Consider the following 72,089-nt stretch of genomic DNA (forward strand, 5'->3'; position numbering starts at 1 on the left):
ACTGATTAGACCTCCCGCATGCGCACTATATATATATATCATAACGAATCTGTGACCTAGAATGTGGACTTTTCAATCGTGGCTGTACAGCCCATGATATAAATAAACTCTACCAGGTCAGGTCAGTCGAAAATATCCTCCGCTGTACGGGTTATATATAGATCTAGACCTATGTAGTTTTTTATAATTTACAGATATTGTATTTTTTCCAGTCACGTGATCATAAAAGCAAGGGCAGTTACATTGTGATACACTTCCGTTATGAGATAGTGTGTGTTTGCCTTGAAAATAGCGACGATCGTTTGCCGGAAGAGACCGTTTGTTTGGACCCGGAAACGATAAAGGGCAGATAACTCTAATTTCACCCTGAGGTAATGTCAAATTTTATGTAACTCTTGATTTCGGTCTTTGGCAGACGGGGCAGGTGAATATATTTTGTTATAACCCTAGTTGTTGTGTACTTCATGGTATCTTAACAATTAAAGTCGTAACCAAGGTAAACAGCAGTCACGATTACCTGAATAATGTTTAGACACAAGATGACACGGCGTTTTTACCGGTAGACACGGCCATGCTGACAGTGCATTGTGAATGGTATCGCCAGTGGTGAGAGTTTTTTATGTGTGAGATAATGTCGCGATAAACCAATGACTTTGGAATCCTGTTGAAAAACGTAGAGCTTGATCTAGACTGAGTATACCCGACACTCATGATAACTGATGACACACAAGTCGCTAGAAGAGTCCATCGCGGGTTCAAAAAGTGAGAACACACGCCTCTTTCAGATCCACTGACCCTAGTCAATAATGATGAAACGCTAACTATTCTTAGAAAATGACTATTTAAGTTCTACGTCAGCATAAAGGTTTCATTTGGAAAACAACTGCTGTGCTTGAAGGTAGGTATTGTACATGTAGCTTTCTTCGTTCATTCAAACTGAGTGAAATATCGATCCATATTAATCAATGTAAGAAAACAAGGTATTTTATGCAGGAGTCGAAAGTGTTTGTGAATGCTTAGACGTCTCTGTAGACTATACGGATGAAATACTGCAGATGCTGAGTTATATATGAAAGTTCAATACACATTGCTTAATTCAATCATTTAAAGCATCTTATATTGAATCATTTCAGTCATGTGAGAAATGTGGTTGTTCTGCATCAGTTGCCTGTCATTGTACCTGGTGCTATGGTCACTGCCTTGCTAAATATGTAGAATCTTGATGTTTGGAGTCTGTCTCTTAGTGCGTCGTAAGCTGGTGCTTCTTCTTCCAGTTTTGGTCCAATTAGTGTTTTGTTATTGTTTAGAAGGGTTGTTTGGTCTGACTAGTGTTTTGTTATTGTTTAGAAGGGTTGTTTGGTCTGACTAGTGTTTTGTTATTGTTTAGAAGGGTTGTTTGGTCTGACTAGTGTTTTGTTATTGTTTAGAAGGGTTGTTTGGTCTGACTAGTGTTTTGTAAATGTTTACAAGGGTTGTTTGGTCTGACTAGTGTTTTGTAAATGTTTACAAGGGTTGTTTGGTCTGACTAGTGTTTTGTTATTGTTTAGAAGGGTTGTTTGGTCTGACTAGTGTTTTGTAAATGTTTAGAAGGGTTGTTTGGTCTGACTAGTGTTTTGTAAATGTTTACAAGGGTTGTTTGGTCTGACTAGTGTTTCGTAAATGTTTAGAAGGGTTGTTTGGTCTGACTAGTGTTTTGTAAATGTTTACAAGGGTTGTTTGGTCTGACTAGTGTTTCGTAAATGTTTAGAAGGGTTGTTTGGTCTGACTAGTGTTTTGTAAATGTTTACAAGGGTTGTTTGGTCTGACTAGTGTTTTGTAAATGTTTAGAAGGGTTGTTTGGTCTGACTAGTGTTTTGTTATTGTTTACAAGGGTTGTTTGGTCTGACTAGTGTTTTGTAAATGTTTAGAAGGGTTGTTTGGTCTGACTAGTGTTTTGTAAATGTTTAGAAGGGTTGTTTGGTCTGACTAGTGTTTCGTAAATGTTTAGAAGGGTTGTTTGGTCTGACTAGTGTTTTGTAAATGTTTACAAGGGTTGTTTGGTCTGACTAGTGTTTTGTTATTGTTTACAAGGGTTGTATGTTCCCACTAGTGTTTTGTAAATGTTTACAAGGGTTGTTTGGTCTGACTAGTGTTTTGTTATTGTTTACAAGGGTTGTATGTTCCCACTAGTGTTTTGTAAATGTTTGCAAGGGTTGTTTGGTCTGACTAGTGTTTTGTAAATGTTTAGAAGGGTTGTATGGTCTGACTAGTGTTTTGTAAATGTTTACAAGGGTTGTATGGTCAGACTAGTGTTTTGTAAATGTTTAGAAGGGTTGTATGGTCCCACTAATGTTTTGTAAATGTTTAGAAGGGTTGTATGTTCCCACTAGTGTTTTGTAAATGTTTAGAAGGGTTGTTTGGTCTGACTAGTGTTTTGTAAATGTTTAGAAGGGTTGTATGTTCCCACTAGTGTTTTGTAAATGTTTAGAAGGGTTGTTTGGTCTGACTAGTGTTTTGTAAATGTTTAGAAGGGTTGTATGTTCCCACTAGTATTTTGTAAATGTTTACAAGGGTTGTTTGGTCTGACTAATGTTTTGTAAATGTTTAGAAGGGTTGTTTGGTCTGACTAGTGTTTTGTAAATGTTTACAAGGGTTGTTTGGTCTGACTAGTGTTTTGTAAATGTTTAGAAGGGTTGTAAGGTCCCACTAGTGTTTTGTAAATGTTTAGAAGGGTTGTTTGGTCCCACTAATGTTTTGTAAATGTTTAGAAGGGTCGTATGGTCCCACTAGTGTTTTGTAAATGTTTAGAAGGGTTGTTTGGTCCCACTAATGTTTTGTAAATGTTTGGAAGGGTCGTATGGTCCCACTAGTGTTTTGTAAATGTGTAGAAGGGTTGTATGGTCCAACTAGTGTTTTGTAAATGTGTAGAAGGGTTGTATGGTCCGACTAGTGTTTTGTAAATGTTTAGAAGGGTTGTTTGGTCTGACTAGTGTTTTGTAAATGTTTACAAGGGTTGTTTGGTCTGACTAGTGTTTTGTAAATGTTTACAAGGGTTGTTTGGTCTGACTAGTGTTTCGTAAATGTTTACAAGGGTTGTTTGGTCTGACTAGTGTTTCGTAAATGTTTAGAAGGGTTGTTTGGTCTGACTAGTGTTTTGTAAATGTTTACAAGGGTTGTTTGGTCTGACTAGTGTTTTGTAAATGTTTACAAGGGTTGTTTGGTCTGACTAGTGTTTTGTAAATGTTTAGAAGGGTTGTAAGGTCCCACTAGTGTTTTGTAAATGTTTAGAAGGGTTGTTTGGTCCCACTAATGTTTTGTAAATGTTTGGAAGGGTCGTATGGTCCCACTAGTGTTTTGTAAATGTTTAGAAGGGTTGTTTGGTCCCACTAATGTTTTGTAAATGTTTGGAAGGGTCGTATGGTCCCACTAGTGTTTTGTAAATGTGTAGAAGGGTTGTATGGTCCAACTAGTGTTTTGTAAATGTGTAGAAGGGTTGTATGGTCCGACTAGTGTTTTGTAAATGTTTAGAAGGGTTGTTTGGTCTGACTAGTGTTTTGTAAATGTTTACAAGGGTTGTTTGGTCTGACTAGTGTTTTGTAAATGTTTACAAGGGTTGTTTGGTCTGACTAGTGTTTCGTAAATGTTTACAAGGGTTGTTTGGTCTGACTAGTGTTTCGTAAATGTTTAGAAGGGTTGTATGTTCCCACTAGTGTTTTGTAAATGTTTAGAAGGGTTGTATGTTCCCACTAGTGTTTTGTTATTGTTTACAAGGGTTGTTTGGTCTGACTAGTGTTTTGTAAATGTTTACAAGGGTTGTTTGGTCCCACTAGTGTTTTGTAAATGTTTACAAGGGTTGTTTGGTCTGACTAGTGTTTTGTAAATGTTTAGAAGGGTTGTATGGTCCCACTAATGTTTTGTAAATGTTTGGAAGGTTCGTATGGTCCCACTAGTGTTTTGTAAATGTTTAGAAGGGTTGTTTGGTCTGACTAGTGTTTTGTAAATGTGTAGAAGGGTTGTATGGTCCAACTAGTGTTTTGTAAATGTTTAGAAGGGTAGTATGTTCCCACTAGTGTTTTGTAAATGTGTAGAAGGGTTGTATGGTCCCACTAATGTTTTGTAAATGTTTAGAAGGGTTGTATGTTCCCACTAGTGTTTTGTAAATGTTTAGAAGGGTTGTTTGGTCTGACTAGTGTTTTGTAAATGTTTAGAAGGGTTGTATGGTCCCACTAGTGTTTTGTAAATGTTTAGAAGGGTAGTATGTTCCCACTAGTGTTTTGTAAATGTGTAGAAGGGTTGTATCGTCCCACTAATGTTTTGTAAATGTGTAGAAGGGTTGTATGGTCCCACTAGTGTTTTGTAAATGTTTAGAAGGGTTGTTTGGTCCCACTAATGTTTTGTAAATGTGTAGAAGGGTTGTATGGTCCCACTAGTGTTTTGTAAATGTTTAGAAGGGTTGTTTGGTCTGACTAGTGTTTTGTAAATGTGTAGAAGGGTTGTATGGTCCCACTAGTGTTTTGTAAATGTGTAGAAGGGTTGTATGGTCCCACTAATGTTTTGTAAATGTGTAGAAGGGTTGTTTTGTCTGACTAGTGTTTTGTAAATGTTTAGAAGGGTTGTATGGTCCCACTAATGTTTTGTAAATGTTTAGAAGGGTTGTATCTTCCCACTAGTGTTTTGTGAATGTTTAGAAGGGTAGTATGTTCCCACTAGTGTTTTGTAAATGTTTAGAAGGGTTGTATGGTCCCACTAGTGTTTTGTAAATGTTTAGAAGGGATGTAGGGTCCCACCAGTGTTTGGTAAATGTTTAGAAGGGTCGTATGGTCCCACTAGTGTTTTGTAAATGTTTAGAAGGGTAGTATGGTTCGCTGGTCGGTGCTATGAATGCTGCACATTAGGTTTATTTTGTTGTTGCATTTACCAATATTGTGTTTAATGTGTTGAGAGAAAGTCGCTTTGTTCATGTACTGCTGACACTGAATTCTGGAGTGGATGATTAGGTTGTTGACTAATAATCGGATGGACACCTACACTGTGTATATATGAGATTAACACCATATAAATTAAGGGGCCATTTTCACCAATCTTTTGGGGCTGTTTTTGCTTTTGGACATTTTGGCATGGGTCTGTTTTACTCAATTTATTTGACAGATTTACTGATATTCTTCACTAAGTAGGATTACATATTGTTTATTTTTTGTATCAGCTGACAAATACATTTTAAATGAAGTAACAATATACGTGATGAAAATGGTGACACAAAACTGTAAAAATTCAAATCCAATTCTATGTTTTCCTAAGTTTTTATGCCAGCAGAATGAGTCAATATGTTCAACAAATCCTTTAAATCTCCAGCTGAGTTGTGACAGTGAAATGTTTTACGGTCATTTGACGTTAACATAGACTGTAACATGTAATACGTACATACACGCGATCCGCAAGTGTCAAAACAGTGGTGTCACCCTGGACGTGTGACTTTGTTCAAATATGCCTCTTGGTCGTGCAGCAGGGAATGGGTACCCGATATGTGAGGTGGATGTGAAAACCATCAATTACCCCTAGTACTTGTAGGCAGCTTGGGTTGTATACTCCACGTGGAGTCGAGAATGCTGACAGAAATGCATACAGTCAGGGAACAAATAAACAGCATTTGAGCAGATACTAGTATCTGGATAAGTGTAGTAAATGATGATGATGATGATGATGATGATGATGATGATGATGATGATGATGATCCTGCAGTCTGAAGAGTCCTTCACTTGGATGAAGTCAGCTGGCCCGAAAAGTGAACATATCAAATAAATTAGGCCTAGTTGCCACAAACTGAATATTTGTATTGATAGGCTTGTAGGTCGGCGTTAGTATGTTTGACCAAATAGTATTATCATGTATGAGATAACAGAGTGCTATCATGTTTGTGATCGTGTAGGTAATTACAGGGACATGACAAGCAATGTGGGTTTGATTGTGGCATTTGTATACTGGGTACTTTATAAACATTTCTTTGATAAGACAATTTGGCTGTATATTTATAGGAGGGTTAAGATGATTGACTTTGTGTATGTATAACGTGTAGAATGGTTTGTGTGTATAATAACCAATTGGTTGTACTACTTACATGTATAATGGGTTGTGTGTATAATAACCAATTTGTTGTACTACTTACATGTATAATGGTTTGTGTGTATAATAACCAATTGGTTGTACTACTTACATGTATAATGGTTTGTGTGTATAATAACCAATTGGTTGTACTACTTACATGTATAATGGTTTGTGTGTATAATAACCAATTGGTTGTACTACTTACATGTATAATGGTTCATGTGTATAATAACCAATTGGTTGTACTACTTACATGTATAATTGTTCGTGTGTATAATAACCAATTGGTTGTACTACTTACATGTATAATGGTTTGTGTGTATAATAACCAATTGGTTGTACTACTTACATGTATAATGGTTTGTGTGTATAATAACCAATTGGTTGTACTACTTACATGTATAATGGTTTGTGTGTATAATAACCAATTGGTTGTACTACTTACATGTATAATGGTTTGTGTGTATAATAACCAATTGGTTGTACTACTTACATGTAAAATGGTTCATGTGTATAATAACCAATTGGTTGTACTACTTACATGTATAATGGTTTGTGTGTATAAAAACCAATTGGTTGTACTACTTACATGTATAATGGTTCATGTGTATAATAACCAATTGGTTGTACTACTTACATGTATAATGGTTTGTGTGTATAATAACCAATTGGTTGTACTACTTACATGTATAATGGTTTGTGTGTATAATAACCAATTGGTTGTACTACTTACATGTATAATGGTTTGTGTGTATAATAACCAATTGGTTGTACTACTTACATGTAAAATGGTTTGTGTGTATAATAACCAATTGGTTGTACTACTTACATGTATAATGGTTCATGTGTATAATAACCAATTGGTTGTACTACTTACATGTATAATGGTTTGTGTGTATAATAACCAATTGGTTGTACTACTTACATGTATAATGGTTTGTGTGTATAATAACCAATTGGTTGTACTACTTACATGTATAATGGTTTGTGTGTATAATAACCAATTGGTTGTACTACTTACATGTATAATGGTTCGTGTGTATAATAATCAATTGGTTGTACAAATTACAAACATGCTGACCTGCTTTGGACAACATTTGGTTTTGGGGGAATACAAATAACATTTTAAAAGTTAGTTATTCTGATTTTTATTGGTCTAAATATCGAAATTTGATACAAATCACTGATAAATTAATGAATGAATTATTGTGATTGGTTTGTCGCTAACCTTGCAATAAAATGTTTGTATTTCTTTCATTTTTTAATTTTCATCATATTTTTGCAATATAATCATGATAATTTGTCAAATGCGATGTGTAGCTCTACAGTCTTGCTGAAGAACTTTTTTTATGAATATTAATAAAATGCACATAAAAAGAACATAGTGCTCAAACAGTGTACACAGAGAAAACAAGATGCAGAAGATTATTATATCCCGGCAATTCAGTAAAACAAACCAATATTTACCATGCTTGCCATATATGGTGTTTATCTGACAAAAACTATAATATTTCCCTTAAATTTACAGAATTAGAGTCAATGTGTATTTCATTACAGCCACTTTGTACTCATCTTCCTGAGGCAAGGGAGTTAACTGCCTAAAAAAGTCCAGTGTCCACCCTTGCCGAACCAGGCTGGTATTCCAGAGTTACATTTTGGCTGGACTAACGAGGCTATGCATAGTCCAATCAAATTTGCGTTACGAACTAGACATCCGGTTCATAACAACATAGATTTCAAAGTCCAGATTTCGGTCGACTGAAGGATTTGCAAAGCATGTGTACCGCAAACTGGGCATTGACAGATATGTTCCAAGTCTTTTCATGATTTTAATCAACTTGCTCAAGTGATTTGATGCCCTTCACTATTTAAGGCCGGTTTTATCACAATATAGATCTTGATCATCGATGATCGAGATCGTCTTCACTGGGTGCCGCCATTTTGTTTGAAGCAATTATAAGTGATATGAGAAGTGGAATCTGATTGGCCAGTAGGAGGGACACAGAAGGGACATGACCTGTTATAGCACTGGTGGCCCCACGATCGAGCCTGGAAGTTGGAGCCTGGTTCGGCAAGGGTGGAAACCGGACTTTTATAGTCAGCTAACTCCCATCCTTCATGAAGATGCTCTGTAATGGGTGTTGGGGAAGCCGAGTGGTAATTGTGTTCAATATAATCATGCCAAAGATCTGGGTTCAATTCTCCATATTGCTTACTGTTTGAAGCCAGTTCTTAGTGTCCTCCACTGTCGTGATATTATGACATGGGGCATTTGCTAAAACCTGACTTCCTGCCTCATTTATTTTTTATTTTATTATTATTATTATTATTATTATTATTATCATCATCATCATCATCATCATCATCATCATCATCATCATTATTATTACATTTTTTTTAAATATTTTTAATTTTTATTTTTATTACATTTATTATTATTATAATTACATTATTTATTATTATTATAATTACTACTACTACTATTACATTTTTTACAGGTACCTGTAAGGAAGAGTAAGTCATCAAGACACAGTTCTAATCCAGAATTGCAGCGTCATTCATCCACCTTGCACCATGACAGACGGGCGGGGCTCATCGTTAAACAACCCAGATTACAGTCCCAAGAAAACCCTGATTCCAAACGGCGATGTTGAAGTCGTTGTCATATCTGAGCCCGACGCCAAGGCTCATTACCGAACATGGTACTCTCTGCCAACACTGCGATTTGTCAACGTGGTCCAGGCTGTTGTCTTGGTGGACGCGGTGCTGTCCATTATTCTGTGGTTGACAGGTAAACATGGGACGAAATGGTTACATGCACATCAGCTTGCAGGGGTGGGGAACAGGTTGTCTAAGGCGCCACATGTGCAGAGTTGCCTCCCTTGGGCAATCTATGATCCTGTGATTGTAGGTTTGAATTAGATTTGATCATTACTTTCTCAGCACAATATTCTTGCACGGAAATTTCACCAAAGTGGTAAACATCTAAGACCTGTATCACTTAGAGGCCATTTTATGCCTTCTTACCACACTACTAAAGATCAAACGGCTCATATTTTTGTCACCACTCGCCCCTTTCTGTAACCTGCAAGCAGACTCATCCCTCTATCAATGAAGGTTATGTGCGAAAATACGACTACCGGTAAATACGACTACCGGCATATGACTTCAAGTACTTCAGTCAAAGAATCCCTCAGGAATAACTTTGATGTTACATATATCTTGCATTTAAGAATATTCCCAAGATACAGTCAAATGTGTTCAATCATACTGTATGATACTGTAAGTACCAATGTTTTTCAATAACATCTGAAATGTATAGGATATATGGGGGAAATATATGTGAATCAGTAGGTAACGAGTTGGCAATTCTTTTAGCTATGCCCGTTTGCTCTTTGACGGAACCCAGTCACAAAAATGGCCATGAGAGGGGCACAAGTCGCTATTCTACTTGTCCCAGAATAACACGAGTTGGTCACACATTAACACTTTAATGGGATGCATCAAGTGATACTGGATTGACCTTTGACTGCCCAATCTTAAGAAGATTGAGTGGGTTCTCGAGCCAATCAGATGTCAGCTTTCTAAGACAATTCAGTTTCATTTCTCTTCCATACCAATTCAAATTTAACACCAAAAAAACCTGCCGGAGACAAGTATTCCTTTGATGGCTCCCCTTTCTGGTGTAGATGCCAGTGGTCTCAGAAACAACAGGGTGTTGAAAGTGTCCTCCTCTATAGAATCGCAGGGCTTCAGCATTTGGGAGATGTCGTTTTAGCTCTTTTTCGAGATACAGAAATCAGATATGCCTTCAATCTGAATGCTTCGCTCTCTTGTACCAAAAATTTAGAACGTGTAGAAGCCTTGACCCTGATTGGCTGATTAGAAAGGTCACCTGAACTGACCTCCCGTGGAAATGTGCTCAGATCTTTATGCATTGAGGTGTCTGTCATATTGGAGTAAAATCTGATTTGAATGAGATTGTAAAACATAATTGAATATTTTGTCAATATTGATTTGATTACATAAAAAGAATATTTTTCATCAAACACAGCTTTATTGGAGTTTTTTTTATCATGTTATGGGTTTTGACGGAAATTTTCATTTAATTTTTCAGGAGGAACATCTAGTTACTTTGTTGACAACATTCTGAGGTTTCATCTGAGACAATCTGTGTTTGACCTCGCCATTATTGCCGCTTGTAAAGCCTTGTTCCTGGTCCCATTCTACAGACTCCTAGAAGAATCATTTTATAATCAGATTCAGCACCCATTCCAGCAGAAATTCCGCAGAAATGCGAGAGTGTTTCACATATTGGTCGTGTTCCTCTCCTTTGCGTTCCTGGCGTTCTCGGCCACCAAAGGGGGACTGGTGCTGTACTCCATCCTGCAAGACCCCTCCTACCCCGGGATGCACCCCACGTACTATGCCCTCGTGGTCAGCGCCACCTGTTTCAGCCTCCTGGAGTTCTTCATGTGTCTGTGGAGTTTTGTGGCGCTGCGGAAGCTGGAGTCTATCCGTGTCATCCACAGAGTCAACGCAAAGGGGGAGGAACTGGATGAAGAAGGGAAACCGATCGAGAAAGCTGTGGATCTTAAACGACTTGTGACGTTAGCGAAACCGGTAGGTATCTACGTGGCTGTCATATGCCATGAATTGACCAGATCGTTGCATTGTTATATATATTCTGGAAGGTAATTTAAGGTACTGACGTTTACTATAATATCTGAAAAACTATTGGACCTACTTCAGTCAAAGTTGGTATGAGATTATTAAACAGTCATACATAACTGGATATTACATTTTAAGACAATCGGTGCATGAATAAAAAATCTGTCTATTTAGCTATCACTATATTTCATCAACAACCAGACCTGTTTGTCACGGGTGGAACAAGCATCATTGAAACAGCCATCTGCATAATGCTACCCCTGCGTCACAGGGCCATATGACACAGTTGAACCAAACAAATCAACTCAAAAGGGTGCACGTGAATCACGCACGTTGAGACGCCCAACGCTAACACCATATTCGTGCGTGCTTGATTCCTGTGCACCCTTTCGAGTTGAGTTGATTGGTTCAACTGTGTCATATGTCATATATGTCATGGTACATTGAGCATCCACTTGGTGAATGGAATCTGAAGCGTTATAATATTAAGTTGTAGCATGTTCACTGTTCTAATGCATCCCTCTTTAGTTTTTATACCACTCGCCTTCAGCTCAAGTTTATCTTACCGACATGTTTTAAAATGGCATTGTAAAAAAATTAATACAAATTCAAAATTGATAGAAAACAGCTGTTCCATTGAGTGGGGGTTAGCTTGTGATATATCGCGAGGCTTTCATTGAAAAGGGTGCAGGTTTTTGCTTGGAAGCAGGGTGTAAGGGATTTATTCTGCCTCTCAGAAATCCACCTGCAGCCTGACTTGCTCGTGGCGGGATATAAGAGATTTATTGCCCTGCTGAGAAATTTAATTCCCTCCATGGCGGGATATATAGTATTTATCACGATCACGTTAACCAATCACATCTCATCATTCTGACATGGAATTATGATAAATGGACTTATTATAATGATAATATCACTTTATGATATTACTAGTTATGCTGATCCGTAGAGAAGAACGAGAATTATTTATGAAAATTTTAAGTCATGTGGTCAGTCATCACTTGCTGGTCTATGTTGCAGGAAGCGGGACTTCTTATTGTTGGGATTGTAGCTCTGCTGGGGTCCAGTGCGGCCAGCATGGTAGGACCCCTGTTCTTTGGGAAGGTGGTCGATGCTGCCCAGAAGAGTATGGGTAAGTAGAGCTGTGATGATTTACTGAAGCTTGGATGCATCATGACATTCCCGTGCCACATCACCAGGAATATATCAGTCAGGATTTTATCCGAAGCAAAGTGATGTTTGTTTGTTTGTTTGTTGTAGAATAGGTCTTCAGCAACCCATGCTTGCCGTAAAAGGCGACTATGCTTGTTGTAAAAGGTGATGACTGGGATCTGGTGGTCAGACTCACTGACTTGGTTGATGCATGTCATCGTATCCCAATTGGGTGGATCAATGCTCATGATGTCAATCACTGGATTGTCTAGTCCAGACTTGATTATTTACAGTCCTCCGTCTTATAGCTGGAATATTGCAGAGTTCAGTGGTAAACAACAAACAAATGATAATAGAATTGGGATGCTAGATTCTGTAGGAGTGTGTTGTTGTTTGCAGATGACCTCAACAGGACTGTGTTGATTCTGCTGGGGGTCTTCATAGGAGGTGCTATAGCAGGCATGATCAGGGCGTGGTTCTTTGTCCTGGCAGGGCAGAAACTGGTGGCCAGACTTAGGAAAGAGCTGTTTGGATCAGTTATTAGACAAGAAGTTGCGTTCTTCGATCAAAACAGGTGAATGAGTCTTCAGGTATTATGTTTGTATAAATCAAAGTGGTTCTTCTATCAACTGGAATGTATTTTGCCTTGCCTTTATTTTGTTATTTGGGATATTTTAGTTTTTTTCTTCAGGGAAGGGGCGGGTAGCCTAGTGGTTAAAGCGTTCGCTCATCATGCCGAAGACCCGGGTTCGATTCCTGACATGGGTACAATGTGTGAAGCCCATTTCTGGTGTCCCCCACCGTGATATTGCTTGAATATTGCTAAAAGAAGTGTAAAACCATACTCACTCGCTCACTCACTCACTCACTCACTCACTCACTCACTCTTTAGAGAAGAAAGTGAAATGTGCGAATTGTTTTGTTTGGTGTAGAATATTTGTACAGTTGTTTAAAGGCTGTTTTGATATTTATATTGTCTAGTAGACATTTTTGTCATTGTGTGTTCTAATGTTACATAATCTCATATTATTTTTGTATGTTAGCCAAAATACCCACATAACTGGAAAAATGGTTCAGACAAATGGCAGTTCCAACAAGATGTCATCTGCAAACAACCATTATGTTTTACTGTTATTTATCTTAACACTGAACACCATAGAGATAATTAAAAACAGGGCAATAAATAGAGGATATTATATTCGTGTTCATGTCATACTATGTTTACGACACAAGTGTCTAAATACCGGAATTTAGGCATGAGTGTCATAAACATAGTATGACATGAACACGAATATAATGTTCTATTTATTACCAGAAGATGTCTACATACAGAGACGAATTTTAGTGTTTACCTATAAGGACAGCAAGTCGCAACAGCAGTTGAACCACAACTTGTCAAATGACATCAACAATCTTCAACTATGACATCGTTTCTAGTGTGACGTCATTCCGACCTCAAGTCACAATAAGATTCGAATGACGTCAACCATGCCGTTAGGATGACGGAAAATATATACTGTTGTCTCGTGACATGATATGACCCTAGGGCACATATGATTTTTATAAACCCCGATATGTTTGCCCTTGTGTGGACTGGATTTGGTCATTGAGTCCAAGACAGGAGCAGTGTCTGTGTTATCATGTTTGTCATTACCTTATAATACCAAACATACAACCTGCAAAAATAGTGTTGTTTTTATATGTATTTTGAACATACAAGTGACAACAACAAAAATATACCCTTGATTTCTTAGAATTATCTTCTAATTCAGAAAATATAATCTGCTTCTATGGCACTGTAACCATGGTAACATGCTGCTGATGTTCTGGAGGAGCAAGAAAATGTCAGAGAACCTGTATTTGGTATATTTTTAATTATGTATCATCATTGCACATCATTGAATCCTTGACTGATTTCAGAACTGGAGAGTTGTGTAACCGACTTTCCTCCGACACTCAGGTGCTCCAGAACTGTCTGACCGTGAGTATGTCTAAATGTGTTTATTTTGGCCAAATGTTTTCTTTTGGGGGTTTACAGATTTTGATAGTGAAATCTTGATGTTTGATTTGGTAAGGTGATAATACAAAAATGGTGATATATTGTCAAATATCATTTCCCTTTTAAGTTCGGCCAAAACAATGTAAGGCCTTATTCAGACATATGTCAGGTAGCCGACTGGTCTCAGGTGTTGCAACTCAGATATGCACTACACTTGCCTCCTGCCCGGACAGGAACCAATCAACCCCCATATGTCCTGACAGGGGCAAGAATGGCTCAGTTATCTGAGGCGCCACAATGCTCTGTACAGAAACCCCCATATGTCCTGACAGGGGCAAGAATGGCCCAGTCATCTGAGGCACCACAATGCTCTGTACAGAAACCCCCATATGTCCTGACAGGGGCAAGAATGGCCCAGTCATCTGAGGCGCCACTATGCTCTGTACAGAAACCCCCATATGTCCTGACAGGGGCAAGAATGGCCCAGTCATCTGAGGCGCCACTATGCTCTGTACAGAAACCCCCATATGTCCTGACAGGAGCAAGAATGGCCCAGTCATCTGAGGCGCCATAATTTTCTGTACAGAAATCCCCATATTTTGTGACAGGGGCAAGAATGGCCCAGTCATCTGAGGCGCCACTATGCTCTGTACAGAAACCCCCATATGTCCTGACAGCGGCAAGAAATGCCCAGTCATCTGAGGCGCCACTATGCTCTGTACAGAAACCCCCATATGTCGTGACAGGAGCAAGAATGTCCCAGTCATCTGAGGCGCCATAATTTTCTGTACAGAAACCCCCATATGTCCTGACAGGGGCAAGAATGGCTCAGTTATCTGAGGCACCACAATCCTCTGTACAGAAACCCCCATATGTCGTGACAGGGGCAAGAATGGCTCAGTTATCTGAGGCACCACAATGCTCTGTACAGAAACCCCCATATGTTGTGACAGGGGCAAGAATGGCCCAGTCATCTGAGGTGCCACAATGCTCTGTACAGAAACCCCCATATGTCCTGACAGGGGCAAGAATGGCTCAGTCATCGGAGGCGCCACAATCCTCTGTACAGAAACCCCATATGTCCTGACAGGGGCAAAAATGGCTGTCATCTGTGGTGCCATAATTTTCTGTTCGTACCTATGTCCCTCAGGCATGCCAGATACCTGTTATGAGGGGTTCAAATCCAAGATCTGCCATGATTGTCATCCTGAATTTGTCAGCACCATACTCGGCTGGTGGCTTTCACTAAATTAGTGAACATCTAGATGTTTTCTCCCGCACTGGTTTGACACATGGGGATATAAATGAATATTGTTCAACATGTTCAAGTGTCACATGACATCATTTGTTGACGTTACCTGCCTTGCACGTTGAAATTTCTATTCAAACCTTGAACAATGGGAAAAAATTATCTTTGAATTAATTTTGAATTATATTCCCGATTTTGTATGATGATTATGTATGTTAAGCTGGTTTATCTGTCCGTCTGTTTCAGGTGAATGTGTCCATGTTGTCGAGGTATTTGCTGCAGATCATTGGCTCACTGGCACTCATGTTTGTGTTGAACCCATCTCTCACAGGTGTCCTCCTGGCAGTGGTGCCGGTCGTGGCCATCGGCGCCGTCCAGTATGGTAAGTGCAGCAGAGTGGGAGTTGGGTGTCACTTTGTTTGTTTGTTTGTTTGTTTGTTTGTTTGTTTGTTTGTTTGTTTGTTAGTCAAAGGCTTGCATATTATATTTACGATATGGAAACATTCGACAAATAATCTCTGTATTCCTAGATAATGATTTATCATCCAAAAGTGGCTTCTACGGAGACATTGCATGGGTGAGATCAAGCCTTATTTCCTAGGAGATACCACGACATCACAGTGCTTGCAGACCTTTGTGACATCATTATTACCATGACATCACAATCAAATTACATCACGAATCTATCTGCCACTGAAGCTGTTTAGCTGTACCTATTTCACACTCAAGACACTCTTATTGCTATGTACAAATTGTAAAAAGAGTGATGTTGGATAACAAAAAGAGTCTCGCCCATGTGCCTTTTGATATCAGATGTATCAACACTCATCGATAAAAGTTTGAAATTCCTTGACGAGCCACAGAGTTTCAAACATTTATCGACTCATGTTTAACTGTTGATATATTTGACATCAAAAGACACATGGGTGCGATTCTCTTTGTCTGTGTCAGGGATGATCAACTGACAATATTGGCATTGTTTTGTCATGCAGGAAAGTACATGAAGAAGTTACGCAAAGACTTCCAGGATCGGTTAGCTGATGCAGGAACGCAAGCTGAGGAGGCGCTGTCCAGTCTGCGAACTGTCCGAATGTTCGTTGGAGAACGGAAGGCTCTGGATGAGTATTCGGCCGAGATCAACAAGAGTTACAGAGTTGGCAAGAAGCTTGCACTTGGTCAAGGTAGATAAACACAACCCAGTGTCGGAAGCCAAATAGTTCAATATTAAGATATCCATTTCATCAGTCTGCTCCTGTTTGAATGTACAGTGATAATGTTTGAAGTGACATTTGTACATATCACTGTGTCACAGTGAAGATCGACCCGTGAAGATCCGGGGTAGAATAGGTCTTCAGCAACCCATGCTTGCCATAAAAGGCGACAATGCTTGTCGTAAGAGGCGACTAACAGGATCGGGTGGTCAGGCTCACTAACTTGGTTGATGAATGTCATCGATCTCATTGCGTGGATTGATGCTCATGATGTCAATCATTGGAATGTCTGGTCCAGACATGATTATTTACAGACCGCTGTCATATAGCTGTAATATTGCTGAGTGAGGCATTAAACAAAAAACAAACAAACAGTGAAGATCGGGGTTAGAATTGGCCTTCAGCAACTCATGCTTGCCGTAAGAGGTGTCTAAAGGGATCGGGTGGTCAGAGTCGCTGACTTGGTTGATGCATGTCATCATATCCCTTTGCGTAGATCGATGTTCATGATGTCAATCACCCTATAGTCTGGTCAAGACTTGATTATTACCATGCTGGTGTCATATAGCTGGAATATTGCTTGGTGCTGCGTTAAACATCAAACAAACAAACAAACAAACAAAAGTCACTGTGACATTAGTTTTATGTGTTTGAGTACTTCACCTGTTTCTGTAGATAACTATAAGTCTCTTTGTGTTAGATGTCTCCAATCTTGAGTTTTGGCTTAGTGGACTTTCTTTTAATGAGTGACATCTTTTCTAAATATACACACTGTGTTCCAGGCACGTTTGAAGGTGTTATTGGGATCGTGGCCCAGGCCGCAGTAGTCACAGTGCTGTGGTACGGGGGCAAACTGGTGTACGAAAACTCCCAAGACACTACACAAGGGATCACTCCAGGAATTCTCACTTGTAAGTACAACCTAGCAATAGTCAGGGTTGGGTATCTGGTTACAGACCTCTCTTGGAATGTTCCCTGTGAGCAGACGTCAATTGTCAATGAGCAGAAGTTGAATACAAGGTGAGGTGAAATGGTGTTTAACCTCGCGTCCAAGATTATAGCACTTATATGGTGATTCCTAATATGCCGATTTTATAGTGCTAGCCCAAGTAAGGATAAGAATTTATGGATGAACAACTTCTTTATTACAATTAAGAGCGATGTTTCGGTGTAGGTTCTAACACCGTTATCAAGCGTCGCTCTTAACTGTAATAAAGAAGTTGTTCATCCATAAATTCTTATCCTTACTTAGTACTCCAACTTCTAAATGCCTATCAAAGAAGTGCTAGCCTACTTTGATACCATGCCATAGTTTAACATGAATACCCCATTCAGACACAGTATACTGACTCCAAACCTAGGCAGGCAGGCAGGGTAACAACAAGTACTGTCTTTTCACGACTTTTGGTATGACGTGGAGACGTTCAAACCCCAGACCTTCCGCACTTTGGGCATGTTGGGCGGACTCTCTACCACTAGACCACGGAGTCGGTAGTTGAATACAGTGTTGACCGGGCTGATGTGACATTGTTCCCAATGGCAGGATGTTTTGCTCATGCCATCAACCTCTAGTTTGCCAGTCTCAGACTTGATTATTTACAGTCATGTAATATAGCTGTGATATTGTAGACCAAAGCATAACATAAGTTCCATTGGTTTTGGTCTCATTTTGTCGTGACCTTTCCAGCAACGTCAGGATACCATTTTTCACCATTATTCTTCAAATTAATCCCAGCCCCATATGAAGGTTACTGAGTTTCTCTTGCAGCCTTCTTGTTGTACACGTTACAAGTTGCCATGGCGTTTGCTCTCCTATCCTCACTGTACGGAGACTTCATGCAGGTGAGAAGTTCATCAAAATAATTTGAATTTGAATTTGAGTTTTTAAGTTGAACTCCATTTACAAACAATATTTACTAAAACGCCACCTTCTCCTTATGTTAACTCGATTGGCAACATTGGTCACGGAGAGTAGTTGGATGGGTGACTGCGTTCAACAACGTGATTCCCAGGAGTTTCTAGGACTTAAGTCCTGCACCTTACATGTGTGCTGTCCTTATACTAGGCAAGTGACTTTGATTGAAATATGCTTCTGTTCACCCAGCAGTGAATGGATACCCGGTAGGATGAGATGTTAATGTGACTGTTAACCATCTAGTGTCTCACAGGCAGATTCTCTAGGGAGTATACAATCCAAGCTGCCTGTGAGGTGCCAGGCGGTTAAGTGCCACTTTACCATCTCAACCCACCTGGTACCCATTCACTGCTGGGCGAACAGATTTGTGTACCATAAATGATGCCTGTTGAATTGAGTGTATAACAATATATATATAACGCTTGATAAAGTGCAGGGGGCACGGGGGGGCCAGTCGTCTAAGGCGCTGCGATTTGCTGTGCAGAGTTGCGTCCCTTGGGCACGCCAGAAAGCTATGATTGTGGGTTCGAATCCCGGTTCACCCCGGTTATGTTTCTAGGTTTGTCAGCACCATACCCATGCTCGTGGGTTTCACCGAAGTGGTAAACGTCTGAGACCTGCATAACTTCGGGCTTTCCTCCCACATTAAGCTGACACGCCACGATATAACTGGAATGCTGTTAAAAGCAGTGTTAAACCCAACTCACTCACACTCACTGATAAAGTGCACTTCTCAACTCTGAATGACGAATAACTTACACAAATACTATATAAATTCAGTTATGGTGTTATGACGTAGTGACATTATTGTCCAGGCGGTTGGTGCTTCTGCAAGAATCTTCAAGTTGATGGATCGTCTCCCTGAAGTTCCACACGAGGGGGGAGCAGTGCCCTTGACCTTTGATGGAGGTGAGGCCTAGGCGATAAACCATCTTTGATTGGAATTTTGATTTGATATATTGGATATGATTTGAAACTTTTGATCTGCCAATCAAATTCAAGTATTCTCACTGGTAGATATGAGATTAATTGTCTCTTGGGTCTTGTTTCATATCACAAATAATTCTTTTATTTATATTTGTTTGGTTGATTCTTGATAGTAAAAATGTGGTATATGACATGTGTTTTTTTGTTTCAGAGGTTGAGTTTGATTGTGTGCACTTCACCTACCCGTCTCGAGCTGACACTCCGGTCCTCAAGGTAAGACTTGGTTATGTTCATTAGCATAGTGTCATAGCGCACAGTTGGATAAGATAAGTTGGTTTAACTGTTAACCTTATAGTGCCTCATGGGTAGCGTGTGTTGTATACTCCCCAGGGAGCAGAGAATTATAATGGAGTACACACCCTATCATCTCCCACGCTGCTGTACATCTGGGTCTGCTCTCGCCGGAGACAGTGTGGTACCCGGTCTTGGTCCTCTCAATCAGTATACTGATGTATTGATAAGTCAGCATTGAACTAAGCTCAATATTAGTTTCCTTAATGATGAACTGGGAGGTGGTTACTGCAGAATAAAGCAACATGCTTTCAAGGAAGAGAATTTATGAATGTCAACTTCTATATTATGAGAAACACAACGTTTGGGAGTATATGCTTACTCCTTCCTCCATTCACCTGATGAAGGAGGTACACTACTGCCTAAAAGTTCATTCCCCTAACACGCGTTGAGAACGCGTGTAACACGCATGTGACACGGGTGCTCAACGGGTTGCACACGGGGTGAGCACCCGTTGGACACGGGTGTGCAACGGGTGTGCGTCGCGTGTGCAACCCGTTGCACACGCGTGTGCCACGCGTGTGCCACGCGTGTAACACGGGACCGGGTTCCAGTTGAAGTTGACAAATTTATCAAATGAATAGTGAGATAAAACAAAACAGTGAGATGTGAAATTTGAGTTAATGAGCGGCCATTGAGCTGTGCTCACCAGACCGTAAATACAAGGTCGGCCCATCTTAATTAGTGTTCGGTTGCTAGACTTTTATGGCATGAACCATTCCACTAGGGTCCAGTCTAGCCATTGTGGCTAGCCGACAGTAGAACAGTAGTGAATTTAGATGCGAGTTTATTGCTAGGGGAACCCCCGTGTTGACACGATTGTCGCGGGTTGGTAAATGTTCGCCATAATAAAATGATTGTTTGTGGATTGCGAACATATTCATTTGCCCACACGAGTCATTCCATTTGATTGCAAATATAACGTTTTTCGTTCGCCAAATTTATGCTTTAGACAGTACAATTATGATATAGCCGTCACCACTACTAATGTCTCATTATTTCACGTAGGAATATGTCCCATTTCCCCACACCCCACTTTCTGTGTTGTATTTTGAAAGAATAAATAAAAGAAGGTTTTGTGTGGGACACTTTTATACTAATTATAAGAGGATGTTGTAAATGAATATGAACAGCCATGCTGTCTGACAGTTGATAGAATTTGAGATCTTCACAATCACCGGGTGTGACCATGTTGACAGAATCTCGTTAGGGTTTGTGATTTTTACATTTGCCCAATGACCATGGTGAGTATTGCTGGGGATACCAAACGTAACAGTTTATTATTAGAGGTTGTGAGTACCTATACCACGTAGATAGGATATCTTTAGGATTTTAATCCTTCTTTGAGAGGCATTTAGAAGTTGGAGTACTACGTTAGGAGAAGATTTATGGGTGACTTTAATCCTTTCTTTCTCTGTGGGTAATCCTTTCATGTTGATTGGAGGAAGTCACTCAACCAGGTCGTGACAGGTCGTGAGTTTACTCACTAACTACTGTGAGCGTTTTTGGCATGACATCTTTTCTTGTATAAACATAGAAACGATGCTCACTCACTCACTGTTAATCTTCTGCAGTTTGCTGGCAAAGTGGGGATAAACCTCAGTGTCAAAGACGATCAAATTTAGTTCGAATCCTTGTTTATATGTGACATCTCCCAAATGGGGACATTTTCATAAACTTGGCAAGTGATGATGAATTTTAATATTAATATTATTATAGTTTATGAAATTGTTAATAAAACTTTAATAAAATTGTGCTTCACTCTCACGAAAAATATATTGTCTGTGAGTAAATTTATATGTCACGTTACATCAGCATTTTTCAGTGATATTGGGACTACATGAAACATGGCTGGTTTTACATTTCTGATACAGGTGCTTGACTGACTGAGTAGTTCATGATCAATAAGATATGTTTAAATCAGTCAAGTTTGCAACAATAGATGAATAAGTTGATACATTTGGACCGCAGTTACCGATTACCAACTTAAGACATAGAGACAGGGAGGAGATATATAACCAAACCTATGATCCTGTTGAGACAGTTGACAGTTAGAACGTTGGATTAAATGACAGTAACTAATTTGAACATTCCCCAGTTATATCATAAAATACATCATAACTCATAACAGTCCGAGAGACAGCTTCCAGACTTATACTAGTATTGAAGGGACAATAGCTTTTGACAGTTTAAAAGTAAACTCACCTTAAGGTGCTTGGCAAGTCAAAACTTACCTCCCTGTATATGTTTTTTAGGTTTGACAGCAACTATGCTTGTAGATTTCATAGATAGACAAGATTGGTTAGCTAGATGTTATTACAATAAGCGAAAATGTCTTAAAAGTCCACAGTTTGTTTAAAAGTACAAAAAGTGTGTTATAGATCTATCAACGTTTTCTTTTATTGAACATAATATTTGCACTATATTGCTGTAAGCTGTAAATAATCTAGCCTCCCCATGTACGTAACTTACATATATTTATGTATGACCAGAACAGCAAATAAAGTTCTGGTAGATAGGTACCTCGGAGATTTAACGTGCGCTTTCCGACTTTAGCCTATCTCGCACACGGGGAAGCACTTATACTATTAGGGTAAAAAAGCGTAATGATTAAATAAAGAAGTGCAAACACCCCCACCCCCCCCAAAAAAAAAAAAAAAAAATTAAGTTTAGTCCTTGTAGTAGTCTCTTGGTCAGCTTCTCATCCTGGGGGTCGGGATTCTGGTAGAGACTCTTGGCAAGGAGGGCGGCGGTATTGGCGACGAAGTGGTTTGAGGTCGGTACGCCACTACTCTGGAAGAAGTGGTACAAGTCTGTGTAGTTTGTGATGTCTTACTCGATGTCCTGTCCCCCCTTCTTGTGCACCATGACGAAAGGGACTCCTTGTTTGGCGTAGATATATTCCTTTGGGGTGTTGATCTGGTCAACCTTGAGATCTGGCCGGGGCTTGTAGTGGTTGATCGGAATGTCTGATTTTTCCACTAGTAAATAAAGTTCTTTGGTATGACCTCTTTTATCCCTGCTGACGTTATCCTAATGTTCAATTTCAGTCTGCCTCATCAAGCGTAAGAAAGCATTGTACATGATAAACCACACTGATGCAATTTTCTATATATATATTTGTAGATATGAAGCATTCTAGTTAATTGTGGATACACTGGGCAGACAGAATTGTGTTTATTTCCAGGCCATCCTGATCGTCGTTTACTACTATAAGGTGTATGGTTGGAGGCAAGATCAAAGGCGCCGCACAGCATTTATTAGATAACAGACGGGGTCGTCCGTTTCGCTTTGAACAACCACCCCACCTGTCTGTAGGAGTTATATAATCAGTGCGCAAATAACTGTGTCAAGTCCACTGCCGGGCTGATGCGGTGTCAGTGTCAGCGATGAACATGAATGCCCAAATCATAGACCTGTAGCACTCACAAGTTGCTTAGCCAAAATATTTGAAAAGTGTATATTCAATTCTCTGATAACAGCAAATATAACCTTAGAAAAAGATTCAACATACAAACAATCAAATGTAGAACACAGACCTATGCTTATTATCATTTCTTCTGGATATAATCAACCTGCGGAACCCTCTATCCGATGAAGTAACTAATGCTCGCTCATTAAAAGAAATCAAATCCTTAATTAATCGTTCTGATGCAATTATTAATAATTTTGACTTCAAATATTTTCATAGATCATGCCAAATTGTCCACTGTCGCCTTAGGCTCGGCTGCAGTGACTTAAACGCTGATAAGTTTAGACGACATGTATCAGACATACCAGACTGCACTTGTGGATATCACCTTGAAGATGCAATTCACTTTTTCTATAACTGTTAAAAAATACGATAATATCAGAAACACTGTGTATTTCTACACACATGGGTATGGTCTAAACATGATATTACATGGCAGTAGTTAAGCAGTTCTACAAACATGACTCTTCTTAAATCAGTTCATGACATCATTGTCAAAAGCAAAAGGTTTGAGTAGCTTAATTTTATGCATGTAGTAAAGGAAAACTGCATTACCTTATTTCACAGACACCACTTGCTTCAGTGTACTGGCTTCGTGTATTTCATTTGTGCATTTTGTATGTTTATGTTCATCACTCTCTTATATGTATATATCCAGCTGTTGTTAAGTTGTTACCTGGAGAGGTATTACATAAGCAAGTTTTGCTTGTTTACCGATCCAGATTTCTTTTGAAATAAAAATACGTTTAAGCCAACACAGCTAACCCTAAAACACATGATTGGAAACTATTCAAAAAGGAGCACTAATCTCTGGCTTCTTCTCGGGTGTCGAACTCAAACTCAAACTCATTTATTCTTAGAATAACATGACATACAATTATCTACAATTTTTATTATGTACAATTTAACAAAAATAATAAAAATAAGATACGTGGATACTAATACAATTTACAAATTGTATTGTACACATTGTTAAGGAATTTAGATAGGCCTTTTAGATTTCTTACACTGTTAGTGATCATAATTTTCTTAAATGTTTGGAAACTTAAGATATTGCTTATTTAAGAGTTCATATCGCCGTTGGTGTAAAGCTTCACATCGGAATGAATAATGCAATTCATCTCCCACAGCGATAGAATCACAGAGTGGACACTGGCTGTCTTCCCTGGGAATGTTCAGCCATCGACCAGTTTCAACTGGTAATCCTTGGTTAGAAAGTTCTGAATTTTAGTATTGGGAGAAATATTGATTTTAAGAGCAGTAGATATTTCGCAAATGAAGGTTGATTCTTCAGGTAATACGACCTTTGGATTTCCGCTTGGGCTTACTAGCTGCCGTGAGTCAATTTGCTCGTTAACGCAACCGAGCGTGACAAGAGACTGGGCTACCAGTCTGCAAGGACAGCTAAATAAACTTACACATTTTTTAAAACTGATTGGTTACCCGTGATCTATGAAGATTTCAACAAAGGGCGCATGGTAATTAATTTCTTCAGCCTAAACAAACAGACAAATAACGGCGAAAGCTCATCGGATGTCGTTATTTGGAAATACCCCTGATTGTTACAGTTTGATAATAAAAAAAGTATCCCTGAGTGAAAGCATTTGCGGATTTCGGATTGCGTGGATGATACAATTACTACTCCCTTGTTGTCATCCACATTTTCTGGTATAACCCTACACTTCTGTATTTGTCGTAATTCACATGCTGCTCAGTTAATGAATTTATATTATGTATACTCAGTTGTAGCACCACTCAGATTACCGGATAAAGGTTCAAATTTGGTCTTTCTTGTACCTGGGGTAATTATTTAATCTAAATCCAGGTTTGAAGTGAGGTGGAATGTGAATTATGCACGTGGCAGCCCAGCAAGAGATGTATGATCAGTTGATTTACTTTTTTTGTAAATCAACTGATCATTCCCAGACATCAAAGGATCAACAGGAAATACGTTGATTGATTAATTACTGTTATCTTGCACAGTGGATATGTCAAAAGTAAGTGTTTACATGTGAAGGTAGGGTTACTAAACCTAGGGAATACACTAATATCATGGCGTGAAGTACAGATGTAAAAACAACATACTTTGTTCAAAGGGTAACCGATAATACACTGACTGGTTGTTCATTGTTATCTAACTCAATGTATGTTTTTAAGAACCGTGGACATTATAAAAATAGTTGTCACGTGGGCTTTCTCAGCTAACTTGGCACCTATGTGAAACAATTGAAACAAACTAAGTGATCAGTTAAGAAACAGACACGGGTTATAATATTCGATACATTTAAATAACGTTAAAAAACGATATATTTAAATATTTTAATATATTTCATATATATTCCAAATGTTGTTTCCAAATAATTATTATTAAAGTATTTGATTCTCACATAGACATTTGACATCGAATAAGTATTTTTGTACAGCTGCAGACGCAATGGATATTGTTCCTTTATGTTGATATTCCCGGATACATTATAACTTTGGTAGGTTGTAATAATGATATTTGCATTTTGTTTTCATTCATTCGCTGCAGCTTTGAACAGAATCATTCTTGTTCCTTTCCGTTTGGTTGGGAAGTTTTTCGATGCGCGATAGACGTTGTTTTCACAAGTATTTTCTTTTGTAAGCGTGTATATGTTACAGTCAATGTGTAAAATATGATTCACTCAGGCAATTTATTAAATATCTAAATATTTCAGTCATTTTACAAATTGACTGAATAATCCATTCATTTATTTAACCGACTGACTAAAAATGATAAAGATGACCAAAAGAGCCTAAACACATCACAATATATTAATTATGCTAAGAAAAGAAGCCAAACAATACAGAACTGTACTTGGTGATGATATTAAACACAAACAAATATTTGGAATTCGTTATCATATTAATAAAGATGGACATATTTTTCAGTTAATTTGTAAAATAAACTGAATATTTAGGCGTTTAATACATTTCCTTAGTGAAATCTGTTTACATTTTGAATGTAAACATATACACACGGTAAAATAAGCAATGTGCAGATGAAATATTTACTTTGTGTTGCAAGTCAAAATAGTGTACACGAAGATCGCACAATTACCAAGCAAGTGACTTATCAAAACTGCATCACCATTACCGATGCTCCCCACAAATATACCTACATTTCAAAAACTGTATTTCATTTTTGTTGATCAGTGTGACCATATATCCTTCTACTTTCAATAAAAATGCGCTTACGAATGGCGAGCACAGGTCGCGAACAAGTATAGATTTCTGCTATATCATCCGGGTACTCACTGAGAAAATACAGTAATGCACAGGTAACAACTACTCCCGCGGAATTGCTTTAGATCAGTGCTCTTTTGTACGTTGAAATACTATATATTGTGAATGCCAAAATGATGTATCAAGGATCAAGTAGAAGATACATTGACCGTTGCACTGGGAGTTTATTCAACAGACCGTGAAAATAACACTGCTGTATCTTATTATTTATTTTAGATGACGCAGTCAAAGCTCACTTCTCCTGGCGGCCATTATCGAATGGCCAGCTAAAACACAACCCCGCGCTTACGTCTACAGGTCTCTTCCTGTAGTACGGTAATTAGTATTCTCTCCCTCAAGTGTATCCTCAATGATATAACCCACCCTCATTAATTACATGCTGCTCTTTTCCAGCCTCACGGCTATGGAGCTGTGATAAAGAGTCCAAGTCATCATAAAGTAATTAGGGTCCAATAAAAACAATGCGCCGCCAAACCTCATACATATTATCACTGAAAGTCGTACTACAGACGGTTAATGTCAAATCACAATAAAAGCATTTCAATTGCAATAACATGTTCCAGGACCGTGTATTCTCTTAACACCATCGGATTTAGAAGCAATGGTCGTATAAAACAAAACACATCTATTTGATCACAACAGTATTCATATTATTCCCACAAAATCACATAAAGAAAGGAGACATTAGGAAATACATGTGCATTATCATTTTTCGTCAGGATAACAAAATTTTCTCTCCTTGTTACCACCTCCAGGTTCAGCTTAAGACGGGTCCTCCTTTGGTCAAAAGTTTGTTCCCCCTCTAATGAGTGTGTCACGCGTTGCACACGAGTGGCGGACGGGGTGCACACCCGTGTGCAATGCGTTGCACACGGGTATCACACGCGTGACCAACCCGATGCACACTGGTTGCGTAACGCGTTACCCATGCGTGTAAGGGGAATGAACTTCTAGGCAGTAGTGTATATACTCCGAAACGTCTTCCTCATAATAAAGGATTTGACATCCATAAATTCTCTTCCTTATGTGTATCACTTCTAAATGCCTTTCAAAGACTCAACATTCTTTCACATTTTAATGATATGGTATAACTGGTGATCTTTTCCACAGGAGTTGTCTTTCAAAGTTCATACCGGCCAGATGGTGGCGCTAGTAGGACCGTCAGGGGGAGGTAAATCTACCATCGTGAGTCTCATAGAACGCTTCTATGATCCAGACAGTGGTAGGATATTACTGGGTAAGTCTAGAAGCCCCCAGCCAATCACATTCAGGTTAGATCCAGGTGTTTGTAGCCTGCACTAGTGGAAAGCATAAGTAGAAAATGCCTACAGAACCAGCAATATGATGCTCAGTCATTCATCGATCCGTCATCACCATATTGTGGATTCTCTGGATCATTTCTGGTGTTGTTGACGTCCTCGAGAATGGAGGTCGTCTTCAAGACTCCCCCTGCCACGCTTAAACTCAGCTGCCTGCCTCTTTACGGTGGCATAAGAAGTGGCATCCATCCCTAGTGTTGTACTCATATCGTCATGGATGGCTTTTGGTGTTATTAAAACCTTTTTGTCCATTTCCCAAAGGTCACAGACCCCTGTTTATTTTACTGACTTGTCACAGTGAAACAATTTGCTCACCTGACACAAGTTTCTGTGGACAGTTTTCCTCTTTTTTCGGGAAAACCTGCTCACATCCCTGGATATACCTCCATGACATCATGTAATATGCACAGCAAAAGATTTCACTATTACACAATTCCTTCTATGTGAGGCTAAGAACTTTTCAGACCCTTGAAGATCCGAGTTAGAATAGGTCTTCAGCAACCCAAGCTTGCTGTAAGAGGCGACTATGCTTGTCGTAAGAGGCGACTAACGGGATCGGATGGTCAGGCATGTTGACTTGGTTGATGCATGTCATCGATCCCAATTGCGTAGATCGTTGCTCATGAAGTCAGTCCCTGGATTGTCTGGTCGGGACTCGATTATTTACAGACTGCCATCATATAGCTGGAATATTGCTGAGTGCGGCGTTAAACAACAAACAAACTAACAGAACTTCTCAATCAACCCTCCTACATATGCCCCTTGTTTTCAGGGGATCTAGAAAAGTGAAAGTGAATGTTTGCTTTATTTCATCAATCTGACATTACCGTTCCAGGAGGCCATGACCTGAAGACACTTGACCCTTCCTGGTTCCGCCGCAAGATGGCGATGGTCAGCCAAGAGCCCACACTGTTTGCCTCCTCCATCCGAGAAAACATCGCCTACGGTAAAGTGGCGTCAGACCAGGAGGTAAGTTGCCTGTGATAAGAAGACACGGTCAGTTCCTCCATCGCCCATGAATACATATGGCCGCTGTGTAGAAGTGATGCATGGATAGTTTTGGAAAGGTTTTGTTTTGTTTGTTTCTTGTTTAACACCGCAGTCAGCAACATTCCAGCTATTCAACGGTGGTCTATAAATCATAAAGTCTGAACCAGACCATTCAGTGCAGGCATTTTTATGATAAACTTATCCATGGATAGAATAGATTATTGAAGAGTGTCTGGAGATCACTAACGTGAACATACAGACATGCACTTTTGGTAAGCAATAATACATCAATCAACTTCACTTCAAAATGAAATATATGTTTGTTTACATTTTTAAAATCAGCTTTCAACTCACATGCAGTGTATTTGACGAATTCTGCTGCATATAATACAAAATGCTGCACGATGTTATTTTCTGCAAGATAGGTATATTTCTGCACCCAGTGGGCATTTCTGCAAATATTCTGCAGAATTGCGGAATTTGAGAATTCAAGAATATGAGTAGCTAATCTTGAACTTGAGTATTGCTTGTTACGTTTATCACTACATGTGACCCCTGAGATGGCTGACCTTTGCACAGTGCAAAAGTTTACCCTCTTCTTGCCATTATGATAGAATGGAGATGAACATACTGTGTTTTGAGATTTGTAGTAGTCTCGCTTTTCATTTGATGCCTCTTATTGCAAGCACTAAAAAGCACCACATTAAAATGAGAGAGTCTGAATGTGGATGTGGACCTTGTGTCGTTCTATCCTATTATACCTATAATACCTTTACACCATGTCAGACACTCTGTAAAGCACCACGGACCTTGTATCACTGTTTGTAAAGTGAAATCGCAAATCAACTTCATATCTACCTTGTCTAGGGCGATTATTCTAGCGACTCCAAAACATGACACATCCCTGCTAGGGGCGGTTGGGTAGCCTAGTGGTTAAAGCGTTCGCTTGTCACGCTGAAGACCAAGGTTCAATTCACGACAAGCGTACAATGTGTGAAGCCCATTTCTGGTTTCCCCTGCGTTAATATTGCTGAAATATTGCTAAAAGCAGCATAAAACCATACTCACTCACTCACTTTATTGCTATGAAATAATATCGACCGAAATCCATTAACTCACCACTTTGAAACCAACTGGGCCCAAATGTCCGACATCAGACCCGTACAGAATGGGTGTGTCGGAAAGCAGCCCTCTGATTGGTCAATAGTTAACACACTCACTCATTCAGATTCTGAAAACTCGCCAAATAAAAACTGCTTTCCAACAAATCGTATAGTGCATTGACACTCTTGATATTAATTCATCTAGAAGTATTGAAGCAACGACACAGGGACCTGTGTGTGGGCAGTGGTGGCCAAGTGTGTTGTGTATGGTCCCTCGACGCACATGCTTGACATCACAGAATCATTGTGTTGATTCCAGGTTGAAGAAGCTGCCAAGCAGGCCAACGCCCACGAGTTCATCATGTCATTTGAAGACGGCTACACCACCAAGGTGGGAGAGAGGGGCGTGAGGCTGTCCGGGGGGCAGAAACAGAGGATAGCCATCGCCAGAGCCCTCATCATGGACCCAGTCATCCTGCTGCTGGACGAGGTGGGTCTGCTCCACATCATCCATCACTCTCTTCCCAGTAACATCCTCATTATTGTCTACTGGCTTCTTCCTCACTGTTGTATGGCCCTGTGGGGATTTAGGGACCCGTTCCACAAGCAGTCTTAGGGCTATGACTGTCTTATTCTTTCTTGAAGTATGGTTGTCTGAGTGCTAGGACAGTTGTAAGTCTATTATAAAGTATGGGAGTCACGATTGTCTCAGACCTACGACAGTTGTAAGTCTATAATAAAGTATGGGAGTCACCATTGTCTCAGACCTACGACAGTCATAAGTCTATTATAAAGTATGGGAGTTACGATTGTCTCAGCACTACGACAGTCTTAAGTCTGTTATAAAGTATGACGCAGCCTTACAACAGTTGTACTGCTAATATGATCATAACTCCCATGCTTTATAATAGACTTACGACAGTCGTAAGTCTATTATAAAGCATGGGAGTTATGATCGTATTAGCAGTACAACTTTTGTTAGGCTGCGTCAAAGCATGGGAGTTACGGTGCTAGTGCTATGTCATAAGTGTAATTAAAGTATGGGAGTCTTAACACTTCTATTGTTTAAGTCTTCATTATAGTATGGAACTCCGATTGTCTTACCACTAAGATCTCTTTGTGGAATGGCACCCAGGGTCAGAATAGGTCCCCAGTACCTCATACATGTGGTAACAGGACACAGACAGATTGTCATTGGTGTGCCTGGCCTGGACTCATTAGTTTCAATCAGTCAAAATTAGTCTTCTGAAAACAATTACAGCTTTAATCTACTTTCAAATCTGAAGACGGAAGAAGGAAAATTAATGCTACCAATGTTTGATCTGGTTCACACCAATACAACTGGAGTGCTGATAATATCAGCACTTGATACAATCTTGAAAGAACATGTACTTTGATGAGATTACTGATATTTTCTCAAACCAGCTACGGGGTCGAATCAGTCCTGGGTATTTATCACGATACAGTGGTCACTAGCAGGTACAGTGATGTGTAACCATGGTAACAACAATCGTCTTGTACTTTCATGTCAGACATGACAGTCATCAGCCATTGTTTTCCCAGCATCCCCTTCGCAGGGAGCAGTCATTATGCTACAACAAACATGTAGTGATCATGTGAGTTATTTCATTTCCCCCCGTGGTGAGAGTTGTTTCGGCATCTGTACATGTTTGTCGCCTTCCAGGCCACCAGTGCTCTAGATGCAGAGAGTGAACACCTGGTCCAGGAGGCTATAGACCGCGCCATGAAGGGACGAACAGTCATCGTCATCGCTCACAGACTCTCAACTGTCAGAAATGCCACACAGGTATGTAATGCTTCAGCTAATGATTGAGCTCATCTCGGATTAAAAAAGGCAAAATTCCTGGTGATCATTTTAGTGGGGAGTGAGTATTGTTTTATGCTCCTTTTTGCTATATTCCAGGAATATCACAAGCTTCCCCAAATAGCCTGTGTTACAGTACACCATTTACCTACTCTAGACAATGTTTCTCTGTTCCTGTCCACCCTTGCCCTACTGTACACAGCATTCCTCTGTTCCTGTCCACCCTTGCCCTACTGTAGACAGCGTTCCTCTGTTCCTGTCCACCCTTGCCCTACTGTAGACAGCGTTCCTGTATTCCAGTACACCCTTGCCTTACTGTAGACAGCGTTCCTCTGTTCCTGTACACCCTTGACCTACTGTAGACAGCGTTCCTCTGTTCCTGTCCACCCTTGCCCTACTGTAGACAGCGTTCCTCTGTTCCTGTCCACCCTTGCCCTACTGTAGACAGCGTTCCTGTATTCCAGTACACCCTTGCCTTACTGTAGACAGCGTTCCTCTGTTCCTGTACACCCTTGACCTACTGTAGACAGCGTTCCTCTATTCCAGTCCACCCTTGACCTACTGTAGACAGCGTTCCTCTGTTCCAGTCCACCCTTGACCTACCCTAGACAGCGTTCCTCTTGCCCTACTGTAGACAGCGTTCCTCTGTTCCTGTACACCCTTGACCTACTGTAGACAGCGTTCCTCTGTTCCTGTCCACCCTTGCCCTACTGTAGACAGCGTTCCTGTATTCCAGTACACCCTTGCCCTACTGTAGACAGCATTCCTCTGTTCCTGTGCACCCTTGCCCTACTGTAGACAGCGTTCCTGTATTCCAGTACACCCTTGCCCTACTGTAGACAGCATTCCTCTGTTCCTGTGCACCCTTGCCCTACTGTAGACAGCGTTCCTCTGTTCCAGTCCACCCTTGACCTACCCTAGACAGCGTTCCTCTTGCCCTACTGTAGACAGCGTTCCTCTGTTCCTGTCCACCCTTGCCCTACTGTAGACAGCATTCCTCTGTTCCTGTCCACCCTTGCCCTACTGTAGACAGCGTTCCTCTGTTCCTGTCCACCCTTGACCTACCCTAGACAGCGTTCCTCTGTTCCTGTCCACCCTTGCCCTACTGTAGACAGCGTTCCTCTGTTCCTGTCCACCCTTGACCTACTGTAGACAGCGTTCCTCTGTTCCTGTCCACCCTTGCCCTACTGTAGACAGCGTTCCTGTATTCCAGTACACCCTTGCCCTACTGTAGACAGCATTCCTCTGTTCCTGTCCACCCTTGCCCTACTGTAGACAGCGTTCCTCTGTTCCTGTCCACCCTTGCCCTACTGTAGACAGCGTTCCTCTGTTCCTGTCCACCCTTGCCCTACTGTAGACAGCATTCCTCTGTTCCTGTACACCCTTGCCCTACTGTAGACAGCATTCCTCTGTTCCTGTACACCCTTGCCCTACTGTAGACAGCGTTCCTCTGTTCCTGTACACCCTTGCCCTACTGTAGACAGCATTCCTCTGTTCCAGTCCACCCTTGACCTACTGTAGACAGCGTTCCTCTGTTCCTGTCCACCCTTGACCTACTGTAGACAGCGTTCCAGTATTCCAGTACACCCTTGCCCTACTGTAGACAGCATTCCTCTGTTCCAGTCCACCCTTGACATACTGTAGACAGCGTTCCTCTGTTCCTGTCCACCCTTGACCTACTGTAGACAGCGTTCCTCTGTTCCTGTCCACCCTTGCCCTACTGTAGACAGCATTCCTCTGTTCCTGTACACCCTTGCCCTACTGTAGACAGCATTCCTCTGTTCCTGTCCACCCTTGCCCTACTGTAGACAGCATTCCTCTGTTCCAGTCCACCCTTGACCTACCCTAGACAGCATTCCTCTGTTCCTGTACACCCTTGCCCTACTGTAGACAGCATTCCTCTGTTCCTGTCCACCCTTGCCCTACTGTAGACAGCGTTCCTCAGTTCCTGTACACCCTTGACCTACTGTAGACAGCATTCCTCTGTTCCTGTCCACCCTTGACCTACTGCAGACAGCGTTCCTCTGTTCCTGTACACCCTTGACCTACTGCAGACAGCGTTCCTCTATTCCAGTCCACCCTTGCCCTACTGTAGACAGCGTTCCTCTGTTCCTGTCCACCCTTGACCTACCCTAGACAGCATTCCTCTGTTCCTGTACACCCTTGCCCTACTGTAGACAGCGTTCCTCTGTTCCTGTACACCCTTGACCTACTGTAGACAGCATTCCTCTATTCCAGTCCACCCTTGCCCGACTGTAGACAGCGTTCCTCTGTTCCTGTCCACCCTTGCCCTACTGTAGACAGCGTTCCTGTATTCCTGTACACCCTTGCCCTACTGTAGACAGCGTTCCTCTGTTCCTGTACACCCTTGACCTACTGTAGACAGCGTTCCTCTATTCCAGTCCACCCTTGACCTACTGTAGACAGCATTCCTCTGTTCCTGTCCACCCTTGACCTACTGTAGACAGCGTTCCTCAGTTCCTGTACACCCTTGACCTACCCTAGACAGTGTTCCTCTTGCCCTACCGTAGACAGCGTTCCTCAGTTCCTGTACACCCTTGACCTACCCTAGACAGCGTTCCTCTTGCCCTACTGTAGACAGCGTTCTTCAGTTCCTGTACACCCTTGACCTACTGTAGACAGCGTTCCTCAGTTCCTGTACACCCTTGCCCTACTGTAGACAGCATTCCTCTGTTCCTGTACACCCTTGCCCTACTGTAGACAGCGTTCCTCTGTTCCAGTCCACCCTTGCCCTACTGTAGACAGCATTCCTCTGTTCCTGTACACCTTTGACCTACTGTAGACAGCGTTCCTCTGTTCCTGTCCACCCTTGACCTACTGTAGACAGCATTCCTCTGTTCCTGTCCACCCTTGACCTACCCTAGACAGCGTTCCTCTGTTCCCTTCCACCCTTGCCCTACCGTAGACAGCATTCCTCTGTTCCAGTCCACCCTTGACCTACTGTAGACAGCGTTCCTCTGTTCCTGTACACCCTTGCCCTACTGTAGACAGCATTCCTCTGTTCCTGTACACCCTTGCCCTACTGTAGACAGCGTTCCTCAGTTCCTGTACACCCTTGACCTACTGTAGAAGGCGTTGCTCTTGACCTACTGTAGACAGCGTTCCTCTGTTCCTGTACACCCTTGCCCTACTGTAGACAGCGTTCCTCTGTTCCAGGTGGTTGTGATTGACAAAGGCCACATAGCTGAGCGAGGAACTCACGATGAACTCCTGGAGAAAGATGGCGTCTACAAACGTCTTGTCCTGCGACAGCTGATGGCGGCCGACATGCCGGGACAAACTGTGGAGGCTGACACACCGAGTGAAGCGAACAACGCCAGTGAAGGGAACGCAGGGACGGATGTAACAGTTTAATTGTGAACACATCGTCAATCCTTCCCAGGTTTTTGTACAGTATGTTCCTCCATTATTTGGGATGAAATGATACATCGGTAATCCGGTGCATTGTGGGTTTTCATGTGATGCTACGATTCGTGTTTCAAGTTCATTACTAAAAATAGCTGCTGCAAACATGTGGCTAACAGCTAGTTTTTCCTTCTGAACCTGCTCTGAAATATTTATTTTCCAGAAGTTTCCATGCAATTTGACGTAAATATGAGTATCGCAATTCATATCGTATCATGACCGATGTATCATGATAAATACTGTATCGTGACCTTTGTATTGTGATATGTATCGTACAGTGACCTTGTTGTATCGTTTCACCCCAATCCATTACCCATGAAGATGTATCGCTACTTGCAGTGTGGTAGTCAAGCAATGAAGTGAGAGCTTCTTAGAAACTCATGGAAGTCAAATAGAGCTGGGACAATTCTAAATTTACTACCTCGGTACCCACCCTACTATTATCTGACCCTACCCGGGTACCCGCTGTAGGTGTCAAGAGATAGGTACAACATGTCCGATTGTGAATAGTTGGAATGTATTCCTGGACAAAATGTATTTTGTTACACATATAAAACGATCTGGTCATGCATGCCTGAAGTTTTATCTTTATTCAAACATGTAATAGTCAGAAGGAATGGGTGAATAGTCAGAAGAAATGCCAACATTAGTGACTTCCAATCTCATTAAAATCTGATCTTAGTTCTCGCTATCGCTAAACAAAGACCTGAGGACATCCCATTAAGGGTCACGTCAGAACGACCTTTCATCCAACCAATCAGAGCGTCACTTACCAGATCATGAAAATGACAGTCAGAATGTGTTTTCTAATCATGCAACCACGAAATATTATGCACGAGGTATTCCGAACGACAGTAACAGGTTTTACAATTATATCCATACAATCTAGGCTATCTATAAGCCATTCCAGAGCGTTCTTCTTATCAGTTTTAGTTTTTTTAATCGAGAATACATCAAAATATGTTTCGAAGCGTAATCACCAGTTTGAAACTAGCTCGTAAAAAGCTGCCTTCTGATTGGCTAATGTCGATTTCTTGTCAGTCATTTCATTGGCCGGTCAAAATTCGTGAAAGGTCGTTCTGACATGACCCGTAATGGGATGTCCTCAGATCTTTGTTTAGCGGTAGCGAAAACTTAGGTCTGATTTTAATGAGATTGTAGTGACTTGTAGTGTAACCATATAGTTCTAGATCATTTTTATCATTAAACAATATATCACGTGACTAACCACTGGTCCGGGTAGTCCTGTGGGTGGGTCCTTCTCAGTACCAACCTGACCATAGTACTCAAGTTACCCATCCTAGCCCAAAAGTCAAATGTGCCTTACTTCATGTACTTATGACTTTGTGCAACCCCTACAATGGCCTGATATTGAAGCAGATCTCCGAAGTAGATCGCTGCAAGGTTGCAGCATGTGTTGCTTAAGAAATATTGCTGTTTGTGCGAATCTGAGGCTATGGCTTGATAAGGTAGTTTAAATAAAGCGACCACACTCAAGTCGGATGTATGGCTTCATGGGTGATGGGGAGCATAGCATATACAAGCCCATCAAGTACTGATGCTGCTGTGAACAAGGCCAGCCTGGACTGTGATATTATCTAATACTGGGCTTACAGATTCTTTTGGCAACATTGATTTTGCAGTGTTGTCATTTTGAGATTCTATCATATTTGTCAGATGTTCTGTAACAAGTGTCATATTTAGGATAACACTTTCTTTGTTATGTACAGATTCTAGCACTTTTCAGGGTTGAGTCCCGTCCGGGATTCGAACCCACACTCCCAGAGTGAGGCACCTAGTCGCCAGCACACAAAGTCAGCGATCTAACCCACTCAGCCACCGAGCCTTCCACAAAATGAAAGTCCAACAACTGGTAGTCTAGATCATGTACTTTGTACCAGAACCTGCACTTTACTGAGAAAGTGTTATCCCAAATATAACATCTGTTACATTTGACCACTTTCTAAATGGCATTGTGCATTCAGAGATGTTGTGTATGTATAGATTGAAGTTGTGTAAGACTGGTATTTGATAGTGTTATCATCGTAACAGATACAACTCAATTTTGAGATTGTATCATATTTGTCAATAGTGATATGCTGTATATAGATTGAAGTTGTGTTTGAGTGTTATTTTTATACTGTCACCCCATTTCGATGCCCAGAGCAATAACTGTGCATCCATTTGGTCCATTGTGGTTCATCAGATTACCATGCACTGTTATCTTTGACAACATCATATTTGTTTCAGATTTCTATTTCTATTAATTTTATGTCTCGCAGGTGTAGCCATGCTTTTGTTTGCATGGGGAATCCTGTGTACGGTGAATCCTGGTTCCAGAATGTATAGAATTCTTGTGTATATCATGCACATGAGATACGGGTAGAGAGATACTATTACTTGCACAACTGGTTATAGATAGTTGACTGTGAAGAGGACTTCTGTTGAAAATCTGAAGACTTTAGTGCATAATGACAGCCACAGTACAGGATCTATATCTGTAATAGAGGTAGTTTTCTTTGAATAATGAACAATGACAACTATTATTTATTTACACGGTTAACAAATTGTATGTATTGTTTAAAATACATGCAGACATTCCCTATCATAATCATCAAGAAAGCAGGAATTCCTGATTAACAGGGTCCAGACTAGGAAGGTTTCACTGTACTCACATCCTTCACTGTGGCAGAGATTGGTCCATAGCCATTATCCAGGTTCCCACTTCACTGTGATTTGGGTAGTTAATCATTGTTGTTTTTTGTGTGTCTATATGTTTGTGTGTATGTCTGTGTGTGTATGTGTGTGTGTTTAAATGTTTGCGTGTCTGGCTGTGTTTGTGTGTCTGGTTGTGTCTCTCCTTGTGTGTAACCGTGTCTGTGTGTGTGAGTGGCAGTCGGGTAGCCTAGTGGTTAAAACGTTCGCTCGTCACGCCGAAGACCCGGGTTCAATTCCTGACATGGGTACAATGTGTGAAGCCCATTTCTGGTGTCCCCCGCCGTGATATTGCTGGTATATTGCTAAAAGCGGCGTAACACCATACTCAGTCACTCACTGTGTGTGTGACTGTGTGTGCACTGGATTTTACATACAAACAGTTTCTAGGGCACAACATGTGATGGTTGTGTAGATATATGAATCAATTTGTAAATAAGAAAGTGAGTGCTCAAGATTATTGTTTGTATGTTTGACTTAAATTACTGAAATCCATGACACGACATTTTGTATCCTCCACCAATGGCATGAAAGTGTTTAACTTGTCAGTCAGGTTTACGTGTTCTTTGTCTCACTACAGAACAAATCCATGTTGTTTTTTTCACTTTTTTGTATAGTTTTTATTACGATTTGTGTTACTTATTACATTTAGGATGTTGGTTGGTTGGTTGGTTTGTTGTTTAACGCTGCACTCAGCAATATTCCAGCTATATGACGGCAGTCTGTAAATAATCGAGTCTGGACCAGACAATGCAGTGATTGATATCATGAGCATCAATCCACGCAATTGGGATCAATGACATGCATAAACCAAGTCAGCGAGCCTGACCACCCGATCCCGCTAGTCGCCTTTTACGACAAGCATAGTCACCTTTTACGGTAAGCATGGGTTGCTGAAGACCTATTCTTTCCCGGAATCTTCTAGGGTCCATTTGGGATGTACTTGCCCCAGACCAGTGAACATTAGCTTGTTTCTGACTTGACCTTTCTTCAGCCACATCACAAGAGTTGTTTTAGAGCTGTTACATTTTAACAGTAATAGTTAGTTTGAGATAAAAAAAAGTGGGAAATTAACAATCTGCAGATATTTACAAAACGTATATGACCTACCAAATATATGATTTTCGTAAAAATACATTTAAGGTGTTGGTCAGAGTATTTTATTTTTAAATGACAAGTCGAAAAGTTACATTCTGTAGCAATCCAATTTGAAAGGACTTTTCTTAAAACATGTATTTTTAAAATAATTTAACGAACTATATTTTGGGTCAGCAGGAAAACCATATAATTACTCTTTTAGTGATACTGGACCTTTTTCTGTGTTTTTTATTATCCGGTGTAGAACCAGTATTGAACACATGCATGGCCAAACATATTGGCATGATTGATCATATTTTCTCCAATATTTTACATTTTTATTATTAAGCAACTTAAAAGTTGTTGTTTTTTCATGTGATTACAAAGAATTGGGCATTATTCCAGTCAGAGAAAAGGCTGTTTCTGTAGACCTGCATTTTAAAAGTACTTCTGGGTGTTGTTTTTTTCGTCCAGTTCTTGAAGTAGAATAGCAACTACTAGCACTGTTGGGGCTTGCACAGTGCACAAAACCGCTGTTAGTTTTGTGATTGTGTAAGATCAGACATCAGTCCATTGCTTACCTAAATTAAAAAATTATACTACCAAAAAGAATTAAGGACCATCCAGTTCTGTTAGATTACTATAGTTAATCTGTTAGGCCATGACAGATAAACTATAGTAATACGAAAGAATCAAGTGGTCCTTAATTTGTTTTAGTAGTATAGATCTGATATTTATACAGCATTCTGCAAGTTTGGAAGTAGTCCCATGATGGAATGTAGCAGTGTTTGGTATACCAGAAGTCTAGGCTATGCAAGTTTGCGAAAGAACAGGTTTCGTGCCTTGTGAAATACCGTATTCAACGTAATAAGCGCCCACGTCGATATTTGCTAATATTTTGGCTAGTGAACAATCCCAATTAGCACCCCTTCCGTTTGATCAATGTACACAAGACTTATTTATTCGTGTATGATACACACTTGTGTGTTATATGCACCCTTAATTATGGGCAATAACATTCTGGAAAATATATCTGTTGTGTTTAATACGCACAGACTTTTCTTTTGTATCATTTCAGGCTGTCTGCCTAAACCACGAAATTTACGATCTATCAACTGTTTTTTTCTCACCAAAATTATATCCTGTTAAGAGCCCCCTACCGGAATTCGAACCCACAATCATAGGTTTCTGGCGTGTCCAAGGGACGCAACTCTGCACAGCGAATCACAGCGCCTTAGACAACTGGGCCACCCGTGCCCCCATATTGGTACATGAGTATATCCAGAAATGTCCCCAGATTACATTTCTGTCATACCTGTTCCAGCAATGACTGCAAACACTCTTTTAGCATGTAGGTTTACGCTTTTTTCAAGGGGCCTCAACCCGATTTGTAAAGAGAAAACAGAAAGTTTTATTCCTGATTTTTTTATATACTCTTGTAATCATAAGAACGGCAGAGAAATAACCTTAGGGAGCAACCAGTTTGATTTGATGGTGGCGGCAGAGGTGCTTGCAGGAGGATTTTATCCTAGACATCAATGAAGCCCCTGTTTTACTGGGGGAAAATTACATACCTGTTATGACTCATATTGTAGGAAATGTGGCATGTATTTAAATATCGAGAAGTCAAGTTTGAAATAACAGCAGCTTTTATTTTGTGTTGGAAAAAAAGAATTGAGTTCCTAAATATGAAAAACAGAAATGCTGATCTCAAACCAAAATTTGAGATGTCCCCCGAAAATCAAATGACTGCTCCCGTAATCGTATTCTGTTGTCATATGACAGCCATGATACTTTATGCAAACCAATGTTGTTTTTTGTCATTGTGTGTTTTATAAGTGAGTTTTGTGACACATATCAGCCTGCCATATTCAAACATAATACTAGTATACCCATGGGTTCATACAGTTTCTAAGGGTCCATGATCTGTAAAGGTATTCCACTTAATTTGGACTAGCGTTTAATTCAAACATTTGAATTCTTCATTGGAATATAAACATGATTGAACAAGAAAGGACTGAAATCTAAGTCTTTGTAATTAAAATTTGGTTTTCAAAACATGTGGAGGAATGCTTTTGTGGCAATTTCATTAGAATCACTATATTCAATATGACACTGAGATAGTTATAAATGACTTTTCAGGTTTTTAGACCTGACATATCATGTCAACTTCAAGATACAGAATATGCATTCAGGGAAGAAATAAATGTGTTAAATATTGTTTTCTTGCATTGTTTGTTTTCTTGCATCGTACCTACCTGTGCTCCCCTAACTGTTTTTGTTGTTGGTTGTGAAGCACATGGTCGAGTGGACAGTGCCTCTGCCATGAAGGCTGGTGGTTCGATCTCTGACTGCATCATTCCAAAAGACGTTAAAACATGGTACTGTTTGTTGCCCTGCCTGGTGCACAGCATTCAGGAATTAAAACAAGGAGTCAGTTAAACTGCTGCATGGTTTCTCAGTGGGCTAGCACTATAAAACCAGCACGCACACTGCTATATAAGTGCAATCATCTTGAAAGCGATGTTCAACACTTTCACCTCACCACACCTCACCTCCCCCGTTAGTTTTAGACATTTCAGGCGCAAAGTTGACAGAGTATATACAATCGAGTTTCTTAATAAGTTGTGTCTGCAACAAGCCATGGCTCAAAGGCAATTTCAACAAAGCTTGAAATGCAAATCCTTCTCCAGAAAAGGGAGGTAACTAGGGGAAAACAGGGGAAAAGCACATCCATTCTGGCTTCGGCAAATATGCCCCAGTCAACTAAGTGCCACAACTGTTTGTGTAGAGTTATGTCCCCTCAGTTGACAGGATCCTGTGTGTCCTTGGATACCTGCTCATGCTGTCAACCACTGGTTTGCTGATTATTCACAGCCTGCCATCATATATGCCACACAAAACATGTTAAAGAACACCCGCTATCGGAAGGTTGTGTGTTGCAATACCCTCCTGCCTCGACAGATTAACTGCAGTCATGTGAAAAATAAATCAGGTGTTCTTTACATTCTTTTGAGTACCGGTAGTGTAGTTTGAATAAATCACATACAACATTCATTCATTGTTGCTAATTACAACCACTTAAGATACATGATTATTTATTGAGAATTAGAGTCAATTAATATGTAAAAGTACAATAGTCAATATAAAGGATACAAAATTTCTAATATTGGTGGAAATATATATATATAATCACTAATAAAAATATTTTGATTTGTAAAATTGTTCAACAACACTGCTGACGTGTTTTGTCCCAGGAGTAGCAGCCCGACAACATCTACAGACTGGTGGCGTGCCGTTCATCAACACATTTCATTACAAATTGAATCAACAATCACATGTCATGGATAAAACATATATTCAAAGGCAAAAGTAACTGATCATATTCTAACACTACTAAAAAAGATAAGGACCATCCGATTCTTTCACATTACTATAGTTAATATTTCATGCCATGACATATGGTAATATGTAAGAAATTTGTGGTCCTTAGGATTTTTCTAGATGCACATAATCTCATCATTGAATATCTTAAGTGTACTAGTAGTTACCATGGTTACTTTGGTTCAAGATAGGCCTTCAAACAATTCACATAAAATAAATTGAAATTTCTAAATTCAAATCCTAATTATTTTTGTGTTAACACAAATTAAGTTGAACTGTTTGGTTTTATTCATCATTAATAGATTGCATGTGATTCTGTGGCATTTCATAATCAAACCAACCAATTCCTTTTGAGTTTGTTTCCATAACCGAAAATGCTTTACTTGGTTCTTTTACTGTCTCTCATAAGTATTACCATATTCGACGTAATAAGCGCCCACGCCGATATTTGCTAACATATTGGCTAGTAAACAATCCCAATTAGCACCCCTTCCGATTGATCAATGTACACAAAACATATTTATTCGCGTATAATACGCACTTGTGTGTTATATGCACCCTTAATTATGGGCAATTAAATTCTCGAAAAATATATCTGTCGTATATAAACATTTCAGGCTGTCAGCATAAACCACGAAATTTATCGTTTAACTCTGTTTTTTCACCAAAATAATATTCTCATAAGAGCTCCCTATTTCTAATTGTGAGAGCGCCCTGGGCGGTTATTACGTCGAATACGGTAATGATTTTGAGGTTTTATTAAAATCATAGGATCAAATTTACTTTTGCCTTTTGAGTAAACTACAACAAAATTAAGAAATCAAAACATGATCAAATTGTAGGTTATCAACAGGGATGGCATGTCAGACTTAACACAGTAACCACTGCTGTGTGTTGTAATAAATGTGTGACGCTTGATATCGTAGTGTGATCATTCCATATTGTAGTGTGATAGCTCCATTTTGGAATGTGAGGTTCCATTTTGGAGTGTGATGCTCCATATTGGAGTGTGATGCTCCATATTGGAGTGTGATGCTCCATATTGGAGTGTGATGCTCCATATTGTAGTGTGATGCTCCATGTTGTGTGATAGCTCCATATTGTAGTGTGAAGCTCCATATTGTAGTGTGATGCTCCCAATTTGGAGTGTGATGCTCCAAATTGGAGTGTGATGCTCCATATTGTAACGTGATGGCTCCATGTGTGATAGCTCCATATAGTAGTGTGATGCTCCATATTGTAGTGTGATCATTTTGTAGTGTGATGCTCCATATTGTAGTGTGACGCTCCATATTGTAGTGTGACGCTCCATATTGTAGTGTGACGCTCCATATTGAAGTGTGATGGCTCCATGTGTGATAGCTCCATATTATAGTGTGATGCTCCATATTGTAGTGTGATGCTCCATATTGGAGTGTGACGCTCCATATTGTAGCGTGATAGCTCCATATTGTTGTGTGATAGTTCTACGTTACAAGCCAACTATAAGCTTTGATTACATAAACAACTACCAACCCTGTGTCCAGATAATATTTGTTTCATCAAAACTATTGTCATTCTTTCATTCAAAAACATTAGAAAAGAATTGTCTACAAGTACAAAAACAAGTAAGTGTGTTGGGTTTAACATACGTTGAACAGTAGTTCATTCAAATCATGGCATGTTACCTTAACAACTAAATCCTGAAGTGACAAGTCATTGAAGTCATCCCTTTGCTAAAACCAACAGCATGGTCATGGCGCTGACTAATGAAGCAACATACGACAGCACAACGAACTGCAGCGCTTAAACCACTCGGCCACATGTGCCCCATGGGGACAAGAGAAGTGAAACATAGATTAGTAAAGATTTCCCCCGAATGAATGGAATCTTGCTAAAAATGGTATTGATGCACTTATTCATCCAAACATACTCACATGAAAGCATCTTATATCAGACGTGACCATTCTAATAACACAGTTTATTCACTTTACAAGAACATCCATTCCTGAATATTCAACTAGGTATCAGAATCAATATTTTTTGCATTGTTACCATTTTACAGACAATGGCAGTAATATAATAACATGACATGGGTGAGTGAGTGAGTATGGTTTTACACCAGAAACGTAACATGACATGGAATGTTGACATAATAAATTAGGTGATTTGTCCACTTTATAGACCTGTAATGTTGTTAGATCACCACACTTGAGGCAGTACCTTGTTTTTATTTAGAGTATTTTTTATAACCATTTTGCACTGTAAAGCGAGATGTCAACAAAAAGACAAAACAGTTCAGTATCAAAGGTTTCATTTCTTGAATATAATTTCATTTTTATTATCTCCCAATGTGGGAATTTTTTATGTCCCATATACCCTACTAAAAAAGGTCAAGGGCCACCCTATTCTTTCATATTACTATAGTTAATCTGTCATGCCACGACAGGTTAACTATAGTAATATGAAAGAAATGGGCGTTCTTTAACTTCTTTTGAGTAGTATATATCATCATATTACAATTGGTCTTCACTTCAAAAGAAACTTCATTGTCAATCTTAAGAAAATATATCGTTGATGAATAAAACAGTTCAAAGAATTGTTCAGTATTTCTACAAATGTTCACAATTGGAAAGTGTTAATATATTTCATTCATGAAGAATGGCATGATTAGTATAGAAAGATTGCACAGTCACCCTAAATATGATAATATGGTCACAATACCAGTCAATTATTGTTGTCATCTAATATACTGTATACTTGAATACAAGGAAGAGACAAATACTAGTTTCAGTGTAAAACTCAATCAACAACAGCCATACAGAAAGAGAGGAGTCTATATAGTTCTGTATCTGTTCAGTGAGTGAGTGAGTTGAGTTTAACGCCGCTTTTAACAGTATTACAGTTATATCTCGGCGTGTCAGCTTAATGTGGGAGGAAAGCCCGAAGTGATGCAGGTCTCAGACGTTTACCACTTCAGTGAAACCCACGAGCACGGGTATGGTGCTGACAAACCTAGAAGCATAATCGGGGTGAACAGGGATTCGAACACACAATCATTGGTTTCTGGCGTGCCCAAGGGACACAACTCTGCACTCTGAATCGCGGTGCCTTAGACGACTGGGCCACCCGTGCAATCTGCACCTGTTCAGATCCAAAACTATGAACAAGTAGATATGAGACATGACATACAGGGTGCATATGACCTTTTATTTGTTATTAGTTTGTTTACAGCAAACTTTGCCCAATATGTAATGTAGTTGATCAGAAAATATACAAAAAAATTCAACTGAAATTGTAGCTGGTAATTGCATTGTCCTCTAAGATCACAAATCTTTCTTTTGTTGCATGGGCCCGCCACCCTTACAGAGTGAGTGAGTGAGTTGGATTTAACGCCACTGTTAACATTATTCCAGTTATATCACGGCGTGTCAGCTTAATGTGGGTGGAAAGCCTGTAGTGATGCAGGTCTCAGACGTTTACCACTTCGGTGAAACCCACGAGCACGGGTATGGTCCTGACAAACATAGAAACAAAAAAGGGGTGAACCGGGATTCAAACCCACAATCATAGGTTTCTGGAATGCAACTTTGCACAGCGAATCGCGGCGCCTTAGACAACTGGGCCACTTTTGCTCTCTTGTCCCCCCATCCCACACCCTTACTGAAAAGCAGACGGTCTAAGAAATAAATAAAACATAAAAAAATTTATTTTTATTATGTGTCCTGCTAGTAATATAGACCCTCGCACACAATATAAAATGTTATATATAAATTCCATGTCTACATCACTATCACTGATTCAAGAAGCCAGCTGCAGTTTTAACTCCACAGCCATAACGGCCTGTAAATAATCGAGTCATGAGCATCTATATTAATTGGCATACGATGACATGCATCAACAATGTCAGCAAGATTTCTGGTATTTTCTAGTGGTTCATTATTTCGCCATACGAACAGAAAGGACTGCTTAGGCTTTGAATCAAGCTAAAGCGTGTTTCTCAAGTCAGTTTTAAGCCTAAAAGTAATTATTGAAGAACAGAATCTACTATATTTTGAGCAGTGTGTTGCCTTGGTAATGGCGTGGTTCAAACGATGACAGAGAAACTGTAGCAAGTGACAATATGTAAGTTCCCCAGGGGCACCACAACAGCTATATCACATCAGCTTCAGGTTAATCCCTGTATAAAGCTTGCTGTTGTAAATAGTTCCATCTATCTCTATGCATATGCCAAGCTGAGCGAGTATTTAAGCTGATTATTATGCATCAACTAAACAGTAGATATTTACAACGAATTAGGAGCAACATAACCCAGCTTCCCAAAGCAGTCACAGCTCTCCAGGTGACATTATAGATTTTCTATGAGTGAGTGAGTGGGGTTTAACGCCGCTTTTAACAGTATTACAGTTATATCACGGCGTGTCAGCTTAATGTGTGAGGAAAGCCCAAAGTGATTCTGGTCTTAGACGTCTTAGAGGTCTTAGAAACCCAAGGGTATGGTCCTGACAAACCTAGAAACATAATTGGGGTGAACCGGGATTCGAACCCACAATCATAGGTTTCTGGCGTGCCCAAGGGATGCAACTCTGCACGCCTTAGATGACTAGGCCAGCCGTTCCCCCGATTTTAAATGAGGTCAACACCTGTTCTAATGGACCAGAAAAAAGCAATATTGAATGTGGACGAAGTCTTAGGATGATATTGCTTTTTTTGGTTCTACAAAAACCAGTATTGACCTCATATATAAAGTCTATACTTCCTTTATTAGGCTTAAAAAGATAAAAGAATTGGTTCTCAGGCGATGACTTTTGGAAATATAGAGCAGGAAGGTGGCGGTTTTTATTTTAGCTCGTTCAAACTGGTATGTATCCAAATAAACAGTTGTGTACCATCAACCTGGGAAAGGGCCTCCCTACATAAACAAGCAAACAAACTATTGCCGCCATGAAAAGTGCAGTAAAGTAACATGCATGTAAAGGGAAGTAACTGTATTAGATTTTTTATTATTATTATTATTTTTTTATTTTTTTTAAATGGAATAAAAGTGAACCATGCGACAGACTTTATGATGAAGCGGGCAGTGCCTGAGAACCAAGACTTTTTTATTTTATTTTTATTTTACCTTATATAATATAGAGCAGCAGATTCAACGTTATCAACCTAGGCCAGGTACAATGATGTTAGTAGCTTCCAACAATTAGAGACATCTGACTGGCTTAGATTTGGGGAATACCACTTACGGGTAATTCCAATTCTATTTTTAGTAACAGAAGACAATATCCTAAAATATTAGCCCTAACATGGAGTCAATATGCCTTTTGGTCAAATGACACGTGACTGCTTCAGGAATGAATGTGGTGGAAAACATCACATTATATAATAAGATGTTAAAGTATAGGAGTTACAACAATCATAGCACTACAAATGTTGGAGTGGATCACATAGAATTAATTTTCTGGATCACAGCTTCTGGAAATGTCTCTCAGAAATCAAAACTGATTTTGCAGCAGTTTAATCCTAAAGAATCCTTTTTCTTTTTGAAATAATTCTTGAACCCATTAATGCTCTAATTTGTCGAACTAAGAAGCAGAAAATTAACCTTAGGTGACACAGTCCCCAAATGTGAAAGTAAAATATATCCATATACTTGTTGTCACCCATCACCATCTGTGCGTGTGTCTTGTACATAACATATGACCCTCCATGAAATGAAGGACCCTATGGGTGAAAAAAATCACATTTTGACTTTTTATCATATTCTAAACCTACAATATTTTAGGAACATAAAAAACAATTCAAATGTATTGCAGGGATAAATGGCATCAAACATTTGGACAAGTTTTCTGCACAATCCCATTTTCAGTCTTGAAACATAACTGTTGTAATGATTTAGACTGAGTGAGTCTGGTATAACACCGCTTTTAACAGTATTCCAGTCATATCATGGCGTGTCAGCTTGTTGTGGGAGGAAAGCCTGAAGTGATGCAGGTCTCAGACGTTTACCACTTTGGTGAAACCCACGGGCACGGGTATGGTGCTGACAAACCTAGAAACATAATCGGGGCGAACCGGGATTTGAACCCACAATCATAGGTTTCAGGTGTGCCGAAGGGACGCAACTCTGCACAGCGAATCGCGGCGCCTTAGACGACTGGGCCCCCTTTTCAGTCTTGAGATGATAACTGTTGTAATAATTTAGATATGGTGACTGATCAATCGAAAGTACACATGGATGCTGAAATGTTTTGAAATTTTGTTTTTATGACATTTCTACCCAACAAGAGAAAGATAGATATTTATTTACAGTCCTTATGCATCGCAATTTTTACAGAAGTAAGTTGACGACAAACATCATTCTTGATGACATCACAGCACAATTATTTCCTAGCACCCATAAGGTCTCTTTTGTCCTGGCAGGGCACACACATACATACTTAACAAGACAGACTGAAAAACTAAACACCTGGACTAATTACTACCACAAAACAAATACAATATTTTGTCCCCTTTTGCTTAACGTAATAGTTCTGTATTTCCAATATTTCCTAATTGACGATTGTTAAAGAGGAGCGGGGCCCCAGCTGACTAACATTCCCAGCAAGTTTCACTCAACATGTTCAAGTCACTCAGGTCCAATTTGTGTACACTGATTTATGATGTACAGAATCTAACTCAATCATATCCTAACACACAATGCCTCACACTGGGCCCTGACTACAACGTCTACAGTAGTTAGCAATCTGATTATCATAAGAATACCTGCTGAGTATGGGAGTTCCGTCTGTCGTAGAACTAAAAAATATACTATTGTATGCTCCCCTACACTAAGGTGGTACTTCTGTCTCAGTATTGAGTACAACAAAATCAGGTCGGATGACTGACAGGGGTCAAGTTTGCAATTCTCATGCAAGAGAATTCACCAATAGCAATATTTAACTAAAACAAGTTTGCGTCTTAGTGTTTCACGATCTATATACACAAATGTCATCAGAGAATACCGTATTTGCCATATTAAGTGCACTGCTCCACAAAGCTACCCCTGACAACTAGATCAATCTGAAAGTACTATTTACAGGCATCCACTAGTAAGACTGCACATCTACAGGAGTGCCCATGTCCATGTGTATGTCCATGTGCATGTCCATGTGTATGTCCATGTGTATGTCCATGTGCATGTCCATGTGTATGTCCATGTGCATGTCCATGTGCATGTCCATGTGCATGTCCATGTGCATGTCCATGTGCATGTCCATGTGTATGTCCATGTGCATGTCCATGTGCATGTCCATGTGCATGTCCATGTGTATGTTGCACCCATTGAAAACTTATCTTCAAAAATCCTGACCCCACTGTTTTTTCTTCTCCTTAAACAACCTAATTAGCATTTTGAGGAAATATAAAAATATATTTGACGTATATATTTTTACAAATTCGTCCCCAAAACGGGATTCTTGTTGTTGCAAAAAATCCATAAACTATTGGAAAAATGTCTGGCCTAAGCACTAGACCTACAAGATCAAATATCACCAGTAGACATCAATGAGAGGCAATGCAGATGAAACATCTCGGGAACGTATATTTTGTAATTTGGTCAAGTTGTCATTTCAGAGGGTATGACTTTGCTTGATCATCAGAATGACCTCTGAAGTTTCAGTCCTCAAATGATACCTCTCAAACCTTTCTGTCCAGTAAACTCACAAAGTTAAAAGGCACAAGACATTACCATGTGGTGATAACATCAGAATGGAATGGAGGCTGGGGATCAGGGTCAGGGTCAGGGGTCAGGTCAGGGGTCAGGTCAGGGGTCAGGGGTCGGGGTTGTCAGGGATTTAGGGCATTAATAAGTTTTGTGTCAATAGTTCCATACTCAAATTGCCATTTTAGATTTCAAAAGAACGAATTTTCACGGTCAAGAAGATTGCACATGATAACATGCCATTCAGTCACATGATTTTTCAACACATTGCAAGTAGGTTGGGGGGTTTAGGACAGTACGTGGAGAGAGACGAGAATCTCTGTGGAGATGAAGAATGCTAAACAGGGGTGGCTTATAAATTTCAGTGATCAGTTTGAAAATTTCTCAAAGGGACAGTCAAGAACATCGCCAACATGCAATTCTGAATGTGATCAATGAGTATCATCAGGATATAAGTTTGACCATAGACAATCAACTTCTGGTAGCAATCAAAATACTTGAAAACAAAGATAAAATCCTGACAACTAAAACTGGTTAATTGGTACCTAAAGCATATTGGATACATATAAGTTTAAAAGCACATATTTAATGACAACACGGAACATTTCACAAAAGCTTCTAATTATGATCATTGTAAACTCATATCTATTCAAAAACATTGAACAAATGTACTGATTTATATATACAAATGACATACATCATATCGTTTAAGCAGTTCTTTGTAAGTCAGACATTTCTTTTCAACACAAAGCTTAGCCTGCTTGCCAGGTTCTCCTTCCCTCTTCTCGTCACACCTGAGCACAATCTCATTAAAATCGGATCTTAGTTCTCGCTACCGCTAAACAAAGATCTGAGGACATCCCATTAGGGGTCACGTTAGAACGACCTTTCATCCGACCAATCAGAGCGTCGCTTACCAGATCATGAAAGTGACAGTTGGAATGAGATTTCTAATCATACAGCCTTGAAAACGTTAAAAAGGGGTATTCCGAACGATAATTACGGGCTAAACGACTGAATCTATACAATCTAGACACTATAGACCAATCTAGCCATTCTAGAACTTTCTTTTGTTCAGGTTTCAAATTTTTAAGCGAGAATTTGTCAAAATATGTTTCGAAGCGTAGTCTCCAATTTGAAATTAGTGCCGTAAAGCACGAGAAAGCTGCCTTTTGATTGGCTAATGTCGACTTCTTGTCAGTAATTCCATTAGTCGGTCAGAGTTTTACGGTCTGACGTGACCCGTAATGGGATGTCCTCAGATCTTTGTTTTGCGGCAGCGAGAACTAAGATCTGATTTTAATGAGATTGCACCTGAGCACGACGTCAGGCGTCATGTTGTTTTCTAATTTTCAAATGGTAAGCATGTGGATATGTGATTCCAGCAACAACAAGTAAGTGACTTTAGTTAACCACTTTGAACAGCATTTGAATCATCTTCCCAAAGCAAGGGCCTGAACTGACTCTAAACGTCCAGTTTCCACACTTGCCGAACAAGGCGGGAATTTCTGGGCTCGATCGTAGCGCCATCAGCGGCTATTACGAGCTATGTCCCTTTATGTCCCCGCTACTGACTAATCAGATTCCACCTCTCATATCACTTGCAATTGCTCCAAACAAAATGGTGGCACCCAGTCAAGAAGATCTATTCAAGATCTATATTGTAATAAAACAGGTTTTACCTCCTGAAATGTATCAAATCAGGTGAGCATCTTGATTAAAAACATGAAAAGATTTGGAAAGTATCTGTTGACGCCTAGATAATACACATCCTTTGCAAAACTTGCGGTACCGAAATCTGCATGTTGAAATCCAAATTGTTTACAAACCAGATGTTGATTTCATTATGCGATTTTGATTGGACTCGTTATTCCCGACAACATATAACTCCGTAATTCCAGCCTAGTTTAGCAAGGATGGAAACTGTACTTTTACAGTCAGTTAACTCCCTTGCCTCAGGAAGATGCATTTAAATCACATCCAGGCACGTCGGCAGGATGAGGGAGGAAAGCCTGACATGATGAAAATCTTAGGTGGGTACTGACAAACCTGGAACAAAATCAGAGTGACTTGGGTTTCAAAGCCAAGCTGACAAGCAGATAAGCTGGTCTGCTGTAGCCCTCTGCAAAAACTAGACATTCCTATTCTTAAGGTTCATCTAGGGATTTGGTTACCTTGTTTGACAAATGTCTGTGTGGACTGCTTGACACATTTCACTCTCATTAAAATCAGATCTTACTTCACACTACCGCTAAACAAAGATCTGAGGGCATTCCAGTAACAGGTCACGTCAGAACGACCTTTCGCAAACTTTGAACAACCAATAAAATGAGGTGAGGTGAGGTGAGGTGAAATTGGGTTTAACGTCGCGTCCAAGATTATTGCACTTATATAGCGACGTGCATGCACGTGTATGTGTGTGTGTGGCTGCTTGTACTAGTCCGGACTGATGCCGATTTATAGTGCTAGCTCACTGAGATACCATGCCGCAGTTTAACATGAATACCCCACTCAGACACAGTATACTGACTCCGAGCCGACCAGTCCTTGTTTTAGCCCTTTAATGCCGAGCGCCAGACAGGGTAACAACAAGTACAATCTTTTAACGTCTTTTTGTATGACGCGGCCCGGGATCGAACCCTGGACCTTCCGCTCTCCGGGCGGACGCTCTACCACAGGACCACGGAGGCGGTCTACCAATAAAATGAAGAACTAGAAGTCAACATTGGCCAATTAGAAAGCAGCTTTCTCTAGCTTTATGTCACTAGTTTCAAACTGGCAACTTCCATTCCAGACTTAGCTTTCAAAAATATATATTCAAAATTTTAAAAATAAACAAAAGAACATTCTCGAATGTCTATATATGGCCGAGATTGTATGGCAGTACTTCCCACTGGCTATGTTAAGTCTCTTTTGTTCCAAATGTTTATCCCACTGAAGCGAGGGATAAGATGGAATCAGTCATACAGCCCACAACTGGTGTTCGGAATGCCCCGTGTCAACCTTTCCAAGTTAGCATGTAAGCAATGCTCTGATTGGTCGGATACAGAGACGTTCTGACGTGACTGTAATGGGGTGTCCTCAGATCTTCGTTTAGCAGAAGCAAGAACTAAAATCTGATTTTATGAGATTGGATATCTTTGCGGTATTTGATTGTAACATAAAAACATTTTATATGACAATGTGAAACTACTTCACTTGTAGGAAAAATGTTACCGGGATGTAAATTTTACAATATCATCATGATTTGCAACTTTGAAACAAATTAGTTTGGCACTATAGTATGCGTCCCAATCAGAGGTAGCACTAATTCATTTTAGGCACATTGTGGTGCTTGCATTATTCCGGATACCTGGCGGCCATATTTGTCTGATGTTTCTAATAAAGTGGAACATGACAGCTAGACTATTAAAAAAAATAGAGCAAGAAAGCTCAAAATAAGCACAAAAACTGACCCCTCATACATTTGTATGGTTCATTATGACTTAAACCACGAAATTGAATATCAAAGTAATTCATAAAAATCGAAAATCAGACATCAGCACTGAAAAAAATTACTCGAAACTTCAAGTTCCATAATGACATCATCAGTTACATGTTTTGGGCCTACATTTCAACATATTCAATAAACATGTAGCATTTATCTTTTTAACTTTGGTGACTGAAAAAAACATTTACTTATGAAAGCCTTCATTACAATGACTTGTGGGGTGGGGGGCGGGGCAAGCCCCCCAAACCCCGTTAATTTAGCGAGACAGCTGAAAAACTTAGAAACCGCTACTAAGGAAGTTGCTCACGCATACCCCCTTACCAAAGTGGCCGATGGTATCCGGTATACTGCAATCTAGCCGCAAATGTCCTCACGGTGATATGTAAGAATGATTTTAATTAGTGGTATGGCTTAACTAGGCCATAACTAAAAAATGATAAATCTTTTAACAATAACAGCAACTTCATCTTACAACTTCAGCCTCTCTGGCACTGGAGATGAACAATCAACAACATGGCTTTATATGTAGTAAAATGTAGAGGTGAAACGATACAGCAAGGTCATGATACGATACATATCACGATACAAAGGTTACGATACCATACACATCGCGATACGCATATTTGTGTCTAATCGAGTGGAAATGTCTTGGCCATACATATTTCAGAGCAGGTTCAAAAGGAAAAAGTCGCTATAGATAAATGTTAGTTGCAGCGATTTTTAGTCGTGAACTAAATTACAACACTTTTTGCAATTTTTTACTGACTAAAAATCCGGAGAGTCATTAAACGAGCAGTGAAGTATTTTAGCAACTGAATCATCTTGTATCGATACAGAAAAAACGTATCATGTATCGTATCGGCGCATGAAAACTCACAATGCACCGATGTATCGTTTCACCCCTAGTAAAATGAACACGCAAGAATTAAATGTTGAGAATGCAACAATACAATTATCTTATTTCAGTGCACACGTTTGATTTTCTTTCATTAGAAATGGAATGATAAATCGGTCAATTGGCTTCAACATGTTCAACAGATGACATTAACAATCACTAACAAACAATATTCCATAATCACTGATAATTAAATGCATAAAATCAATAATATTCATAGATTTCCAAAACTTCATACTGATTATCCATATCACGCTTCAATTATGACTGGCCCATACCAATCTGAAATCAGAATAATGACTGGTCAAGATCTGAAGTAAACCCTTTGATAGGTCAAAGTGTATCGGGATCAGCTTCACACTGTGGTATACAAACTTCTCCTGTGAGAATTCTTTTCAGTTTCTCCTGCTCTGTGTCTCCGAAGCCGATGATCTCCAGGTAAGTTGCCACGGAGCCATACCTGGTAAACAATGAAAAGAAATGGCATCAAAGTTGCAGTATTACAGCTTCCCGAGGCAAGGGAGTTAACTGACTGTAAAAGTCCGGTTTCACTTAAGCACCTTGAAACCTGAAAAGATTTGGAAAACATCTGTCGACTCCCATTTGACGGTACACATGCTCTGCAAATCCTGCAATTGACACAGCAGTCTCCAGGTTGTTTATTAACCGAATATCGATTCCCTTCTGCGATTTTGATTGCATAATGCATAGACTCAATAGTCCAGCCAAAATATTACTCCATAATTCCAGCATAGTTTGGCAAGAGTGGAAACTGGGCTTTTATAGTCTGTTAACTCCCTTGCCTCGGGAAGATGGCAGTACTATGAAGGGGATCATGATAGTTTTGTTTGTCTGTTTGTTGTTTAACACCTCACTCAGCAATAGTCCAGACGTGTTCATTTCAGAGACTGGAAAAGCAGGGCCCAATTACCCCTACCTTTCTACATCATTACATGTGGGACATTTGAGTGAGTATAGTTTTACGCCGCTTTTAGCAATATTCCAGCAATATCACGGCGGGGGACACCAGAAATGGGCTTCACACATTGTACCCATGTCGGGAATCGAACCCGGGTCTTCGGCGTGACGAGCGAACGCTTTAACCACTAGGCCACCCGACCGCCTCTTGTGGGACATTTGAGGAACCCAGGAGACACACATATATTTTTTAATAAGGTGAGGTGACATGGGGTTAAACGTCGCGTCCAAGACTATTGCACTTATATAGCGACGTGCATGCACGTGTATGTCTGTGTGTGGCTGCTTGTTCTAGTCCAGACTGATGCCGATTTATAGTGCTAGCACACTGAGATACCATGCCGCAGTTTAACATGAATACCCCACACAGACACAGTATACCGACTCCGAGCCGACCAGTCCTTGTTTTGGCCCCTTAATGCCCAGCGCCAGACAGGGTAACAACAAGTACCATCTTTTAACGTCTTTTGTTATGACACGGCTGGGGATCGAACCCCGGACCTTCCACTCTCCGGGCGGACGCTCTACCATTAGACCATGGAGACGGTAATTTTTAATAAAGACATAAAACTTAAGAATGTTACCTTTGTCACTGTCAATCAGTGTCACTTCATGTATTCACATTATGTGACTTTTTCACTTTCCATGGAAGATCCGAGTTAGAATATGTCTTCAGCCATCCATGCTTGCTGTAAAAGGCACCTATGCTTCTCCTCAGAGGCGACTAACGGGATTGGGTGGCCAGGTTTGCTGACTTGGTTGATGCACGTCATCGTATCTCAATTGCATGGATCGATGCTCATGATGTCAATCACTGGATTGTCTGGTCCAGACTCAATTATTTACAGACCGCCGTCATAATGCTGGAATATTGCTGAGTGCGGCTTTAAAAAATAATCAAACAAAACAAATAATTCATTTTTTCAAAGACAGTTCATTCTCCCAGTCAGAGTAAAAGAATACCACTTTTTTTCAGTTTGTTCAACAGTCATGTTTAAGAAAACTATTGTTAAACAAGTACATCAGCTGCAGTTTCTCAGAAGACCAACAAACATCAATTGAAAATTCAATAAATCTCCCCAGTGCTTTCTTTTCACCAATGCCAGTGTTCTGCCCAGAAACTGACCAAGTGGGGACAGGGACCCTTCAGCATAAATACATCGTCTGATGTCATATATATATGAACAGTTTGTTTTTGATCACTGCCATCAGCATGTCTCTTCAAGGTATTTGTCCTAAAATTAGACCGTAGCTTTGTTATTGAATTAGATTTCATGTGAACTATTCAAAGCTGACACGTTGTAGTATTTCTTCCTGAGTTACGCTGCAAACAAGCGTCGTCACGAAGCTAGGTTCGCTGAAATGTTCTACCTTTCCTCAGTCTGTCACCATGGTCACTCTCAGGTGACAACTTTCTGTGCATCACAACATGATTTGTGTTTGGCGATTCTTCGATAAGAAGCAGAAACATTTTGGCGTTATCAGAACTACGACTACCATATTAGTAAAACGTGTAAACTCGATTCTGATTGGACCAATTGTGACTTTCAGCCAATGAAAGTTGCTGATAGAAAATTGAGATGCACAAGGCCACAAAACTCACAACGTTTACATTCAATAATAGAAGAAGCTGTCTGAGTGAAGCAACTTGTTTTTGAGACAGTTGGTGACTCCAATAATTATCATATTTAAAACAACCCACCTACCGTATTTGACATAATAAGCGCCCAGGGCGCTCTCAAAATTAGAAATAGGGGGCTCTTATTAGAATATTATTTTGGTGAAAAAGACAGAGTTGAAAGATAAATTTCGTGGTTTATGCTGACAGCCTGAAATGTTTATATACGAGAGATACATTTTTCCAGAATTTAAATGCCCACAATTAAGGGTGCATATAACACACTAGTACGTATTACGCGAATAAATAAGTGTTGTGTACATTGATCAATCGGAAGGGGTGCTAATTGGTATTGTTCACTAGCCAATATATAAGAAAATATCGCCGTGGGCGCTTATTAGAGCAGGGCCCTTGTTACGTCAAATATGGTATATGAATGCGCTCGATGTCCCAGTGTGCATAAATATCATGCATCAATCAATAAATTACTGCAAGCATACACTGGAAGCCATGATAAGTGAGTGGTAGGGATACGAGATCGTAAAATGAAATATTAAAGCAGATTCGGCCTTGTGATGTAAGGGAGATAACTCATTCTTGGAACCGATTATTCCAGCCAATCAAAACATGTGTTACAATGCAACAATTCATTAGGGGCACGGTGATATTTATTTTGGGGGGCATTAGGAATTTCGAAAATGTCGAAAAGTTAAAGGAACACTATTTCAGCCATACCACAGATGCCTGTAAATAACTGAGTCTAGACCACATAATACAGTGATTGATATTATGAGCATGATCCATGACATCAGGGTACACTGACATGCCACAAACCAAGTCAGCGAGTCTCACCACACGTACCTGAAGTTGCCTATCATGACCACCATAGGCTGTTAGGGATCTATTCTTATCTGGAATCACCACAGATTGTCAGTGATCAACATAGATGTGCATGATGCTCTTACTTTTGTTCGATGTAGTTGAGCAGCTGCAGCATGGTGTCGGCCCTGGCAGTCAGGAAGTCTTCACTCATGTGGTACCTCTCCACAATCTCCTTGTTCATCCTCTCACGCATGGGGATCACACCGGTCTACACAACAAAACTACTCATTAAACCAGCAAATCTGGACTTAAAATTCACAAATCTTATTAAAATCAGATAATAGTTCTTACTATTGCTAAACAAACATCTGAGAACATCCCATTACAGGTCATGTCAGAACAATATCAGGGAACATTCATGGACCAAAGAAATGGCTGACAATAAGTCAAAATTAGTCAATAAGAAAGCAGTTTTCTTGAGCTATAAGCATGATAAGCCACTGGTTTCAAACTGGGGAGGGGGCACAGGTGGCCCAGTCGTCTAAGGCGCCGCGATTCGCTGTGCAGAGTTGCGTCCCATGGGCACACCCGAAACCTATGATTGTGGGTTCGAATACTGGTTCGCCCCGATTATGTTTCTAGGTTTGTCAGCACCATACCCGTGCTTGTGGGTTTCACCGAAGTGGTAAACGTCTAATACCTGCATCACTTCAGGCTTTCCTCCCACATATAGCTGACATACAGCGATATAACTGGAATACTGTTAAAAGCGGCGTTAAACCCAACTATCTCACTCACTCAAACTGGCGACTTTCGTTCTATACTTTAACAAAGTGGCCCTGATTGTATGGCAGTACTTCCCCCGTGCTATGTGAAGTCTCTTCCATTCCAAATGTTTATCCCATTGAAGCGAGAGACAGACAATAACTGGGACGGAATCATACAGCCCCATAACTGTCGTACAGAATACCCTGTGTTAAACTTTTCAAGGTAGCATGATAAGAAAACTCATTCAAGGTGTAACTGATCTGGTAAGCGCGCTCTGATTGGTCAGATGAAAGGTCATTTTGACAGGACCAGTGATGGATTGTCCTCAGATCTTTGTTTAGCAGAAGCAAGAGCAAGGATCTGATTTTAATGAGATTGAAAGTGAAGTTGGTTTGTTTGTCGTTTAATGTCGCATCCAGCAATAATCAAGCTATATGACAACAGCCTGTAAATAATTAATTCTGGGCCAGATAATCCAGTGATTGATATTGTACTGGACTTGATCCCCACAGGGTTGAAGTCATGTGAGTGACTACTGCTTAATCATGCAGTGAGCAATATTCAATCATCATCATCATCATCATCATCATATGTGACAACTGGTCACTAACCATTAGTGTTCACTGAACTTTGGAAACAATCACTGTATATAATTCATCATCATCACCATCATCATATGTGACAACTGGTCACTAGCCATTAGTGTTCACTGAACTTTGGAGACAATCACTGTATATAATTGAGTGAGTGAGTTGGGTTTAACAGTATTCCAGTTATATCGGGGCATGTCAGCTTAATGTGGGAGGAAAGCCCGAAGTGATGCAGGTCTCCAATGTTTACCACTTCAGTGAAACCCACGAGCACGGTTATGGTACTCACACACCTAGAAACATAATCGGGGTGAACCGGGATTCGAACCCACAATCATAGGTTTCTGGCGTGCCCAAGGGACGCAACTCTGCCTTAGATGACTGGGCCACCCGTGCCCCCCACTGTATATAAGCAACAAACAGAATGACTGTATCTAACTCTACAGCGGCTACTGACCTCGGACTTGGCATATTCTTCAGCAATTTCCTGTTTGGATTTGCCGTTACAGGAAAGGACAAGTGCAGAGACAATTCCAGTACGATCTTTCCCATGTGCACAGTTGATGAGGATGGGAAAATTGGCTTCATCACACATTAACTTCAGAGCTGAAACAACATAGTCTTAGGTAACATTACCATCCATCATGTCCATCCAAATTTTTGAAAGGAACTATGCACCTAATACTACTATCATTACGATTTATTACAAAGAAAAGTTGAATGATACTATTGATAGCAAACCAATTATGATGTTTATTAAGATGAAGTGTAAATTTTGAAATGTCTTTAAATTTAAAAATAACTATGTTTTTTAATTATTGTTTGGTGTGGATGCTCTTTAAGCTAATTGTCTGTAACAGATATATTACCTGCACATATACTCCTCTGACTGAGGTCTACCATATCCTTGTACTGCCCTGTTATTCCAGTGCAATTAAGTACGTTGCTCACAAAAAATCTTACAAAGTGTTTGTAGCCTGTATTGAACACGAAATCATAAAGAAGGAACAGTATGGAGTACAGTTTCTTGTACCAAGGTGCGCGGTTCAGGATTGTCCATACATAACTGCCAGCGAAGAAATCAAGAAGAAAATGTGGTTGTTTGTACTTTGAACTTCTGATATCTCTCATTGTCAGCTGTACACTCTTGTTCTTGTTGCAAGTTCTCTTTTCCAGAGGCACAAAGTTCACACATTCTTTAGGTCTATAATTCCTGCCACTACCGGTGGGAAGTTTAATGTGGTACAAATCAAAATCAGCATCCAAAGGTTTTGTTCCCGTAGCATTTGCATACTCTTTTCTTCCTCGAAAATCAATGATGCATTTAATCCCAAGTTCACGAAACTTCTGTAAGTCATTGGGTTCTAAAAGGTCCGGCCTCGATGACCGGTAAATAAGTCCAGTCGGTCGCCCACAGTTGGCATAATTTGTGCTACACAGTACCCTCAAATTGGGTAGTGAAGGTAGATGGGGAACTGTCAAAGGTCTCACTTCACTGGAGGCATCCATGTTGCTGCCTCGGAGTAAAATATCAGGTGGTTTTAATTGGTCGATATTAAAACCTGACTTGGATAATATACCCCTAACAACAATTGTTAAAAACCTGACAATTTCTGTATGCCATGTTATCTAGCGGTCACCCAAAGACGTTTATACAATCTTTATACGTCTTTGGGTCACCCTAAACTCAAAATAAAGAAAATAGTTAACATATTTCACAATTGAGTATCACGTAAAGAAACATAACATTCATGTAAAAATACAATTAACTTATTTGCATGATTCACGTGTGATGGTATTATACTACTACGCCGTGCAACATATTTATTGACATAGATCTCTAAATTAATCTTTTATACCAAACTATGTTAGTGAATGTTGTTGTTTTACGCCGCATTTAGTCTGACCAAACAAACCAGTGATTGATGTAATGAACAACGTCCCACGCCGTCTGAATATACCGACAGCCTGACTACCCGATCCTACTTATACGCCATTCTAAACAAGCTGCTGATCAATTCTAACCCGATGCAGAGTGAATTTAGCTTTAGCAATGAAGCATATCTTTCATGTAAAGCCCCTTTTGTGGGTAATCGATCCTCTATAGTGAGCTCACGTTAACGGTTTAACCGCTAGCTACATAGTCTCACACCGCGGTGCTTGGTTGTACAGATATAATAGCTATAATAGGTTAAATATGACAACTATACTCACCGCCAAAAGAAACGCTAATTATAGAGTGAGTGAGTTAAGATTTAACGTCACATCGGCAGTATTTCAGTCATATCGTGACGAGAAGTACATTAATAATACAAAGATTTAGACGAAATAAAAAGCTGTCAACGAAGGACAGTACAATAACTAGGATATCACAGATTCAATTTAAAACTAGTTGAGAATATATAAAAGCCATAAGTATCAACAACACAATATAAAAATGGGCTAGGGATCGTCAGTAACTAAAGGGAGATCACCATACTAGGGACCATGGGGACTTACAGTACCTTTGCTTCCTGCATGGACGCTAATTATAGAAACATATAGAGAAGTATGTACGTTAAGACCGACTTTTCCAATGTGTACCAATTAATGACAAAACTAACAATCAGTCAAGTATTACCACAGAGTGTCTTTATTCTTATCACGATATGCCGCATGTGAATTCCAAACTTTACACGCTCATCCTGCACGAGACAAATAGTGTCTGGAGTCATGGGTCTATGACGTCACATGTGATGCGTTCGTGAGAGTCGATTCACACAACATACCAGGATGTTCGTTTGTGCATCGAACCAATCTAATATCTCTTGAATATGAGTAATTCTTCATATATAAATCAACGTGTATGATATTCGTGTTTCTTTTGGCGGTGACACGTTGATTTCAATAAGTCAACTTTATATCTAAAACTAGATTAGTTATATATCTAGAATTCATAAGATGCAGTGACCAGTTTGACATAGCAGTGCTAAATCTATTTAGCACCATCTCGTCTTCCATTATTTTCTTCATGTATATATTCTTTGATATTCTAAGGTGGGTCTAGGATCTTTTATTAAATATAAGTTCAGTCTGCGAGCAAAAAAAATGGTATTACTGAATTCCCTGAAAAAATGTGTTAGATATGTGTAGATACAAGAAGCTGGACATGGAGATCCGTACCATCCTCCCAATCAACACAGTGAGTGAAATGTGAATTGAATGTTCGAAATTCGAAAGATTAAGAGTGCTCAAAATGTATGCTAGAATATGCAAATTTAGTGCTTGAATAAATGTTAATTAATATATATCATGGGGTCGTTTTTGCGGTCTATATGCATGCCGATCGCAATCCGGCCAGTCTCGGACATCTTGCTTTGATACCGACTTGTTATAAATCCAACAATTCTGAGTATAAATAAGCTCACCAGATTTGTGTACGCATCATCCAGATTTGTTAACGCGTCATCCAAATAAAGTACGAATGCTCCCAATCAGCCACGGGTCGGACGGGAGTTTTAGGTGCGGGTTAACCATTTTCGGTGCCAACGATTCTCCGAGGGAACAAATCGCCTAGCATCCGAAATACAAAAATGACTGTCCCGAAGCAGTGAACAAAAATTATGTCATCAACAAAAATCAAAGGTGCTACATTTTAGACGAGATTTCAGGGTATTTTGGGGTACCAGCCAGTATCGTTACCCTATGGTAAAAAGCACATTCTTTGACATCAACTACCTCATGTAACCATTGACTAAAACTAGAAACATGTTAGTGCTGTTATTACAACGGAGCTGCGATGAGACTGACCTTTGTGATACATGCAGTACGAGTACTTGAGATTGCAATACCGTTTTAAATAATTTTGATGTTGTTGCTTGAGTACTAAAACGATCATCTTTAAATGATGGAAATATGTTTGTGCTCGTGCGTAAATGGAAGGCGGTATTTGTTCACATACCGGTTGAAGTTCTGTGTCTCAAAATGTTGAAATACTAGTTATTAGGAAACTAGACTACGTCTAAATTTGTGGGGAAGGGAGACAACACATACATGTCAAAACATCAGCTGAAGAAATATTGAAAATGACAGATGAAGACGATTCTTCCGTTGAGGAAATTATTTCAATACGAGAAATCGCACCAAGGCCTGTTCCAAGGGCGAAGCATCCTTTCATCACGCATGTCAGGGAAGGATACGAACAGTCTCACACAGACTCCATGCGCCGACAGCCAGGTGCCCGCTCCTTGCCATCATCACCTCACACAGGTGTCAATCACATCTCGGTGCGTACCTGTGCGGGGGGTCCACATTTTTGTTAAACTGGGTTTTGCAGGTTTTCATATTGTTTGTGGCTAATATTATCAATGATGTCGTAATTTAGTACTTTAGTTTTAGCCGCGGGCAGTTTACAGCACATTTTGGTTTTTATGTAAATTAACGTTGTGTTTTATTTGAAAAATTAACCCTAGGCCTAACATGCAAGCAGAAATTCGGATATTTTAGAAATTAAAAGAAAGGTGTATTTAATTGATTGATATGCAGGATATTTAATAATATTTTAATAACATTTGTTCACTGTGCTGTAGGATACAAACTATTTGATCATGAATTTATAATTTAATGGGGTTGATTTCGTCCTTGGGGTATTGATGCTATATTAGGCTTGATTAAATACATTTATTTATTTCTCATGTCAGCTCTGCCCCCAATTTTTTCCCCATCCTAATTTCTAAAATATATTTGATCACTGTAAATATAGTACAGAAACAATTTTTCAGCTCACATGCACCAGGAATACAAATATATGTTCATGCTTGACCCACTCATAGTGTCCCATTGTCCCTGCTGTGTTCCACGGTTGCGGAATAATTTGCAGAAATGCCCACTCAATGCAGAAATGTACCGTTGTTGCAGAAAATAATGTGTAAAAGTTGCATAGGTTTACTGAAACGAAAGTCATTATTTGAATTGTGCATTGTTTTAATTCATTAAATCATTCCAAATAATTATTTAAGGTGTTTGTTTTCTACAGAAAAAAAAGAACAAAACAGTTTACAAATAATCTTTTAAACATTTTACCTATTGATAAATGGTTTAATTGAATCAGTTTCATTTGAAGTCAAGTGGACTTTTGTATCATTGCTTACCGAAAGTCAGAATACCAGATTCACTTCAATCAGCTGTTCTAGCCACAGATGTGTTTATAAACAAAATGCCTGCCAAAAGTTAAACAGGTCCAAAACTACGGAATTCAAGAAATCTAAGCCTCGGAGTTTGCAGAAATGTGTGCAGAATCAATAAAATTTTGGTTGCAGAATTTACAAAAATTGACCACAGAATTTTGATTTTAGGGCCGCAGATACACCTGAGACTGAAAGTATGTCATAGTATGAACATGGCTGGGGTCGCCATGACCTCAGGGCCTCATACTTTCATACTCGATCAGGCCGAAGTGGGTAGCACATTTGAATCCAGTTTACTTTTATAGATTTGTAATCGAAAATAAAATAGATAAAAAAAGTCTTCCCTACCGACCAAGTCAGTTTTGAAAAATTTAAGAAATCAAACAAATTTTTCCTGTCCTTATGTGTATTTAGGGATGCCTAAATATTAAACTTTTTTATTAGGGTGATAAGGACATCAATTGATGATGAAATCCCCACTAATTCCCTTCTTGTCAATCTCAGTAACTTCTTCTTCAAATGCTGGGGTAGCGGGTTATACAAAACTTGCAAATTTCTATGTCACCGGCGTTGCTCTGTGGCTGAAATAATGCTGACGCAACGTTAAAGTTTATTTCGCTCACGCTATGTCACTTGCAGATTATTTATTTTCAGCCACGAGACAATGTTGTAAAACTGGGGCAGTTTCCACCAATCATATCACTGAATGTTGGCGGAATGGTGTACCAGACACGACTCTCAACGCTTTTGAAGTACTCAGACTCCATGCTAGCGGCCATGTTCAGTGGCCGTCACAAGGTCGACCAAGACAAAGATGGCCACTACTTCCTGGACACCAACGGTGCCGTGTTTGGCCACATTCTGGAATACCTCCGCTACGGGACAGTTCCGCCGTCCGACTTATCCACCGCTGTCTACAGAGATGCCGAGTACTATGGCCTACACTCCATGGTTGAAAAGCTACAGCTTCGACCTGAAATTGCTTCTATTATCGTCAAAGAATCCCATCGATCCCAGTTTCCAGGGTACCAAGATGCCAAGCACGACGTCATCCGAGCAGCAGTTGCTAATGCATCGATTAACAGAATCGGTGAAGTATTGATATGTGCTTTCAGAACAGAGTTCAAGGCGAAAGTTCAGAACTTTAACCCCCTCCACGGATGCATCGTGGAATCAGCTCATGTTAGTATTGGGCCATGGGAAACACAAGCTGACGAAGAAGTGTTTATGAAATGTCTGGAGAATGATCTCATGGAGGATGGATTCAATGTCAAGCCACATGAGGGTAAACGAAAGTGTAAATATTACTATGGACAAACCTGTCAGAAATTTGTCTACAAGCTGCAAATCATATTTGATTGATATAAGAAATCGTTGATAATTTATTCAATACCACACAAATTGTGCAGCCTTGTGGCATCTCACACCTAGATGTTCATGCTATTTGTTAGGCCAACCTTATTCTGTTACTTGAGTCATTAGAGTGATACTTGAGTGATATTTTCAATAATTTTATTTATGTGTCTATATTTGTGAACTTTAAGGTAGTGGTTCATCCATGATGCAATATTAAAGTTTGTCGGACTGTTAAAATGGTTCTTTTCTAACCTAAAGTATCAAACACTTTCGACAGTCCTTGATTCAAGTGATAGAACATGATTGACTGTAACATGATTGTCAGTTTGATATGGACTGTCGCTACCTTTGTACTTGGCCAGTCACTTCCTCTGTAATATGTTCAACAATCAAACACAACAGCTTTATACTCATCGTGCATTGTGCATTGATTGACCTATGGTGCTGGGAGTAGTCAGCATTGTTGTGTTGTGTTGTGATGTGTGACTGATGAACACGTGGAACACATGAACACTTGGAACTCATGTTGAACTCTTGTAGTGCATATAGAACACTTAGGATTTAAAAAATATAAGAATTGGTTCTCAGGCAATGGTTTTTGAAGATATAGTGGGGGTGGACGGGATTGTTCACTAGCAAATATATTAGCAAATGTCGCCGTGGGCGGTTATTACATGGAATATGGTAACTGTACCTGTTGGGAGCTGCAAGGCCTGGACGTGTGGAGCCAATGCTGGTATCATTAGCTTTAACATGGGGTTGGATATTAATGTATGTTATTGGGGCCAATAGTCTTTATAGCGGACTACATTGTCGGTGCGGAAGTGTTCAATACTGCTGTATTACTGCTGTATTTCAGTGTAACTCACGTTGTATATGACTGTGATTGCAAGGCTTTTTTGGCTTATCTTATATTTGACATGTTCAGGGTAAAATTGGCTTACCAAATATTTGACATATTTTGGGTTAATTGGCTTTCCTATTCATGTATATGTAATGATATATTTTATGTATGTGTTTAGAATTAGCTTACAACATATGTGCCATGTTTAGGTACCTTAAACTGAGGTACTATGTATGTGACTTATTTTGTCCCATGGGCACCAAGGACGTCTTCACTTGCTAAGTGTGCACCTGTCATTGCACAGGGGAACACCATGAACGTCTTCACTTGCTAAGTGTGCACCTGTCATTGCACGGGGGAACACCATGAACATCTTCACTTGCTAAGTGTGCACCTGTCATTGCACGGGGGAACACCATGAACGTCTTCACTTGCTAAGTGTGCACCTGTCATTGCACAGGGGAACACCATGAACGTCTTCACTTGCTAAGTGTGCACCTGTCATTGCACGGGGGAACACCATGAACATCTTCACTTGCTAAGTGTGCACCTGTCATTGCACGGGGGAACACCATGAACGTCTTCACTTGCTAAGTGTGCACCTGTCATTGCACGGGGGAACACCATGAACATCTTCACTTGCTAAGTGTGCACCTGTCATTGCACAGGGGAACACCATGAACGTCTTCACTTGCGAAGTGTGCACCTGTCATTGCACTGGGGAACACTGTGAACATCTTAACTTGCTACTTGAGTAACTGTCATTGCACAGGGGAACACCATGAATGTCTTAACTTGCTACGTGAGTACTTGTCATTGAACAGGGAACACCATGAACGTCTTGTCTTCTCCACAGAGAGATTCAAGAAAAGAGTTGGTCCCAGTTCCCCATCTTATCAAAAGGGTAAATGAGGTGGCAAGAAATGGGGTTTAACTTCACATTCAAGATTTTGCACTTATGAAGCTACATGCATTCATGTATGGGTGTGTTTGCATGTCTGTGGCTGCTTGTACTAGTCCGGACTAATGCCGATTTTATAGTGCTAGCCCACTGAGATACCATGCCACAGTTTAACATGGATACCCTACTCAGACATATCATAGTGACTCTGAACAGGCCAGTCCTTGTTTTAGCCCCTTAGTGCCGAATGCCAGGCAGGGTAACAACAAGTACCATTTTTTATTGTCATTTGATTTGACGGACCAGGGATCGAACCACGGACCTTGCGCACTCCAGGAAGACACTCTATCCTCTAGGCAATGGAGGCCTATGATAGATTAATGATAAGTATGTGATTACAATGGAGACCCTGGTCATTATGGGTCATCATGCTATGACAGACTAGGGGTTGCTCATGCTATCAACCACTAGTATGCCCTGCCCAGACTAGATTATTTACAGGCTGCTGTGACATAATGGTGATATTGCTGTAAAACTACATTCGCTTAGTCATCTTGAAAATGGTCTCATGCTACTAATTTTGGTCAAGTTTATTGTTAGATTTTCAAACAATTTTTTTTAGGAAAGTGTGTTAAAAACTGTTTTAGTTTAGGGAGCATCTATTTAATTTCAGGGGGTGTGGGGTGGCAAGATTTATAAAATAAAATGTCCATAAATATGCCCAAAATAAAAAGGTTGTTGGCAGTAGTGAAAAAAATGAAAAGCTTGTTTTGTGGAAAATATCCAAATGTAATTTTTTGTGTTGATAGTGAAAATGAATGGATTTTTTTTGGTGCTCAGGAAATAAATAGTTTGTCACAGGCAGGAAAAACAATAAAAAAGAGATTGTTCTAAGACCCCCCACCCCCAAATCAAATTGATTCTCCCCTATTAAGACTAATATGTCTCTAAGTTTACAATAGTGATAAGTAGACAAGCCATCCACTGGTAACCATGGAAACAGGGATGTGCATGGAAAGGAAGGGCTGTGGTGACAAAAGCAGGCATTGGATTAAACCACATAGCTATTGATTCTGTTTGAACAACCATCCAAGTCTCAGTAATGTCTGTAACAGAAGCAGGATCCAATGCTTCCTTTGTTTTGTTACTGTTCGTCCATGATATTTGTAGCTGATGGCTGTGAAGAGGTTTTACTGCTTTTTGATAAAATCCCATGAATGTGTTTTAGTAATACTGTTTTATTCCAGATTTGTTCTTCAGTTGAATTATGATTTATGAAGGAGCTATACTGTTGTGTGGATGTGGGCAAAGTGTACTTAATGAGAGTCATCAGCTGTGTATGTACAGGGTCATATGACACTGTTATGGATAACGACTTTATTATTGTTCATAGCAATGTTTCAGAGCTACTTCGGCCCCTCCTTCAGGTGAATACTGAGTAATTGTATTGAGTTAATCATGTTCATCATGTTATTATATATGCCTGTTTACCTCCCATTTGTCAGACACCCCATTTGTCAGACACCCCATTTGTCAGACACCCCATTTGTCAGACAACTTAAAACAACTTATAAAGTTGAGGGCACATCAGGTGTGTGATATATTCCCTTAAATCCAAACAGACTAGTCCTGTCGTCAACAACTGTCTGGTAACTGGTACAAAAGAAACCAAATTTATACAAATCAGTACTTATTCTTGATATATTATTACTTTATACTTTGGAATATATTGCTCAGTTAAAGGAGGTTTACATTGTATACATGAACTATAATACATAACATATACATAATATATAATGACCATCAATCATTATGAAATAGTAATATTTGCTTCCACATCAATGTCAGTGTACTGTCAACCATTCAAGCCAGAGTTGGAATGTAACCTGCTGCATCCAGGAATCTCACAAACTTCAGTGAAAACAAATATAGTTACAGTATAGCCAAGCCATTAAAACTGCAAAGAGATCTGCGTCGTATCATTATGAGTAAAGGGGTGTTTGGCAGTTACAAAATATTCCAGTGTCTAACAACTGGGTGTCTGACACATGGAAGGACCTCAAATGCCTATCAAAGACTTGTATATGTATAATATATATACTGTTTGCTTGTTATGTTTATGACAATGCTCCATGATTTAGTGCCCAGTCAGGATTGGAATTGGCATGTTCCTTGCCCCCTGAGATGGGACTGTTTATGTATGTATGTGTTAGATATACTGTTGTATACTATTATTTATTGGTGTGTGAAGTGATGTGTCTGCCATCTTGTGATGTGGAGCAGATTTTCGTGACCAAGTTCATATTATTGTCATCATTATTTATATCATTTATTGACCTTCTAACGTCACATTGTTAAGATGTTTTAGTGTCACCAGTCTCCAATGTATGCATATATTTTTGTCACAGCCTAGTTATTTTGTATTCATATTCCAACTTTCCCCTATTTTCATACACTGGTAATATCAAAAAGTAAACATGTTTACATCATTCCTTCCAGTTGTTATGTGTTTGGTTGTGCCGAGTCATTAGATAACTACATAGTTCTAATAAACACCCGTTGTGATGGACACCCACCATCTCAGATAGGGATCACTATGAACACCCATCATCCCAGACAGGGATCACAATGAACACCAATCATGGTGGACATTAACTGTCCCAGATAGGGATCACAATAAACACCCGTCATGACTGACACCCACTGTCACAGATAGGGATCACAATAAACCCCCGTCATGACTGACACCCACTGTCACAGATAGGGATCACAATAAACCCCCGTCATGGTGGACACCAACCATCCCAGATAGGGATCACAATGAGCACCCGTCATGATGGACACCCACCACCCCCGATAGGGATCACAAGAAACACCCGTCATGACTGACACCCACTGTCACAGATAGGGCTCACAATGAACACCCGTCATGATGGACACCCACCACCCCCGATAGGGATCACAATGAACACCCGTCATGACTGACACCCACTGTCACAGATAGGGATCACAATAAACCCCCGTCATGGTGGACACCCACCATCCCAGATAGGGATCACAATGAACACCCGTCATGACTGACACACACCGTCCCAAATAGGGATCACAATGAACACCAGTCATGACTGACACACACCGTCCCAGACAAGGATCACAATGAACACCCGTCATGACTGACACACACCGTCCCAGAAAAGGATCACATTGAACACCCATCATGGCGGACATCCACCATCCCAGAAAGGGATCACAATGAACACCCGTCATGGTGGACACCCACCGTCACAGATAGGGATCACTATGAACACCCGTCATGATGGGTCATGAACACCTGTCATGATGGACACCCACCATCACATCACGATGGGTATGGATCATGAACAACAATCTTGGATATTGATCATGAACAACCATCATAGTGGGTATTGATCATGAACAATCGTTTCAGTGGGCATGAATCATGAACAACAATCCTGGGTGTAGATCATGAAGAACCATTCTGGGGATATAGATTACGAACAACCATCACGATGGGTGTGGATTATGATCATCAATCACGGTGGGCTTGGATCATTAACAACCATAACGCTGAGTGTTGATCATGAACAACCATCACGGTGGGTGTGGATCATGATCAACCATCACGGTAGGCTTGGATCATGATCAATCATGGTAGGCTTGGATCATTAACAACCATCGTGGTAGGCTTGGATCATGAACAACCATTGCAGTAGGCTTGGATCATGAACAATCACGGTAGGCTTGGATCATGAACAACCATAACGGTGGGTGTGGATCATGAACAACCATCACGGTAGGCTTGGAACATGAACAACCATCACGGGGAGTGTGGATCATGAACAACCATCATGGTGGGTGTGGATCATGAACATACATCACGGTGGGTGTGGATCATGAACAAACCATCACGGTGGGTGTGGATCATGAACAAACCATCACGGTAGGCTTGGATCATGAACAACCATAACGGTGGGTGTGGATCATGAACAACCATCACGGTAGGCTTGGAACATGAACAACCATCACGGTAGGCTTGGATCATGAACAACCATAACGGGGAGTGTGGATCATGAACAACCATCATGGTGGGTGTGGATCATGAACATACATCACGGTGGGTGTGGATCATGAACAAACCATCACGGTGGGTGTGGATCATGAACATACATCTCAGTGGATATGAATCACGACGTTCAGTCAGCAACATTCAAAGTACATCACAGCCACCTATCAAATAATTCAATGTTATTAAAATCAGATCTTTTTTGTTGTTGCATGATCCATACCCACCGAGATGGATGTTCATGATGTCTGTCGTGGGGACGGGGACAGGCCTACAGCATATCACTAGGCTGGAAACGTTGACCCAGTTTCCGTGTAGCGAGGCATTAGCACTTTTGGAGAGCATGAATGATTGACGTGTCAGGTAGTCAAATGGCGCTCGGGGCTCACTTGACACGGACTTCTGTGAAAGTGTTGTCAGGTCTTGAGGGGGAGGTCGTGAGAGAGTAGATCAGATGTCAATGAGATTGTCAATGGCTCAGTCAGGCTTCAGGCAAACCAGTCGTTGACAGCATGATCACTGATCGCATCATGGAGGCACATTATCAAGTGAGGTCTTAGGACAAGCATATTTGCTGTAGACGAATTCTTCACCGGAATCGCCATTGATTAATATCAGAATAACACAGTAGCGGAATTATTCAATATTATTGTTTCGTACAAAAATAAGTGTATTGTTTTACGACATCAAATTGCACTGTATCGTCTTGATTGGATCTATTTTAACGATGTGACTTGAAGGCCTGTGACAGTCGTCTAAGGCGCCGCAA

The 72,089-nt window shown here is 40.0% G+C and overlaps 3 protein-coding genes across 3 annotated transcripts; 2 read left to right on the forward strand and 1 right to left on the reverse strand.

Annotated features, from left to right (window-relative positions):
* The first annotated feature begins 369 nt into the window (after positions 1-369).
* On the forward strand, positions 370-35,647 carry LOC139455266 (uncharacterized). Its single transcript, XM_071236818.1, has 17 exons — positions 370-424; positions 8,580-8,872; positions 10,199-10,704; positions 11,773-11,884; positions 12,304-12,478; positions 13,825-13,885; positions 15,399-15,534; positions 16,145-16,333; positions 17,146-17,274; positions 18,132-18,205; positions 19,094-19,187; positions 19,417-19,478; positions 27,406-27,532; positions 28,450-28,583; positions 30,027-30,197; positions 31,392-31,514; positions 34,710-35,647. Exons 2-17 carry the CDS (start codon positions 8,656-8,658, stop codon positions 34,905-34,907), a joined length of 2,508 nt encoding a protein of 835 aa, XP_071092919.1. The 5' UTR covers positions 370-424; positions 8,580-8,655; the 3' UTR covers positions 34,908-35,647.
* An 18,348-nt stretch (positions 35,648-53,995) lies between these two features.
* On the reverse strand, positions 53,996-60,479 carry LOC139456134 (uncharacterized). The gene is made up of 4 exons (XM_071237670.1): positions 59,840-60,479; positions 59,428-59,576; positions 57,756-57,880; positions 53,996-54,654 (listed from the first exon to the last, which is right to left on the reverse strand). Exons 1-4 carry the CDS (start codon positions 60,477-60,479, stop codon positions 54,528-54,530), a joined length of 1,041 nt encoding a protein of 346 aa, XP_071093771.1. The 3' UTR covers positions 53,996-54,527.
* Positions 60,480-62,988: 2,509 nt separating this feature from the next.
* Positions 62,989-65,609, forward strand: LOC139455267 (BTB/POZ domain-containing protein KCTD7-like). Its single transcript, XM_071236819.1, has 2 exons — positions 62,989-63,235; positions 64,790-65,609. The coding sequence occupies exons 1-2, from the start codon at positions 63,035-63,037 to the stop codon at positions 65,495-65,497; spliced, it is 909 nt and encodes a 302-aa protein (XP_071092920.1). The 5' UTR covers positions 62,989-63,034; the 3' UTR covers positions 65,498-65,609.
* Positions 65,610-72,089: the final 6,480 nt, after the last annotated feature.

This window comes from Haliotis cracherodii, unplaced genomic scaffold (assembly GCF_022045235.1).
Source record: "Haliotis cracherodii isolate W230 unplaced genomic scaffold, xgHalCrac1.p SCAF_11, whole genome shotgun sequence".
Classification (NCBI taxonomy): domain Eukaryota; kingdom Metazoa; phylum Mollusca; class Gastropoda; order Lepetellida; family Haliotidae; genus Haliotis; species Haliotis cracherodii.

What these genes read in the sequence shown, in the direction of transcription:
- LOC139455266 (XM_071236818.1), top strand. Translation starts at nt 8,656, where the DNA reads ATGACAGACGGGCGGGGCTCATCGTTAAACAACCCAGATTACAGTCCC. An exon ending in GCCCTTGACCTTTGATGGAG is followed by an intron (nt 19,188 to 19,416) that starts GTGAGGCCTAGG and finishes TTTTTGTTTCAG; the next exon opens with AGGTTGAGTTTGATTGTGTG. An exon ending in CTGTCAGAAATGCCACACAG is followed by an intron (nt 31,515 to 34,709) that starts GTATGTAATGCT and finishes CCTCTGTTCCAG; the next exon opens with GTGGTTGTGATTGACAAAGG.
- LOC139456134 (XM_071237670.1), bottom strand. Translation starts at nt 60,479, where the DNA reads ATGGATGCCTCCAGTGAAGTGAGACCTTTGACAGTTCCCCATCTACCT. An exon ending in TCAGAGGAGTATATGTGCAG is followed by an intron (nt 59,577 to 59,839) that starts GTAATATATCTG and finishes ATGTTGTTTCAG; the next exon opens with CTCTGAAGTTAATGTGTGAT. An exon ending in CTCAACTACATCGAACAAAA is followed by an intron (nt 54,655 to 57,755) that starts GTAAGAGCATCA and finishes ATTGTTTACCAG; the next exon opens with GTATGGCTCCGTGGCAACTT.
- LOC139455267 (XM_071236819.1), top strand. Translation starts at nt 63,035, where the DNA reads ATGACAGATGAAGACGATTCTTCCGTTGAGGAAATTATTTCAATACGA. An exon ending in CAGGTGTCAATCACATCTCG is followed by an intron (nt 63,236 to 64,789) that starts GTGCGTACCTGT and finishes ATTTATTTTCAG; the next exon opens with CCACGAGACAATGTTGTAAA.